Source organism: Eucalyptus grandis, chromosome 5, assembly GCF_016545825.1.
Source record: "Eucalyptus grandis isolate ANBG69807.140 chromosome 5, ASM1654582v1, whole genome shotgun sequence".
Classification (NCBI taxonomy): domain Eukaryota; kingdom Viridiplantae; phylum Streptophyta; class Magnoliopsida; order Myrtales; family Myrtaceae; genus Eucalyptus; species Eucalyptus grandis.
The window spans coordinates 47,274,150-47,337,767 of NC_052616.1; the positions used below are offsets into that span (position 1 = coordinate 47,274,150).

A 63,618-nucleotide genomic window follows, 5' to 3' on the forward strand; every position below is an offset into this window, starting at 1 on the left:
GAATCTCCTTAAGGCGATTAGTTCCTGCCAATGGTGCCCCGCAGATTCACGAACTATGCCTCCCAAGATACAACACCTCGAACCTGTTTGGATTAGCACTATGCAAACAGGACTCTGTCGAACCGTTCAATTGAACCAGCACACTCAGGAAAAACATAAGAGTAGAAAGGACATCAAAGCTCTTTTTGGAATCGAATCGGGAAAACCAAAAACTCTCATGAAGCTCTATGTTCCTATCTATATATAGAGATTTTTAGTTCATGTACTAAAGAGATACATGAATTAAATAGACGCGTGTATCCATGAGATTCATGAATAAAGAGTTACGTGAATCCAAGAGATTCATGTATCCAAAGATACATGAATTCAAGAGATTCATGAACTCAATAAATACATGAACTAAACGATACATGAATCTAAGAAATTCATGAATTCAATAGATATGTGAACATAAAAGTATAGGAAATTCATGAATCCAAAAAGAGATACGTGAACAGAAAAAACGTATCTTAATTTATTGGCTTCCGTTGATCCATTAACCATAATTATAACCATAATTACAACAGTTCATTAGGTTAGCAAACTAGTTGTTGTGGTTGAGGATTTGCATAATAGCAAAATCTAGCTAAAACCAATAATCTAGAAGTTAGGTCGTCTGACAGGTTTGTCAGAGATTGCTATGAAGGGATAGTAGCAGATGTTATTTTTAGTTATATTGCAAATGTTTGAGAAAAAAGGACTGTATAGGCAGTTCTATCTTTAGACAACAAATCAACGGTAACTATAATGGTTCTTTGCTTTTGCAATCCACCTCTGATGAATAGATTGAAGATGGTTATAAAAGAGAGGACCTCAAAAGCCAAATGTTAGAGAGAGCAGAATACCAAGATCTAAAGATTTGAACTAGTTGTGTTCCAAGTGATACATTCTCTTTCAATTGTTTCATCGAGTGTTGAATTCATGCTATCTAAGAAATTGTGCTACAAATTAAGCATACAAGAATAAGAGTGGCAGCTAAATCCTGATAGTGTGATCTATCTTGTAAAAGGATCAATGCTTGCCAATTGTAACCCTCTAAGCAGATTAATAGTTCAATCTAGCTTGAATTATGGCTATTAGTATGAAGAGTGAACTTAGGCTTGTGCATAAAACTGAACCACTATATATCTTTGTATACTATTGTTTCCATCTTCCTACTTTTACTAGCCCACATTTCCATCATGAGCTTTAAAATATTACCTTGACTTGATCTTTACTTAGCATTAGTTAATTTTCTCGAAAAAATTGTTAAGTTTTCTAAAACAACCTATTCATCTCCCCTCTAGGTTGTACTGTTAGCACCCAACTTATGCATTTGACACTATGAGCTCATTTAAGTGTTTATGATATTTCTTGTTTTCTATTTAGTATATATTATGGAAATAGATAAATGTTAAACATTATAGTCTCTAATAGAGACATTATGATTGGACCATTACTATACTTTTCATTTATGGATCACGTTATGTAGAGAGCTATAATTGTAGTAAATAGAAGGGACTATGTCGATTAATGACATACAATTGCTATGACTCGCATTAGTTTTCTTTACTTAATTATGGTTATTATGTGATAGCCAATTTAAGAAAGGTTTTAGCATAATGTTATTGTGCACTTTATAGTCTTTACTAAACCATGAAAGGAAGGTCCTATGGGCCAAGTGGGAGAATGTAAGAATAATTGGGGACCACATGATGTTAATCAATGGTTGGATAATCATATAAGTGCTAAAATGTATTGGTTTTGAAAGGTTGCAACCCTTATGAAAAGGATGAAATGGTATAATTATATGAAGAAGTTATTGTTCTTCTAAAGAGATGTGACTCTTATGAAAGTTAAAAAGCACTTTGATGAATGACACTTATTGATAGCATGTATAAATAAAATTTGGTCCTCTCTCCACCCATGACGTGGAAACAACATTGTATTCTATCATCCATTAGATAAAATACATTAAGGAAAAGTATGGGTTAAAGGAGAGAAATCAGATTTCTTCATTTCTTTGGTTTTTTGCAATAAATATTTTCAAGATTTTGCTATGAATAAAGGTAAGTTTTCATTCCTATTATCGTGAAAAGTCATGAAGATCAAAAATCTCCTTTTTTTATATTTTCCGCATTGAAGAATTATGTTATCGCTTATATCGACTACATTGCATATCAAGCCTAGTAGTATTAAGTAAAGAAATATAAAACCTTATGCAAGAGATGACATCATTCATCCTCCATCTTCTTTGACAAAAGATCTAATGCAATTTGAGCAACATCTTCTTCAACTTTCTTTCTCTAGGGGAAGGTGTTGGGAGATGTGAAGCTTTAACTATGTAAGTTAGATTGCACAACCGTACTCCTATCTTCATCTTCCTCAATCAATTTAGTGGTTCCCATATAATCAAGTAAAACTATCAACTCTTCCATAGACATAATATCGAGAAAATTAACCTAAAGGGCAGACTAGAAACTAGGAACATATGGAGAAATTAACAAGGTTAACCACATGATAGGAAAATCTAAATAATGACAATCAAGACTTCCTTTGGATGTGCGCACAGAACTAAAATGAATTATGTTAATGACTATAAAAAGGCACGTTTATGCACTTCAGCTTTTGTAAGACAACATCATGGAGGAGAAAAGGCATAAATATTCACATGTCGTACATTCATTGTTGGAAGGTTTGAATTAATTGGTTTAATTTAAGGTTTCTTCAAGATATTCATTTTGCATGCAACAATAAAAGATCATGATTTACAATATTCAGCTATACCACATATGCAAATGGACAATTCAAGGGACTCGATTGCAATGCATATTAAGCTTAGTAGCAATAAGTAAAGATATGAACCTCATGGAAGAGAGGACAACCTTCATCCTTCTTCTTTTGCGACGAAAGATCTAATGCAATTCGAGCAACTTCTTTTTCAGCTTCCTTTTTCTAGTGGAACATGTTGGGAGATGTGAAGCTTTCCTCATTAATCCATACATGTTGGGGTATGTTGAAATCCTTCATCGATAGTATTATTATAAATAGGGAAAGGCAACACTTACTTCTGCATATATTATTTAACTGATTTTTGTGCATCATTTTCTTTGGAACGCTTGAATAAATTATGACTCCATTTATTTCACAGAAAAATGCGATGTTTCTTGAAAAAATATTTCACAAAGTCATTTTCTAGCGTTTAACTAAAACTTGAAAATAAACTAGAAAATATTTTGGACTGTTTGGTATGGAAAATATCCTTTGATTTTCCTAGGGAAAGTTACCAATATTCAATTTTATTTTTATTTTTAATTTTTTTTACCGTTTTCTTTTCTTTTGTTTTTCCTTCTTCCTCGACTAATTGCTAGTCAAGGGCAAGGGACTAGCTCGCACAAGGCTAGTGAGGCTCGAGCTTGCTAATTCTTACGAGCCAAGCTAGCATTGAGCAAGGCTCCACTTCGCCAAATAGACGAGCTTCGAGCTTGCCAAAGTTAAGAGTCCTCGACCTCGCCTCAAGCCAATGTCCTCAAGCTTTGCCAGACCAACAAGCTCAATCCTCACCACATGCCAAAGAAGCTCATATTTCCTCTTTTTGAAGATATTTTTTTCCATTGTTGGAAAAATGATTTTCTTGACTATTTTTTTTTTTTGTGAATCAAACACTGGAAAAATCTAAAAAAAAAATTCCTAAAAATTGTTTTCAGCGAAAACAAACGGTCTACATATATATTATGAAAGGGTTCTTTTTTGGTTATCAATGATGCATATTCCTCACTTTACAGTAGGGGTGAGCATGGTCCGGGTTGGTCCGGGCCACCCCCTAACCCTAGGACCAACCCGTACAGTGTTGGTCCTCAATTTTTAGGACCGAGGACCGACCCTATTGAGCCTGGGACCAAGGACCGGACCGACCCAATGGGTTCGGTCCGGTTCCAGGGTCAACCCGGGACCGATCGATAATTTTTTTCGTCTTATTTTTTATACTCCCTAAAAAAGCAAACCTACAAATTCAAATTACGCATCCATCGACAATGCGGTATTGATACCAATACATATTTAGCAAATTTAAGATGACACAATAATATAAAATTCGTACCTACTAACCGCTCATCAAGATATGGGACAAGATGGAAAGTTATTGTAATCATCTATCTTTAATATTCATAATACTATATGCAAAAGCGTTTTCTTGCATTTGATCATGTAGAGTCCACTCAACCAAAAAATGAGTTTCACACCACTTGACTAGCAAATCATTGTAGCAACTGTAGTACTACTCTACTCTTCAAAAACTTCTACCATTTGACACAAATTGAAAAGCAAAGTGCAGCTGAAATTCATTAGTAAAATACAATTAAACCATAAAAAGTTCAAAATACTTAATCTAAACCATGAATATATAACTTCACATCTTGTTAATTCACTTGAACTTCTAAACACTTAAAAACAAAACAAACGACACTTAATTAATACTCAACAAAAGTTTTAAATTGAAATTACTATTAGTGCTATTGATAGAACATCTCAATATAATATAATATAACAGACATTTTACTTAGATTTGAATATATAAAAGAATTATAAATAATATAATACAATATAATATACAGGGTTGGTCCAGGGTTGGACCAACCCAAAACTCTTAGGACCGAGGACCAACCCGCACAGTGTTGGTCTTGGAATTTTAGGACCAAGGACCGACCCAGTCCCCTTAGGAACCGGACCAGGACCGACAGGGTTGGGCCGGTCCAGGGTCAGTCCAGGGTCGACCCTAAACCGCTGCTCACCCCTACTTTACAGCATTAACATCCATCTCTTTTGACCACTTTAGAATATGAGGGGGAGAAAAGAGAGAATACATGTTTTGTTCTTTATTCAGACAACTCTAAATCACAAAACTCTAAACTTCATAGGAAGGGCATATTGAAGTAAATGCCAAATCAAAAGTCATGTCAACATATATGAAGATACTCTGAAAAAGGCATGTTACCATTGTCATGACCCTCCCAAAGGGGTTCTATAGGAGATAGGTTTAGAGGTAATGCCAAGAATGGACCAGTGATCCTTAATTGGCTCGGATTCTCCCAAACTCTTACATCATGTGACGTTGAAATTTTTTGTTTTAGTTTTGATTGATCAAGAGAGAATTCTATTTAAAACTCTTTTTGCCCATTGTTATGTCATTTTTCCTAGTTCACCTCTTTAGATTTAACAAAATCATTTTTGTTTTTCTGGAATATCCACCACAAACAGCAAATCCCTAGAATTTGTCGCCACACCTCATATATATGTACGTAGAGTTACATTTGTCCCCAAATTACATGAACTTTCCCTCTAATCACCCTTGTTATCAACATGATTTATTGTAGATAAGTTCTTGAATCATATTCAATAAAGTCAAAAGCCAAAAGTCAACTATTCGAATGAATCAAAGTGTCAAAAAATGACAGTTCGATCCTATACAAATACAATGGGCCATGCATTAAAATCTAGCAAAAAAATTAAGCCACCTTAATTTATGGAGAAATCATGATCCATGGGGCACTTTACAGAGGGAAGCAAAGTGATACAGACCCGAAATAATTATATTAATGGTTAATATAATGAAAAATCTTAAATTAGTACACTTGTAACAAATTTACTCCAAACTAGTTTTTTGACTACTAAAAATCTTAAGCTGGTATACTTATGACAAATTTACCCATATTAATTTCCGTTAAATATTACTGTCAAACTATTAAGTTATGTCATGTGATAGTTGACGTGTATATCAATTTGGGGTTTTACTCCCCATTTGAATCAAGTTGTGATTGTTCGTGGTATTAATTTAATTTAATAAAAATTAATGAATGGAAAATTTTCCATTAACATACCAAATTGGGGATTTTTGGTGATTAAAAAAAATAAGTTTTGGGTAAAATTATTATAGGTGTACTTATTTAAGGTTTTTTGTGGTAAAACAAATTAATTTATGGTAAATTTATCATAAGAATACCAATTTGGGATTTTCGCAATATTAACTCTATTATTATTAATTTATTTATCAAGATCGAGTAAAATTAGATAAGAGAGAGAAAGGCAAGACTTACACGAAGGAGGGTTGAAAAACCTGAGCTTGCTTTGAAGCTTGACTTTTGACTTTTGTCCACCTTCAGTTTTCGTTTCTTTTTCTCATTTTCTAAATGGGATTTTCAGTACAATAGATGACAAAATTGAAATGTTTACGTTCAATGCGCAATGCAAATTAACAAAAGAAAAAAGGCACCTATTTCCTACACATCAGGTGAGAAAAAAGAGAGAGGATACAATCACAATTAAATCAAGTTACTTTATCTATAGCACCAAAGAAATTATTTAATTAAATGTAAGAGCGCAAACGAGAGTATAGCAAACTATTTTAGCAGTATCGTTTGGGATTAAAAATCAATCAATAATGGTCCATTTCCGAAATACAAATATTTTCATTTAATAGTATAGAACAACCTTAGGTGAGAAACATTTAAGGCGCGCATGATAAAATTTCTACTTTTTTATTTCTCTATTTCTCTGTTCCCCGGAACAGATTTGGAACAAAAATCCGTTTGGTAACATAATTTGATTTTTTTCTATTTTTAGAACAGATTTCTATTCCAAAAATAGATTTGAAGAAGAAATCATAAGCTAAAAGTTTTATCTTCGCAATTTTTGAAATAGAAATTGAGAAATCAATTTCTGGCCAAAAATTAATTTCTATTCCAGAAATTTTGTCATGCGCACCCTTACTTGGTCAGTTAACCTGCAAAACTTACTTAATCAAAAAGAAAATATATTTATTTATGCAATAAATTTATTGACTTAGTTCAATATTATCAGTTTCCAAATTTATAAACCAAAATGAAATCGATAAAAAAGAAATCTAAACCAAAACCAAATCAATAAACTCATAACCCAAGCTTATGGGTTTCCAGCAACTCCATTTGTTTCGCAAAATTTGAATTATTAAGAAAATATTTTCCTAAAAATGATTATTTCTATTGCTTGAAATAATTAGTTAACGAAAACTATTTTCATAATTGTTGTCTAATCATTATTGTGGATGGTGAAATAACTTTTCGTTTTTTAATTTTTATAAGTGATATAAAAACGATTATTCTTTGAAAAATATTTTTAAATTAGGATTAATGCCACCAAAAACCCAAAGTCGATACACTTATAACAAATTTATCTCAAATTACTATTTTGACCACCAAAAACCATAAGTTGACATACCTGTGACAAATTTACCATTAAATTAGTGGATGGTAAAAATCTAAGTAATTATGTACATCAACTGTCACATGTCATCCAATTCAACAATTTGACGATAAAATTTAAGGGAAACTAATAGAGGGAAAATCGTCATAGGTGTACTACTTCAAGGGTTTGTTTATGGTTATTAAATCAGTTTGGGATAAATTCATCATAGATATACTGGTTTGAGATTTTTCATGATATTAACAATTTAAATTATTCATTTTTCAATTTGGTTGTGGTTGGTTTATTGATTTGCAATTACGTTCAACTTGATCAGAACCTTAAATGGGCCCTTGAGCGTAAAAAGCCCATCTTCACAGCTCCTCCCATGTCCTTTTAAACTCTCACTGACGAAAGCGATCGGAAGAGAGCGCCGGCGCCAGAGGTTTCGGAAGAGCCGGGATCGCTAAACCCTTCGGAGCTCCGATCCACGGCGGCGACCAGTTCCGGTTCCGACGACCGTCACGAAGGGCTTTGGGGATCGAACTTGAGCGGCGGTGGAGATGCCTCAGGTGAAGATAATCGCCAGGAACTTCATGGACATGGTCGCGGCCCTGCCCGCCATGAAGCTCGACTGGCTCTACCAGAACGCCTTGATCTGCGAGGCAATTCTCAGGTCGGTCGGTCTCTCGCGCTCTCTGCAGTTCTTTCCCGTCCTCTGTTTTACAGCAGAGCAAACCTTGTTGTAAATCGTCATCGAGTCTGCCGAGAATGAACTTGAACGGATAAGAGATCGACTCCTTCTGGCCGACCGTAAACAGGAGTTGAAATGCACTTTCTTGGTCATCGTTTCTCTCGTTTTGATGGCGCCATTGCAGACTAGCCAGTATCGAGCGTCCTATACGCTGGTGTACACTGTAAAAGAAGTAATTTTTTTTTTTTTTTAATTTCGAATGCCTGTGGAATGCTCGTGTGGCGGCGTAATATGAAAGCGAGCAATTTCGACATGGGGGGTTCGCGAGTCGTCCATGTAATTTCGTTCTTGTTGTGCTCAGGTCGTTGCCCCCGTTTGCAAAGAAGTACGTGATACAAATGCTGTACATCTAAGAGGCAGTGACAGCAAAGTCGATGGACGAGTGGGTCCTTACGGGCGGATTCTCCAAGCATAAAGTTGCAATCGACCGGTTGCTTTAGTTGAGGATCTTCTCCGAGGCTTTCGACAGGTGAAGTGGGTCTTCTGTTCGATTTTCTCTTCGTAACTATTGCCTGAGGGTTATCTAATATCTTTAGCCCCGAGATGAGGTTTCAACGGATTGTATGTTTGGCTTCATATTCCTAGTATTTTTTCCCTGCCTAGAAACTTTCCTATAATAGCAATGGAGAACAGTTGGAAAAGTCAAAGTCGGGGAAGTTTGACACTCAAATTTATGAGAATTTTAGCTTCCTTATTCTAGCTCTTTTTCTTCAAGCTAGTTCTATCTTTCTTGGATCGAAGGGAGTTTTTATACGCCTGCTCATGTTTCATATGTCAAGATGAAAGGCAAGTAGATTGCGCGACAGTACACCCTTTCTTGGTAGAAATGCCTTCCTCGGCTCTTCCTTTGCATCTTTGTAAACCCTACAAACAAATTGAGACGTCTGGGATAAGTACATTAGTTGGAGACTGCATGCTTCTTCAGTCTGTGGAATAGGGAAATGCTTGTCCGTAGTTACCATATATATATGGATGATCTAATTACCTTATAAGCTGCTCATAATAAATGGCTTCCACTGCATAAGTTTTAGCAGAAATTTGTTCTAGCAATTTTTAGTTCTTCATATCTACAAGGCACGTGTTTTCATATAAGCATCTTTTCTTTGCAGTTGTTCACTCCCTCCATTATGTTGCAAAAAATCTGCATGCGCTGGAAACAGAATCTCATTTTGTTTTTCCTTGGATTTTTGTCGGCACGACCTAATACTTTGATTCGACTAGTGATGTCTTTTTCGAAAGTGGAGCGTGCGTGCGTGCGTAAGTGCGTGTAAACCCACTTATCTCCGATTGGTATAATCTTATTATGTACAGAATAGAATTTTATATTATAATTAATGCGTTATTATCTGTCTTTCTAGTTCAATTCCATTTTGATCGGGAAATTTCGAGTGTTAATCAACAAAAAATTATTAATCGAGTTTTTTTTTCCTGTAGAGTAGGTTATGAAATGGATGGAAAAGAAAAATGATTGAGTGGTAATATTTAATTTACTGTGAAAATAATAATCTATTTTGAATCACAAAGTTATTGTGAGATCCACTCATTCAAAAATTTGTGATTCACAACAAGTTATTATTCTCACGGTAGTCTAAAATTTGTTTTGCTTGCAAAGCTCGATGGAAAAGAAGTCTCATGAAAATAGGTAGATATTAACAATTGGGCAAAATGAAGGAATGGATAAAATCCAATTTTGGCTAGAGGAAGCTTGAGATGCTCCAATAGCTTTGGTTTTCAATATCTTATATGATACAGATATAATTTTATAGGACCATCTTATATGATACAGATATAATTTTATCGGTCGAAGGTCCTGATTATTTCCTCAAATCTACACGCCAATCCTTGATGAGCCTTTGATAAATTGTGTAACAACTAGATCGGTCTAGCAATTAAAAGTAGTATTGATGTGTTTTTGTCAAGTAAATCTCTCAAAAGTGGTAACAATTTGACAATTTAAGTTTGGAGGCGACATTAAACACTTTGATATAGTTCATAGGCTAAATTAAATATGTATCGAAAATTTAGGGATCCCATTGCACAATAAATTAAATTTGAGGGGGCCATATAAATTATGGGTTTTCCCTGACATAATTTGTTTTGGTGAGGGAAGCACGGATTTTAGAGATCTCTTTTTTGCGGGATTCGGGGATCATCTTCATTCATGAAAATCGTCTCAAGCGTTGGTTATCGTAGATATTGCCTTCCATCACAGCTTACGCTGAATGAATCTCCCCATGGCCAATCATCACAAGTCCCAGCACCGCCGCCGATGGGGCAGTCATCTTCCCGACCTTCGTTAACTGTAGCGGTTTTCTTCTTCGGAGGCACCCTTTTTTAGAGGGAGAAATAGATACCATATGCAGAGAGCCAAGAGGCTTCAAGAGTAGAAATCGATCCTCCAAGCTCATCAACCGTCTCAGAAATTGCCCGTTGTCATTCATCGCTGCCAAGCTCCGGTCCTGGAAGAGCACAAGACCCGCTGCTCCGTTTCTCCCCCGGCCGGAAGTAGTGACTAGCGAATTCTTATGCATTTGTGGTTTAAGATTTGAGGGTAGATTGGTCTCTATTGGTATTTGTGGAAGCATGTGTTTAATGTGTGTGCAAGGGAGTGTTAAAAGAGAAGTACAAGGGAACAAAAAAGAACTTTGTTGTTCTACTACGCTCCCCCCTCTTTTGTATTTATAGGGTGCTCCATCGACTAAGTACAACATTCTAGATTTCTGTAGAATGCTGTCCATGTAGGCTTCATCCAGGAAATTCTAGATTGTAGTTTAGCCACTCTTCTTCCAGAGACTTCTACATTTGTGCTTCTACACTTTTCTTTGCCACCTAAGCTAGATTTTCTTTTTAAAGGATTTTTCTTGTCTTTTCTAGCTAATATCAATCTTGAAGTTTCTAGAAATTGGATCAATAATTTAACAGTCTCTGTTGTTAAACCTTGAAGTTCATGAAGGCATGGCGTAAGTTGTGGCATGTCCGGTGACACCGTGAGGAAGAGAATGGAGTGAAAAAAAAGGAAGAGAAAGGGTTAGAATTAGAGTGGGCCTAAATATGAAAGCTCAGATTGTGTCCATTAGCCCAGACCAGATAGATCAGCGTGCGGCCCATTTTCAGACGCAGCCCAAGGGCCTGATCCGAATCCTCAATCTCAGAAACTAAAAAAATTTAAAAATTTAAAAGAATTTGAAAAGTAAAAAAAATGGAAAATTTGTTAGAAAAACAAACCTTGATTAGGTTGTTAGGTCTTAGTATTAGAATTGGTTTAGTTTCAATTAGATAATTATGAATGGTTTAAGAATGATTTATTTTCTTTAATGATTAACTTTGTCAAGGTGTTTACTGGGTCGTGGTCTCTGTCTAAGACAAGCAATTTAATGCAATTTGTGGGGACTTAAAAGTTGTAAAATGGCTCTATTTGGAGTATTTTGACACCGGCTAGCGGCAATATTCTCGTAACTATTGTATATCATGTCTTTGTATCTATGAGTGATCAGTCCCATTTATTGGGATTGAAGACCGAGCTGGACCGGACCGACCAATTTAGTTCATCTGATCCGGTCCTCAATCCCAAAAAAAAGGGAACTGGTGGAACCAGCCACTTAGCAAACAAATATTAAAAATTTAAAAAATATTATAGTTATAAAATTTTAGGGTTTTTTGTTATTTTTAAGAAATTAAAAAATATTTATAAAAAAAACTCGGTCTAATCCGTCAATTCGATCCAATCCGGTCCCCTAGAATAAGGAATTAAATAAAAAATCATCGATTTCATTTTTATGGAATTGGGAACTAGACTGATGCCTCCATGATAGGACCAAACTGGTTAGTCCGATCAGGTCTGGATAGTCCAATATGCTCATCCCTATATGTATCTTATGTCTCTAGCAATTCAAGGACATCTAATTGCCACAATGGAGGTAGGTTCTTTCTTCAGGTTAATATATAGGGGACAAAGTTAGCTGCTTTGCTGAAAATGAAGATAAAAACTTGAAATTGAAGGCAAGGACTTTGATATCCAATATGAGAGCCCAAATACATCCATATCATAAATCTTAAGTGCAGCCCAACTCTTTGTTGCAAGTTTTCAGTCACATGTCACGTTCTTCCTAATCACTTACTCTGCATGTACGAGAGATGCCAAAATATGTCATTCATTTTCCATCCATAGTGCAAAGTGCGGCAAACTCTCTCGTGAGACTATATTAAACCAAGAAGTATAAAAGAAATAGGGATCGAAGATATCCATATGGAATAGAATTATTGTGCTAATTTGAGCCTAGATTAAAAAAATTGCTAAATTAAAATGCCTAATCAAAAGCACTTACCATCTCTACTCCTTTAGGCATTTGGTTTCACTTTTGCCTCCTTCCTCATCTTTTTTATATGCTTATGGCTTAAGCATTTTCTTCTTTCTTCTATTCTTCACTTTCGTCCACTCCAGTCCTCTATCTAGAGTAGTATTTTTTCTTTAAAAAAAAAAAAATCTTCTATAATCTCTAAGCCATCCTCTTCAGGCGTAGGTTGACAATCAAAGCTAAATAACATCTTCGCAGAGCCAAAATATTTTTTGTTTTTCAAAAAACAAAAAACATATCCCTAAAGGTAAAATCCCCTTATAAATTTTGAGAAAGATATATGAAAAAAACATATGATTTATCTGGCAAGGTTATCAATAATTAAAGATGTAATAAATAAACAAATTTTAATTTTGAATTCATTGAAAACCTAGTCTCACTCTTCTTTTTTGTTTGTTCTATAAAAGCATTATTCATTACTAGAATCTAAACAAAAAAGAGTCCATAACGCTTGTGGAGGAGTAAAAAGCCAATTTGACGGTCAAATTTTTTAAAAGAAAATTGTTCAAAAGTCCTTAGTCTATTGTATTTTTGTCGATTTAGTCATAAATCTTTTGATTTTGCCAATTAAGCCTAGTTTTAAAACAAAGAATCCATATTTTGCCCAAAATTGCAATTTCTACCAAGTTTTAAAACTCATTAACACAATCTCATGCCTTTTGATTTTGCTTCAGATTTGGATAACATGTGCAAGAGTGTACTTGTTAACATTAGATGAGTAATAGTACAAGATAACTTTAGTTGCCCTCTGCTGCCCAAATTTTTTATTGAAGAAATAGTTCTTTTGTTCGATTGGGATCGAAGCACATGGTTTTTTCTAGGCTTAACTCAAGTATATGAATCCGGTCCTATTGTCACCTCATCAACTTTAGAGGTGTTAAAATAAGTCATGGACCCATTTTTGGATTCATATTTTATTTATATGAGTTGTATATGGGTCATGGGCTTTTAAAAACCCAACTAAAAATTGGTAAAAATGGGTCAAAACTTGTGATCAATTTTCGACCCATTTAAAATATCAAGTGGGTTGGAACCTTAAAACCCATTTTTAAATTTCCAACCCATGCCCTACACAATCTTTCCCTCTTTAACTTTATAAAAATATGTTTTTTTATAAAAAAATCAAAATTATAATTATTTTTCATATTTCAATTTTCTTTTCTTTTCTTTTTTTCTTTCTTTTTCCTCCTTCCTTAGCCGGTGGCCGGCAGGGCGACGGCCGGCAACAGGCTAGGCGAGGCTCAAGCTCGTTTTTGTGTTCAAGAGTTTTTAGATAAATCTCGTTTTTGTTTTCTCCTTCATTCAATTTTTTGAGCTCATACAATTTATGAATCAAAGTCAAGGCACCGAAAGCTGCCTTCACTGCGATTTCATCCGATGTACCTTATCTCAAACTCGTTCTGTTGCAAAAGGTAACTTCATATCTCAAGTTTTCTAGAAGCTTTTCGCACGTAGGTATAACTAACAGTATGAAGCATGCCTTCTCCAAAAGCTACTTTAGAGATGCGTGTTTCTTCTAAATTTGCCCACTTCACAAACTATTCTGTTTGACCTTCGTCGAAAGGCCAAAAGCAATCCTTCAAAATATTTCTATGCTATTCTTCCCTTTCATTTTGTAGTGCCTTCTTTTTTTTCCTAAACTTTTTGCCAATGGACAACATGATCTTGAGAATGTTCTTCTGCTTCAATCCTTGCGGAAGAAGCCAACGCGAGTTGCCCAACATAATCTTCGAGCAAGTCACTCCCAAAAACAATCCCAAGCATGGCTAAGGGGTCCAACATGGTGTCTTGAGTAACTCCTGCCTTTCCATGCTTGACATATGCCTCTCTAAAGCAGCTTTTGGAGAAGCCATGCTTCATACTATCGGTTATACTTCTAGGCGAAAAGTTTCTAGAGAACTTGGGAAGGATAAACGACATATGGAGTTACCTTTTGTAGTAGAATGGGTTCAAGGTAAGGCTCACTAGAGATCACAAGTGAAGGCAACTTTTGATAGTGTGACTTTGGTTCATAAACTGGATGAGTTTAAACAGTTGAATGAATGAGAAAACAAAAATGAGATCCTTCTAAAAACTCTTGAAGACAAGAAGGATGACGTGCTCAATTCAATTTGGTGAATTAATGTGGTTGATATAGAGCCAACTTTATCGCATGTCTACCAAGTAATACTTGAAGACCTTAATGCTTCCAGGGATGTTCTCAAGCTTCGTGCTAAAGCTTTGAAGAACCTTGGGACAATCTTTCAAGGTTCCAAGTCTGCTTACAGAAGAGTGAACATCATGCAACATGAGGGTAACGTTAAGGGAGACGAAGCTTCTAGTGAATTGCGCATGGCATCCTTTTTGTCTTTAATAGTTTTTAGATTAATCTCATTTTTGTTTTTTCTTTAAAGCAACTTTTGGAGAATCCATGCATCATACTATTAGTTATACCTACATGCGAAAAGCTGCTAGAGAACGTGAGAAGGATAGACAAGATATGAAGTTACCTTTTGTAGCAGAATGGATTCAAGATAAGGGAACCAGATAAAATCGCAAGTGAAGGCAACTTCCGGTGCCCTAACCTTAATTCATAAAGAGGATGAGCTCAAACAATTGAATGAAGGAGAAAAAAAATTGAGATTTATCTAAAAACTCTTCAAGACAAAAAGGATGCCTTGCTCAATTCACCATGACGAATTAACATGGTTGATATAAAGTCACATTTATCGCATGTCCGTCAAGCAGTACTTAAAAACCTCAATGCTTCCAGGAATGTTCTCAAGTTTTGTGCTAAAGTTTTGAAGGAGCTTGGGACAATCTTTCAAGGTTCTAAGTCTGCTTATAGAAAAGTGAATAGCTTGCAACATGATGGTAACATCAATATAGAAGAAGCTTGGGACAATCTTTCAAGGTTCTAAGTTTGCTTACAGAAAAGTGAATAGCTTGCAACATGACGGTAACATCAAATCAAACAAAGCTTCAAGTCCCTAGAAGCATTAGGGTCTTTGAGAACTATTTAGCAAACATGCGATAAAGTTGACTCTACATCAACCACGTTAATTTGTCATAATAAATTAAGCATGGCATCCTTCTTGTATTCAAGAGTTTTTAGATAAATCTCATTTTTGTTTTTTGCTTCACTCAACTGTTTCAGCTCATCCGGTTTATGAATCATGGTCACAGCACCAAAAGCTACCTTCACTTGTGATTTTATCCGGTGCCTTTTATCTTGAACCCATTTTGCTCCAAAAGGTAGCTTCATATATTATATATCCTTCCCAAGTTCTCTAGCAGTTTTTCGCCTATAGGTATAACCAATAGTATGAAGCATGACTTCTCTAAAGGCTGCTTTAGAGAGGCATATGTCAAACATGGGAAGGCAAGAGTTAATCAAGACACCGTGTTGGAACCCTCAGCTATGTTTGGGATGCTTTTTAGGGGTGACTTGTTTGAAGGTTATGTCGGCAACCTGCGTTGGCTTCCTCAATAGGTCACTACCAAAAAGCATCTTAAACACGGCTGAGGGGTCCAACATGGTGTCGTGAGTAAATCTTGCATTCCCATGCTTGACATATGCCTCTCTAAAGCAGCCTTTGGAGAAGTCATGCTTCATACTATTGGTTATACCTATAGGTGAAAAAGCTACTAGAGAACTTGAGAAGGATAGACAATATATGAAGTTGCCTTTTGTAGCGGAATGGGTTTGAGATAAGGGGCACTAAATAAAATCGCAAGTGAAGGCACTTCCGGTGCCGTGACTTTGATCATAAACTAGATAAGCTAAAACAGTTGAATAAAGGAGAAAATAAAAATGAGATTCATCTAAAAATTCTTGAAGACAAGAAGGATGCCATGCTCAATTCACTTTGGCAAATTAATGTGGTTGATATAGAGTCAACTTTATCACATCTGCCAAGTAGTTCTTAAAGACCTTAATGCTTCTAGGGATATTCCCAAGCTTTGTGCTTAGTCGAAAGTCCACGTTCGTCATCTGCTAAGATATAGGATGGCCTAAAACTCTATTTCAGATAAAAACACATCAAATAATTGCCAAGCTACAATTATGGTGAATGCAAATGACAGGCTTTGAACACCCTACTTGGGCTAAATTTCAATCATGTCAGAAGCCCTTGAAAAAAAAAATGCAACAACAAGAGGGCTTAAAGAATGTCTACTACATGAGATAGGTCAAACACACACGGCAAGGATGCCGGGTAAATAAAACATTATGAACTTGAAGCTTTGTCTGCTTTGATGTCACCCTCATGTTGCAAGTTGTTCGCTTTTCTGTAAGCATATTTAGAACCTTGAAAGATTGTCCCAAGATTCTTCAAAGCTTTAGCACAAAGCTTGACAACATCCCTAGAAGCATTAGGGTCTTTAAGAACTACTTGGCGGGCATGTGATAGAGTTGACTTTATATCAACCACATTAATTCGCCAGAGTGAATTGAGCATGGCATTCTTCTTGTCTTCAAGAGTTTTTAGATAAATTTCATTTTTGTTTTCTCCTTCATTCAACTGTTTGAGCTCATACAATTTATGAATCAAAGTCACAGCACCGAAAGCTACCTTCACTGTTATTTTATCTAGTGCCCCTTATCTCAAACCCATTCCACTACGAAAGGTAACTTCATTTATTGTCTACCCTTCTCAAGTTCTCTAGTAGCTTTTCGCATGTAGATATAACTAATACTATGAAGCGTGGCTTCTCCAAAAGCCACTTTAGAGATGCGTCTATCATTGTGGCTAATGTTCTATCTATGATGCTGAAAAGAGAAATGGAAAATGGCAGAAATAAGGGAATTAAACTAAATAGATTTTGTCCCTCATTATCTTATCTACTATTTGCGGATGATTTAATCTTATTCTTGGAAGGAAAATTGCTCAAATGTCAAAATATAGCTATGATCCTAAACCAAGCTTGTTTTGTGTCTGGACAAGCTATAAATTTGAACAAGTCTAGCATGCTCTTTAGTAAAGACTGTCCAAGAGAATTGAGGAGTAACTTGACTAATGAAATGAGAGAACCAGAGCAAGGAAAGATGGGGAAATATCTCGGAATACCTTCTGATTGGAGTAGATCTTAAAAGCAAATATCCAACTTGATTCTTGCAAGAGTCAACATGAAACTAGAGGGCTGGGAAAAGAACATTTTATCAAAGGTAGGGAAAGAAATCCTTCTTAAAACTGTGGTGCAAGCTCTACCGCAATATGCTATGTCTATTTTTAAAATCCCCCTATCTAGTTGCCGTGCCATTGATAGGAAAATAGTAGCTTTCTAGTGGAAAAATAATGAGAATAAGGCAGGTTTGCATTGGAGAAACTGAGACACACTTAAATCAAGAGAGGATGAAGGTGGGCTAGGCTTTCGAGATCTAATTAAATTCAACGAAGCGTTATTGGGTCGGCAAGCATGTAGGCTAATTTAGAATCCTAATTCTCTTTGGAGTCGAATTCTTAAAGAACTATACTTTCTACACACAGAGACAGTACATGTAGAGAAAGGCTCAAGACCATCTTGGGGTTGGCAAAGTCTAATCTTGGGAAGAAACGCTATAAATCATTCATCATAGTGGATGGTTGGAAATGGAGAAAAAATCAGCATTAGGAATGATCAGTGGTTACCGAGAGGTTCAATTGGAGGACCTGTAAATAGAGATGACCCATCATGGGTTTCAAAACTGATAGATAGAGAGAATGCGACCTGGAAGGAAAATAGAGTTTTAGAACTTTTTGATCATGGAGTGTCCCAAGAAATTCTAGCTATCCACCTTAACCCTTAATTCCCAGAGGATAAATTGGTTTGGAAGCCAACCCAAGCAAGCCAATTCACAATCAAGAGTGCATATAACAAGCTCAAGGCACAAGGAGAAATCCAAAAGCAAAACCACGCATCATCGTCCTATCAAGCACTAAGGACATTGTGGAACAAAATATGGAATGCGCAACTACAGCCTAAAGTCAGATTCTTCCTTTGGTAAATTTGTCAAAATGCATTAGCAACAAAGGAGAACTTATACCGTAGACATATTATACCTAAGGCCACTTGCATTATCTACAACAAATACCTAGAATCAATTGAGCATCTCTTCCTCCTTTGTTCATGGACAAAACAAATATGGGATTGCGCTAAAGTGAAAATACAAAAAGATGGTCACGGGGTAACTTGGATAGAGGAATGGTGGCAAAATTTCAACATACCTCGGTTTCTTTCGAGCAACTAGCCCTATTACTATGGTAGATCTGGAAATCCCGTAACGATTAGTTGTTCAGAGCCAAATCGTTGAGTCCTCAGCACACAATCACCTCAGCAAAAGCCATGGAGGAAAACTTCAACAGATGGGTGGGAAAACATATCCAAAAAGAGCATATGCGGACTCACCCACCTCAAATATGGACTCCTCTGTCGCACAATGTGCTCAAAATCAACGTTGATGGTTCTTTTCTTCAAGAGATAGGCGAAGCAACTGTAGCTCATGTCTGCCAAGACAGTAGAGGCATCCTCATAGATGGATTTGCACGCACGATGCAAGCTTCCTCAGTGATCCAGATAGAAGTAGAAGCGGTGTTACAAACCCTAAAGTACTTTGAAGGGAAAGATGAATTGCAGATGGAGATGAAGACCGACAACTCTGAACTAGCAAAGGCTTTGGTGGAAGGTACACCGTGAGTCAACTGGGAAATAGACGTGCTGATATCCAAAGTCCAAGCGCGTGTTAAAACCTTCCCAAATATGAGAATAACCCATTGTCGAAGAGAGTGTAATCAAGTGGCGGACTGGGTCGTCAAGGCCCATCGAAGAGAAGCCATTCTAGCTAATTAGATTTTTTATCCCCCATCTTGTATTTTGGATTTGTTATGTTCTGAAGCTCGTGCTTCTACTATCCAAACTCTTACCTGAATGAGAACTCTATAAATGCTTTTTTGATTGAAAGAAGAAAAAAAAAAAAAAAACATAACTCATCCTGCCGTGTGGTGAGGTCCAAAGGGGTCAACATTTTATTCTCCTTCGTTAAATGTTTCTATTCACGTGGTCAATGGGACCTTGCTGCTTTCTCAATTGTTCTTGATATCTAACGGACGTTTTAGGCTAATTTTTCTTATTATTGTGTTTATTGAAGAGCTGATATTTTTATTCACCTATATGGGAAGCAATAAATTGATTGAGGAAGATGAAGATGGGATGCATTAATATACAATGTGGGTCCTAACTTAAAAAGTTAAAACTTCACATCTCCCAACACGTTCCCTTAGAAAATTGAAGCCAAAGAAGATGTTAGCGCAAATTGCATTAAATCTTTTGTAACAAAAAAAGATGAAGGATGAAGGTTGTCTTGTTGTCCGCAATGTTTCACAACTTTTTACTTATTGCCACTCTGCTTGATATACATTGCAATCGAGTCGCTTGAATTGTATGTTAGCATATGTAGTATAACTGAAATGCCGTAAACTATTATCTTTGCATTGCCACAATACTGTGAAAATAAACCTTAAGATCATATAAAAATCATGAACATCTTGGACGTGCGTATAAAAGCAGAGATATCCACAAAAATGTACATTAATAGTTGGAAGGTCATAAATGACTTAATTTAGTCAATTCAAGGTTTCTTCATGATTTCCACTTTGCACGATAAGATTATGGCAACAATTCAGAAAATAAGGATTTAACACATTTCGGCTATATCGCGTATGCTTATAGACAGTTCGAGTAACTCGAGTGCAATATCTATCAAGCATAGCAGCATAAGTAATAAGTTTTGAAACCACATTTGAGAGACAACCTTTATCTTTTATGACAAAAGATCTAATGCAATTTAAATAGCATCTTCTTCGGCTTCCTTAACCTAGGGAACATGTTGGGAGATGTGAAGCTTTAACAACCTAGGGAACGTGTTGGGAGATGTGAAGCTTTAACTATGTAATTTAGGACCTACATTATACATTTTCCTCGACACCCGGACCCTTAGGGTGCCAAAATTTGGCAGGCTAGACACTTAAGCTCCATTTGGCAAAGCTTCTATTTTTTTATTTTTCTGTTGTTTTGCTCTTCAAAATAGAAAAAGAATAGAAATTCATTTGGTAGCTTCAATTAACTTTTTTATTCCCCAGGATAGAAAAGTGACCAGAGAAGAGATTTGAAACAGAAACAAAAAATAGAAAAAAAAAGTAGTTTTTTATTCTCATGAATAATTTCTAGAAATAAGTCTTTTTCTTTTCTTTTCTTTTCTTCTTCTTCCTTGTTGCTCATGGCCATTGTCACCTGCCATCAGCAATTGGCAACAATCGGCGACAAAAAAATAAAATTCTTAATTGTTTTTTAAAATTAAAAAATACCATGTTTGTGGATTGTACCAAATGCTTCTTGTTCTTTTTCTATTCCGATGATAGAAATTTTGTGAAGTTACCAACCGCATTCTTTTACTCAGAAATTATTCTAGGGAATAGAAATAGAAAAAGACTATCTAAAAGGAAATTGGTCCCCGAAATAAAATATTACCAAACAAACTCTTAAGTGCCAAAAGTTAGGAAATGTACACTTAAGTACTAAAATCATAGTAAAATGGATCGGTTTAGTGTTGATAGCGAAAAAATCCGGTCAAATGCTAATGTAGCGTTTTTCCTACAAGACAAGTGCAAAACAATGTTGTTTTACATACTAACGTGACTAAGATAAGCAAAAAACGATGTCATTTTGCCTTGAGTTCGAATTTTAATATAAATATTAATTAAATTAAATTTAAAACTAAATTATTTTAGAAAAGACGAAGAAGAAGTTGCAGAAAGTGGGCGAGTGTTGTGTAAACCCTTGCCTTTCTACAATCTCTTCACCCGTTATTTTAAATTTAATTTAATTAAGATTTATACTAAAATTAAAACACAAAGCAAAATGACATCATTTTGCCTCTTTTTCCTAACTTAACTCTTCGGTTAGCCATGTATGCAAGCTATATTAATAAAAAAAAAAAATTGCCATGTAAGATTTCGGCTAGGGTTGCCGGACTTAGTACTCAGTGTCCAAATTTTCAAAAAAATAAAAGAACTTCCGGCTAGGGTTGCCGAACTTGGCACTTAAGGCCCTATTTGGTAACCATCTCTGAAATAACTATTTATGTTCTTTTAATCCCTAGAAAAAAAAAACAAAAAAAAAACAAAAATTTGTTTGATAAATTTTTTTTTCCGGGAATATATTTGAAACAAAATCAAGAAGTGGAAAAAAAGTTGCTTCTTATTCCTCGAAACAATTTCAAGAATCAAGTCTAACTTTTTTTCCTTTCTTTTCTTTTCTTTCTTTCTCCTTCTCTCTTCTTCTTCTTCTTATTATTCTTCTTCCTTCTAGCCCTAATTGGTCACCGGCCACTGCCGTCACCACCGACAATGAGTGGCGACTAACTGGGCGAGGTTCGACGAGCTCGCTGGAGCCTTGCCTAGCCACAGCAAGCCTCGGCCTCGCCAAATCTGGGCTAGGCCGAGCCTTGTTGGTGACCAAGCAATCTAGCGAGGCTCAACCTCGCCCGGCCACTAATGAGACTCGGCCTCACCCAGGTGGCACAAGGTCAGCCTCGCCTTCGCCTGGCAAGGCCAATCTCGAGCTGATTGGTAGGGCCGAGCCTAGCTAGTGGCTGGGCGAGGCTTGCCTTGCAGGATCTAACAAGGAGAGCCTCGCCAGCCGACGTGAGGCTTGGCCTTGCCAGGCCAAGGTGAGGCCGATCTCGTCCCGAGGTCGAACCTCACCTTGCCACCAGCGAGGCCCGGCCTTCCCAAATCTGGCTAAGCAAGCCTTTGGCAAGCTCGCTGAAGCTTCATCCTAGCCCAAGGAGGCTCCAATGAACTCGCCAGACCTAGCTCGACCCGATCACCAACCACAAAGAAGGACAAAGAAGAAGAAAAAAAGGGAAAAGAAAAGAAAAATAAAAAGATAAAAGATAAAAATATAATAAAATTATTTAAAAATTAAAATAAATAAAAAAATTAAAAATCCTACCAAACACATTTCTATCCCTAGAATAGATATTTTCTGTAGTTACCAATCATACTTTTTGGCCAAGAAATTATTCATGGGAACAGAATAATAAAAAAATCATTTATGATAAAAAATTATTTTTGGGAATAGGATGGTTACCAAACGCGCTCTAAGTATCTCCCTATGCCAAGTTTTGGCACTTGCGTTGTACTTCTGTCCATCTTCCTCAATTGACTTAGTGCTTTCCATTTAATCGTGTAAAAAGTTCGTCTTTCAATGAGAAAACATTTAGTGGTTTCAAACTGCCATTTCAATTGCTAACGTGGTGTGTGTTTTTTACTCATGTCCAATAATAAGATGATACGTGGTTGCTGAGTTGGAATAAGAAAACTAAAAAGATAAAATTCTCCCTTTCTTCCTCCTTTATCCTTCAAGGAGTAATAGCAAGAACGTGACCTTTGATGACCACAGTCGTCGTCATCTTCATCGGCGTCCCTCATCCATGACCCTCATCACCTTTGTCAACGTCCCTCGTCCATGGCCAAACGAGTTGTCATCGCTCGCGGTTTGGCTCCAAATTTGGCCGAACTTCCAAATTGAGCCACCCTTTCTGGTGTTGCTCGACGCTGATGACCTTTGACAGCCATGGCCGTCGTCATCTTTGTCAGCATCCCTCATCCATGACCCTCGTCACCTTCGTGAGCATCCCTCCTCCATGGTCGAACAAGTTGTCATCACTCGCGACCTGGCTCCAGATTTGGCCGAACTTCCAAATTGAGCCACCCCTTCTAGCGTTGCTTGACATCAATGACAGTCATGGACAAATGACATAATGCCTGAATGCATTCGGCCATGGATGGCTAGATTTGCATATTTGGTGAGTGATGCCAACAAAGGTGACGACCATGGACTAGGGACACAATGCCAGATTTGGAGGTTGGAAAAAGCTAGAAAAAAAAGGGGTCGGAAGGGAGGCTCAGGCCAACTGCGAGTGATGTCAGAAGTGGTCCTCCACCATCCATGGTTGCAAGCTTTGATTGTCCATGCTTCACAAGGAGCCTCATCCACAAATCTCCCAACCACAGATTGTCCGTGACAGTGAGTTTTGACGGTGAGCTCCAAATCTCGTCCATGGATGAACGATGTCGATAATGGAAGCTTCTCTGGTTCATTGCATTTTTCAGATCCCTCATTGAGACTACTTGAGTTTTTCTATCGTCGAGCTAGGATGGAGGAGAACGAAGGAGGGAGGAGGAAGAAGGGGAGAATTTGGTCTTTTCACTTTTTTTATTCCAACTCAGCAGCCACATGTCATCTTATTATTAGACATGAGTCAAAAACGCACACCACATCAACAATTGACGCGGCGTTTTGAAATCACTAAATATTTTCTCCCTTTCAATATACATAATAACATGGAACAACAAGGTCCCATTGACCACATGACAAAAAATTTTATTTAACGAGAATAAAAAAGTTTACCCCCATTGGACGTGTGTAAAAAAGAGTATGAATTATGTTAAAAATAATTGGGCAAGTTCTTGCATATTATTAGCTTTTATAAGACAATATTAATTACCGACAAAAAAATATCAATGAGGAAAAAAAGTAGAGATATCCAATTGACCCTACATTTATGGTTGGAAGGTTTTAGGCGATTGAAACAGGTTTGTTCATGATTTCTTCAAGATATCCAATTTGTAAGAACATAATATGGCTCTATCAAAGGTATTTTACTTGATTATGTGGGAACTAATCAATCGATTGAGGAAAATGAAGATAGGATATGTACAATGTGGGTACTAGTTTAGACGGCTAAAGCATCAAATCTCTTAAGGCATTCCCTAGAAAAAGAAAGCTAAAGAAGATAATGCACAAATTGCATTAGATATTTCGTCACAAATGATGAAGAATGAAGGTGGTTCCCTCATCCATGAGATTTTATAATCCTTTGCTATTGCTGCTAGACTTGATATATATTGTAATTGAGTCATATGAGTTGTCCATTAGCATATGTAGTATAGCTGGAATGCTGATAATCATTATCTATGAATTGTCACCACATTTTTATTATTCAAAGTGGATTTGAAGATACCTTGAACTAACCAACTAACTTGTTTAAGACCTTCCATCTATGGATGTACAAGTGGATATCTCTATTTTTTTCCTCATTAATGTTGTCTTATGAAAGCTGATGAAGTGCAAGAATGTGCCTCTCTATGGTTGTTAACGTAATTTATCCTGCTGTGCACAAGTCCAAAGGTGTCAACACTTGATTGTCCTTATTTGAACGTTTTAGTCAAGAGGTCAATTAGACTTTGTTGATTTCTTATTGCTTCTAATATCGTACTGGTTTTTTAGGTTAATTTTCTTGGTATTGTGTTTGTTGAAGTGTTGATAGTTTATGGGAAGCATAAAGCTTTTGGGGTGTCCGTATCTAGAAATTATGTATCCACCTATGCCAAGTTTTGAGACTTGAGGTGTCTGTACCTCAAAATTTATCTATAAGAATTTTGAACTGAAGCATATGGGAGAGGCAATGTATGTGATCCTAGATCGGTACTCAAACATGTCGAATCAAGCTGCATTCCTTGATTCGTGCCTAGCATGATGTACAATTTTGGAAAGGTAAAGCATATTATATAGTTGGCATGATTCACGCCCTCAAGCTTTGCTTGTATCAACTAAGATGAAAGATGATAAACCGGCTTGTGTGATGCACAACGTGTGATCATCTAATGAAAGATAAGAATCGTTGCCACATAAGATGGCAATTATGCCCCTACGCCAACAGGATGTTGTGATAATTCTAGCTGTCATCCTTGAATTAGGAGATGTTGCCCAATTAAGTTCAAATGTCCAATGGACTCCAGAAGAATCGAAGGATTTTGGTCGATTAATAAATGAATCCAGTATGCATGAGTTCCTCATATTATAGAATGATCTTGGTTTATACTTGCATATTATTGAGTGAGGTGTAAGTTCCCATATTATGGAATGATTCTTGGTTTATGCTTGCATATTATTGACTGAGGATTTCTCATGTTCTTATCAAGATAAAGCTGTTCTTTTGCTATTGATTTATCATCGACTTATTGATGCAGTTATATTCATGTGGTTGTTTGACGGTGAGACATCCTCCTATTCAAAGATTATTAAATTTACTTACTAAGTTCATGACTCACCCCGCTGTTTTTTCAGAATTGTAAGCATGGAGGTCTCACACTAGTTTTGGAGTTGCAGTATCTCTAAAGGAGCTAAGGTTTACCTCGACCTTTTTTAAGCGTAAAACATACCGTGGTTGTAAATATAATGGCCAGTGAGAAAAATCTTGTAAGTATAACCGATGTAATTATATATTTGTAAGTGATTGTTTTCCTAGCTATTTATTGTTGTATGATTGTTGTATGTACGCTTCCGCACATGCTTAAATCGAATATTAAAAAGAAACGGGTCGGTGATGGGCCTACGACGTTGTGAAAATAATTCCCACCGCTTGTGACCTTCGAGACTGAGTTGGGGTCATTACATTAATGAAGAGTAAATTTGTCACAAACGTACTAATTTGGGATTTTTTATGATAAAAAAATAAGTTTGGAGTAAATTTACTATAGGTGTACTTATTTAATGTTTTTTTTTTTGGTGAAAAAAATTAGTTTGAAATAAAATTATCACAAGAATATCAATTTGGGATTTTCGCAGTATGAAATAATAATACAAACAGTCCTTAAACTTTAGCCCAATGTATATTTTGGTCCCAAAACTTTTAATTTGTTCAATGTGATCCTTGAACTTTTAACTCAATAGGCAATGTAATTTATAAACTTTTAATTTCTTTAATCTAGCCTCTAAAATTTTGGTACACATCCAATTCAATCTCTAAACTATATGAAAATGTTCAAGGACTACATTAAGCAAATTAGAAGTTCAAGAACCGAATTACACATTGAGTTAAAGTTTAAGGATCACATTAAATAAATTAAAAATTTATGAATTAAATTATATATTTAACTAAAATTCATGAACTATTTGTGTCATGTGTCACTTTCTTTATATTTTTTTTCATCAAGAACGAGTAAAATTAGATAAGAGAGACCAAAAGGGAAAGGCAAGACTTACACAAAGGAGGGTTGAGAAACCTGAGCTTGCATTGAAGCTTGACTTTTGACTTTTGCCACCTTCAGTTTTTCGTTTCTTTTTCGCATTTTACTACTGGGATTTTCAGTCCGCCGGACGACAAAATCGAACTGTTTACGTTGAATGCGTAATACAAATTAAGAAAAGAAAAGAGGCACCTATTTCCCACAGATCCGTTGAGAAAAAAGAGAGGATACAATCACAATTAAATCAAGTTACTTTATCTATAGCACTAAAAAAATTATTTAATTAAATGTAAGAGCACAAACGAGCATAACAAACTATTTTAGCAGTATTGTTTGGGATTAAAAATCAATCAATAATGGTCCATTTCCGAAATAAAAATATTTTAATTTAATAGTATAGAGCAACCTTAGGTGAGAAACATTTACTTGGTTAGGTTGAGCTACAAACCTCACTTAATCAAAAAGAAAATTTATTTATTTATTTATGCACTAAATTTATTGACTTAGTTCAATTTTATCAGTTTCCAAAGTTATAAACCAAACGAAATCGATAGAAAAAAAAATCTAAACCAAAACCAAATAAATAAACCCTTAAGCCGAGCTCATCGGTTCCCAGCAACTCCATTTGTTTCGCAAAATTTGGATAATTGAAAAAATATTTTCCTCAAAATGATTATTTATGTTGTTTGAAATAATTATTTAACAAAAATTGTTTTCTTCATCGTTGTCTAATCATTTTCCTGGATGCTGAAGTAACCTTTCATTTATTAATTTTTATAACGATATAAAACGATTATATTTATAAAAATAATTTTAAATTAGGGTTAACGCCACCTAAACCCCAAGTCGGTACACATATGAAAATTTTATCCCAAATTAATATTTTGATTATTAAAAACCACACGTGGGTATACTTATGACAAATTTACCATTCATTAGTTTCTGTTAAATTGGATTAATAGTGTGAAAAATCACAAACTATTATGCCCATGATAAATTGTAAAGGAAAATTCATCATGATGTACCACTTTGAGGGTTGTTTTGATAAATTTGTTACTGATGTACGAATTTAAGATTTTTCATGGTATTAACTATTTAAATTATTACAACCTCCTGCAGTAGCCCAGTTGAATAGATGCTCCTATGATTCTTTGCGAGATGAGAGAAGTTCGAGTCACACGGGATCTTAAGTGCGACGTCGGGGTGGTGGGTCCTTCACTAGCGTCGCCTCAAGGTTTACCCCTCGTTACCCCGGGCCTGTCGGGCTATCCGTGTTGGTATAGTGCGCGGTTCCCTACGTCATCAAAAAAAAAACTATTTAAATTATTCATTTTTCAATTTGGTTGTGGTGGGTTTATGGATTTGCAATTACGTTCAACTTGATCCGAAGCAAAACCCTAAATGGGCCCTCGTGCGTTAAAAGCCCATCTTCACAGCTCCTCCCATGTCCCTCTAAAACTCTCACTGACGAAACCGATCGGAAGAGAGCGCGGGCGCCGGAAGATTCGGAAGAGCCCGGAATCGCTAAACTTTCGGAGCTCCGATCAGCGGCGGCGACCGGTTCCGGTTCCGACGACCGCCGCGAAGGGCCTTGGGGATCGACCTCGAGCGGCGGCGGAGAAGATGCCTCAGGTGAAGATCATCGCCAGGAACTTCATGGACATGGTCGCGGCCCTGCCCGCCATGAAGCTCGACCAGCTCTACCAGAACGCCTTCATCTGCGAGGCGATTCTCAGGTCTCTCTCTCTCGCTCTCGCTCTCTTCAATCGCAATCGTCATTCGGTCCGCCGAGAATGAACTTGAACGAATGAGAGAGATCGTCGGCTTCTGGCTGATCGCAAACACTCAGCTCACTGCATCAGCTCCGATGGAATTGTACTTCAAAACGCCCTTTTTTTGCTGTCATTGCAGACTAGTGAGCATTGAGCATCCTATGCATCGGTGTACACTGTAGAAATAGCGAGTTGAACTTGTATAAAATGAAAGCAATTTCGACACCTGAGGAGGGGGGTTGAGGGTGGCCGATGTGATTTCGTTCTTGTTGCGCTCAGGTCGCTGCCCCCATTGGCGAAGAAGTACGTGATACAGATGCTGTACATCGAAGAGGCAGTGACAACCAAGTCGATCGAGGAGTGGGTCCTTCCGGACGGACTCTCCAAGCATAAAGTCGCGATCGACCGGCTGCTTCAGTTGAGGATCTTCTCTGAGGCTTTCGACAGGTGAAATGGGTCTTCTGTTTGATTTTCTCTTCATGACTGTATATTGCCCCAAGATGAGGATGAGGTCTTGGACGGATTGTATGCTTAGCTTTATATTCCTAGTATTTTTTTCCCTGCCTAGAAATGTTCCTAGTGTAGCAATAGAGAACAGTTGGAGAAGTGGGAAGTTTGACATTCAAATTTATGAGAATTTTAGCTTCCTTGTGATTGAATGGAATTTTTATAGGCCTGCTCATGTTTCATATGTCGAGCTGAAAGGCAAGTAGATTGTGTGACGGTACACCCTTTTTTGGTAAAAATGCCTTCCCCGGTCCTTCCTTTACATCTTTGTAAACCCTACAAACAGATCAAGACGTCTGGGATAAGTAAGTTGGTAACCGTATGCTTCTTCAGTCTGCGGAATAGCAAAATGCTTGTCTGTAGTTACCATATATATGGCTGATCTAATTACCTCATAAGCTGCTCATAATAAATGGCTTCCACTGTATAAGTTTCTGTAGAAAGTTGTTCGAGCAATTTTTAATTCTTCATATCTACAAAGCACGTGATTTCATATAAGCATCTTTTCTTTGCAGTTGTTTGCCTCCTATGTTATTTTGCAAAAAATCTGCATGCACTGGAAACAGAAATTCATTTTGTTTTTCCTTGGATTTTTGCATGTCAATTTACTTGTTTTCTTTATTGTTAAATTTTCTTTGTGCTACATCCTATACCTGTTAACATTAGAAGTGGTTCAGAGATGCATTGCCAATTACCCCTCTCTCGCTCTCTCTCTTTCTCTCTCTGGGTTGTGAGGGTAATCAGAATAAGCATTTGCACTTCGTGGAAATTCAAGAGAGAATTTCGTATTATAAACTTTTTGATTTGTTTTTACTATGTCGGTTTCTGAATTTAAAATTGTAATGGCAGAAGTAGTGGAACCAGCTACAGGCTAAATCCAACCTTTCAGTCTAACCTCCAGAAACACATAACCTGTGGGTAAGTTACAGATTTGTTTGTGGCTTCTATTTCTTTCATTTTTTATTTTTTTAGGATCTGGTGGGATAGAGAGGAACGATGCTTTGTTTGAATTTATCTTGGGTAATATGTAGCTCGGGTTTGCATTGAGACATCAGTATGTTTCAAGATTTTGTCAAGAACTGAGAACTCAACCTTTTGTTAAGTAGCACTTGAAGCCCAATGATAAGATATGATTTTTGTTGTATAGCTTCTGCTGGAATTTTTATTTATCATACATTGCAGAAAATTGAAAAACTTTGCAATGCTTCACAGGTTCTGGATCATCAATTTGACATATACCCTTAAGCATTCATTTTGAATTAAGTCAGACTGATGAAAGCTATCATACATAGATCCTTTTTTGCGTTTTATCTTGTTCCTACCTAATTAAGGATCATATAGTCCCCCTTTTTTGTTGTATATTATCTTTTCTGCCTTTGCCAATCTTAAGAACATGCTATCACATTTATGCTAGCATGTCTCCGCTGCTCATTTTTCTCCTTGCTTCTGTTTTTTTCTCATATTACTGCATCAAATCATGGCTGAAGATGGATAGATACATATAGTACTGATACATATTAATAGATCATCCTGGTAAGGCATATTCATGGCATTAGAATTATTGGGATATCTTCCGTCACCAAGTATTTTTCCTGTAAATTGCCAAATATTGGACTTCAGCTTAGTTCATCAGTTGTTTTTCTTGACACAATCCTTAGTGAATGACTGAAAGTTGAACCATGCAGAGGAGTTTTGCCAAGGGAACCAATGCCATCAAACATCACCGCCAGGCTCCCAAGCTTGGAGGATCTCGCGGCCTTTGCTCTTGAACAATGGGAGGTGAGAATTTTCTTCTTCTTCTTCTTCTTCTTCTTCTTGGGTCTTTCTTCTTACAGATGGCTGCATTGACTCTTCTTAAAGTCTTGCTCATTTGACTGAATTTATCAGTTTAATTAGCCGCCATTGATTGGTTTTGTTACTTCATTTACTTTGCTCTTTCATGAAGCTTCAATTGTGATAAAACAGTGTTTTCTTCTGCAACTTATAAACTCAACCCAAGCTGAAAAGATGACGAATATAAGTCCCTCTATGATGAGAATCTTCCAAAGGGGACTTCTAACTCAGAGGTTGTTTATTTTTCTTCACATATATTATATGTTTGGAGGTCTTTTTGGATGGTTGCAAATCTGGTTGATTGGTGACTGGTCTGTGCCATTTCTACAGGGACAAAGAACCTCCTAGGTTAACTGAGAGTGGCTTCCAGTTCTTGGTACGCATAAAAGAATCATGACCCACTTTTAAGTCTGTTGGCATGTCTGTTGGAATGTCTGTTGGCATTTTCTTTAATAATAGTTGCTTCATGTGAACTGCAGTTGATGGATACAAATGCACAACTATGGTACATCATCAGAGAATACATATCAAATTCTGAGGTATGGTTGTATAATGAATAATATTCATATATGTACAGCCACCTTATTCCTTTTATTTCCTCTGTATGTGACCAGTTAGAATCCTCCTTTTCAAGTCATTCCTTAAAGGTCATGTTCATGAAATAAGAATAACTTGAATTATTGGCTAATTCTAAGAGGATTTTAGCTATTCAATAGCATAAACCATGATTGGCTCTGTAATGACAATCTGAGAGCTCTGCAAAGTAATTGTCTTTTCACTCAACTCTGTTGGTGACTACTTGCATTTGGATATTGCTTGTCCTAGTGGAATTTGTGATCCTAATGTAGTGGGTGTTTGGGCTCCTGAATATTCACATCTTGATCAACATGATTCCAGGAGATGAGCCATTGAGACATATACATCTTCTAGCTTCTTCACAAGTATAGTTGGGGGGTCCATTATTGCAGTGGCAAGTTTAGAGTTTGACTAATTGGAGAGACTAATTTGGAGATAATACCCTCCTTTCTGTGGAAATTCAAAGCAGAAACCTTTCTTGTCTCACCAGCCTCACTGGCTTAAGGGACTGAGAGTGTAATGCTGTCTTGCGGAATCACAAAAGAGTGTAAGGGGGTTTCAACTCGCTTCTCCTGTAATCTCTTCTTCAATGATGTTGAGCTTTAAGTCTGATGTACTTTAAGGCATTACCTACAGCTATAGCTTTTTTTTAGTCTTTCATCGTGGGCCTTTCTTTCTCATGAAAGAGTTATAAAAAGAATTACGATTACTCAAGAATAGGATAGTGCTGTACCCCAATTGTCGACACCATTAGTGTCATTGAGTTTGTCCGTTGGCTTGACAACCTGACATTTTGTTGATTTGTTTTGTCAAAAACACTTTGCTGATGAAATTTCATTCAATAGAGATGACATGTTCATTTATTTGCAGTATCCGCCGCTCTCTTTCTAAATGGAGTCTCAATTTGGTGCAGGAGCGAGATGTAGATTCAGCTGATCTGATTTCATTTCTGCTTGAGCTTAGTTTTCATGCTACAGGAGAGGTACAATAGTTTGCATGTGTTATGTTCATGCACAAAGTTTCACAGGACATAAGTTTTCTATGAGATAAATCTCTTGAGGTTGTGCAATGTTTGCCTGAAAAGCTTTGCTTAGGTGACTCACTATGACTCTGTCGTGCTTGTCAAACGTGTGCTAGGCATATAACATGAATACACTGACTGAAGTCCAGAGGAACACACTGAAGGACCTTGCTGACTTGGGCTTAGTCAAACTTCAACAAGTATGGCAGCTCTTTAGTTCTTTTTTATTGGTGCAAGATGTAGCGCTTGCTTTATAAATAAAACCTTTTAATGGATTTATTGCTACTTTTATGTGTATATTCCCAGGGAAGAAAAGAAAGTTGGTTCATACCAACCAAATTAACTACTAATCTCTCCGTGAGTTTGACTGATTCATCATCTAGAAAAGAGGTATTTCCTTTGCGTATTTGATATGACTGTGGGCACTATGTTTTTGTTCTTTATTTTGCAAACAATAGCTTCTTTGTTGATTCATGAAAAGGTGTAATTACTTTTGTTATTTTTTCTATAAATTAACATTGCACAAACATGCACAACTGAATACCTGTTTTACGACAACCTCTTGAATTGCTAATTGCTATATTGATTGATTAAGTGTTGCTAACAATTCAGGCCAGGTCTCAAGGACAGTAATTGTAAGACATGCTTTTTTCTAGTTGCAAACATTAGACAAACCATGACCTTTTCTTTACCTGCATGTTTTTCTAGCACTTGTGGAAGGGCTTTAAATTTGTCCAAATGCTGCCACTGATCTGTTATGTCTTAGAAAGTTCTATGTTCTCCCTTGAAATTTGAACCACTATTACTTTTGGAAGTTTCATGTGTTCTCCATTGGGACATTACACCTCCAGTATTATGCATGTTATGCTGTTAAAATTTTTAATTTGGTTTGTTCTCTCTGCAGGGATTTGTTGTTGTGGAAACAAATTTTAGGATTTATGCGTACTCGACATCTAAGTTGCATTGTGAAATTCTGCGACTTTTCTCAAGGTATGGTCATAAAAAAGTTGGATTAGGAAATGGAAAGAAACTGGATTTGAGCAAGCATGCAATACATCAAATGAAATTGCACCACTGGTTAATTTTATTCCATATTAATGTTTTTCCTAGTCTGAATCTCTGCCTGCTTTCTTCTTTCCACATTTTCTATTCTGTCTGGTCATGGAACTTTCTGATCTCATTTTGTTCACTATTTGAATTGCGGGGTGTTATATAGGCTGGGAACCTGCAATCTTTCTGGGAAAAGGAATCAATCTTTGTCATCTTTCCTTTACTGGGCCCTGGGGTCAATATGCTTATCTACTGGCCACTATGCAGAAACCCAAATCTTAAATCATGTTTTGTTTGAGGTGTTCATGTGGAGCAGCCAATTGCTCTACTTACTTTAATGTTTTTGGATCCCTTGTGGGCAAATCCAGTGAAGTAAGTCTTGAGTTCAAGATGACAAGCATTAAATTAGTTGTGATTGTCTATCCATTATTACAGGAGAACTTTCTTTTCAAAGCTAAAATCCCGTGCCCACTCTTGCAATACAAGACTGACTTATGTCTGCATGGAATTAACAATAACTGTTTTGGGCAAATATTTGGATTTTTTTTATGGTTCATTTAGAACCTGTCACGATATAATTTTATGCACGTCCTAAATTTGAGAACTTGACAATTGTGTGGGTTTTTTGATAGATGGGAAAGCGAGTAACTTAGTGCCTCTTCAGACACAGTCTCTCATAACTTAGAATCTCTTGAGAATAGATTCAAACTGCACATCTTCTTAGCATGGTGCTAAATGGGTTTAAAGGAATATGAAGATTATATCCTGGCCAATGAGTCCTTAATTGTGAATTAGCAAGGTACAGAATGAACAATTAGATGTTTGCTTGATCCCACAGACACAAAAGCGGTATCCAGAATAGACTTGCCATTTTTATAGTTTGTCATTTGCACACAGTTTTCCTCTCTCTCTCTCTCTCTCTCTCTCTCAATTCATCTGCTCTTTTCTATTGGTCAATTCTCTTTACTTCTCATAATATACCTGATCTCCACCATTTTCTGCATTCTATGAACTTATTTCTGTTTGTTATCAACTGCAGAGGTACTGATAGAATGCTTTTATTGCAGAATTGAGTATCAGCTACCAAACCTTATAGTGGGGGCTATTACTAAAGAAAGCTTGTATAATGCATTTGACAATGGGATCACAGCAGATCAGGTAAGTTTTTGTTGCTTAGTGGGCAACTTTCATTTTTATAAAATTTTGTGTGGACTATAGTGTGAACATAATATTTGTTTCTGTAAGGATTTATTTCCTTCTTAGAGGCCCTATCATTGTGAGCGAATTTGACTGACTTGCAAGGTTCCTGATTTTATGTGCCTGTTTAATTTCATGGAGCTCCTTGCGAAGGTTTGCCTTGTGGATGATTAATATTTAGAAAGAGGCATCTGATGGTGTTATTGAATTACTTGAAATTTAATGCTTTGTGAAAAGCATATTTAGTTTTTGGCCTATTATGGTTACTTGTATTGGGACTATCAATATCTCTTCAATTTTCTGATGATGAGATTTTGCTTTGACATCCATCACATCAGTAATCAGATAGTGCTGTTATACGCACCTGATTTAGATATTATGTCAATATCATTGCTTCAAGAATAGATGCAGGCATAGCGTATTGTGGATGAATGCTTACATAATTGAAGAAAACTACCTGCCATTCATCAAATTTCTTTTTTCATGCTGCAGATTATTTCTTTTCTCCAACAAAATGCGCATCCCCGTGTCGCAGAGAGAGTACCATCTGTTCCCGAAAATGTTACAGATCAGGTACCATCCCTGGTTGACATTACTTTTTTTCCTTCTTTTCTTAAGATAAGTAAACCATTGCATTTCATAAAGTTCAAGCAGGGAAGCACCGGCTGCTCCCCACTACAGGTTTTTATAAAGGTTCAATGACACAGAACAGAATTAATTCACAAGTGCAGTTTGCAAATGCTAACAGTGTTTTGAAAAGTAATTGACTGCTCTAAGCATCAAAGTCCTCATTCCTGTACTTCATCTTACCTATGGCTTTTAGTTCAGCGAGCAACATTAGGTAACTTTTGATAATGAATTGTTTCATTTCTCATCTTGCATGTGGTATAGACAAGCAATCCAAACCATCCTGATTATGAGTTCGGAGTAGTCCATCCTTTATGTTCTTAATCCAGCCAATTAATTCAGGCTCGGTTCTACTTGTTTTCTAACATCACCACGTGGCTAGACATTTGGACTAGACGGACTTAAGAGAGACATTAATTAGAGAGAAGATGGTAGCTAGTCTTATCTTGCAAACAACACAACATACTTCCTTGAATGCTGGTGCTTAATCTCCAGTACCTAGTCCTTTTAAAATTGCATCCCAGGCAATTAACATAAATCGGTTCTCAGGTGTCAGTTACGTCCTGTTCCTATCAGTCATGCCCCCATCCCACAAATGTTGATCACATCTCAGCTATCTGCATTAAAAAAAAAAAAAAAAAAAAAAATTTCACCTTTTAGTAGTTGAACAGAACTAGATTTCTGACTCAGGCAATGAATTGGTTATGTTGCTTCTCAATGAGGTACCTAGATTAAGTGTGTGACGTTTGTATGATGACCACCCATGACTTTGGAAAAACGACTGCTTCAATTTTATTAACTCATAGCTTGTAATCTGTGATTGACACATCAATCCTGGTGTGCTATAGTTGGCAAAGCCATTTCCTATCTGATTTTCCAGGTTTTTGACAGATTAGATTGTGGGAATCTGATCTTAACCGGGTTGAGATGACTCCTGCACATTTCTATGACGAATTTCCTTCTCGGGTAAAAATTGGTGAACTTCAAGTGATATACTCATCTTCCAGTGCCAGGATTATTTTTTATGTTTGGTCTCTCTAATTCTGTAGGATGTCTTTGAGGCTGCCTGTGACTTTGCACGGGAGTACGGTGGTTTGTTGTGGGAGGATTCAAAGAAAATGAGGCTAGTAGTGAAGACAGATGTGCACATGCACATGAGAGAGCATCTTCGCCGCCAGAGGCAATAAGCCAGAACTTTGTTGCTTATACGTCATTGAAGTTTGAGAGTGACATGACATGTGAAGCAATCTAATCCAACGAAGGCCCTGATGGATGTGCTAAAATTATTAGATTGCGGAGATTATACTGTCGCGTCTCAGAATTGTTGATTTTACTCCATTAAGCATGTAAGCTGATGCACTAGATCAGCAAAACTGGGGAGCGATCTTAAAAACAGTTGAAGACGGTTGCCATTTGATGACTCGTGATGATAGGGAAGGGAAACAAGCATACAAATTGTATAACTAGAGCTAGCATAACATCATGAAGCGTGTTTACGTAGGAAACTTTTGAGTCGGCATGTGAAGTTCTGGAGAAGGATAACTTCTTTGATCATGTAAATGAGATTTGAGGATGGTTCTCATAGCAACGGAAGGTGTTGATTGCTGTCATGACATGCGATTGTGTTTAGACCAAGCTGAATGATGTTTAATAGAGCAACAACCATATCCTTTGGCCGGTCTCTATCCTGTGTTTTCTGTTATTGCAAGGTAGCCATCAATGAGCATTTGAATTGATTGAAAAACCAAGACCAGTTAAAAAATGTCATGCACCCCACTTTTGAATAACTTTAGCATGTCATTGACAAAGTTATCGAGTATATAAGCTTTGGAATTGATTGAAAAAATCAATTGCGCACAGCCGAAGAAAATGATTATGAGCCAAGAAATTTATGGGAGAATTACTAAAAAAGTTTTATACCTATTGTAATTGTGTCAATTCAGTTATAAACTTTTTTTTTGGCCAAATTAATTCTGAATCTTTTATAATTGTACCAATTCGGTTCATCCGGCCAGCTCTGACGTGGTTGGCGCTAACGTGGACGCCGGCTAGGGACAGCTGGCTGGCAAACGCTGATGTGGTAATTTTTAAAAAATTTTAAATATTTTTTTGAATTTTTTCTTTTTTTTTCTTTTTTTTCCACTTCTTCTCCTTTCTTTGGCTAGCTGGCGAGGTCGCCTAGCCACGGCGAGGCGGCTATTGCTAGATCTGGCGAGGCCCAACCTCGCCCACCAAGGCCGCCCAAACCATCTGCGCGTGCTTCCTTGCACTCTTCGGCGGCGGCGGCGGTGAGGATCCGTCTCCCCAGACTCACTCCTCACACTCTGGCCCTAGCAACTACGGCAAGCTGGGGTCTCCGGCCGCAAAGCTGGGTACCTCCATGACCTTGCCGAGAATTACAGGAGCGGCACGTTGTCAGGCAAGTCGATTCTCCAGATGAAAGACGAGGCTCTCCTGAGCACGCTAATGAAGGTCAAGGGAATCAGGGTAGGCGAGGTTGGCCATCGCCAGATCTGGCAAGGTTGGGGTTGACCTCACCATCGCTGGGCGAGGCTTGCCTTTGCCAGTGGCCTCGCTAGCCCTTGCCACCGACCGGCCAGAGGAAGGAGAAGAAGGAGAAAAAAAAATTCAAAATTCAAAAAAAAAAATATTTAAAAAATATTTAAAATTTGTTACATCAGCGTTCGCCGATCAGCTGTCCTTGGCCAACGTCCACGTCAGCGCCAACTTGCTAATTTTGGCCGGATGAATTGAATTGGTGCAATTGTAAAAGGTTTAGGATTAAATTAGCCAAAAAAAAAAAAAGTTTATGACTAAATTGACACAATTGCAATAAGTTTAAGACTTTTTTAGTAATTCTCCCGAAATTTATTAGTACTCACTAATCAATGATGTCGGGTTGCCCTTGAATTTAAAACGCAACAAACCACTCTGATTTAGGACCCAGTGTTTAAAGCTTCAGATTACAAAATATTTATGAAAACTCTTAGCAAAGGGCTGCGTTCAACAGCATTCCTCTCCACCCTTGGGGAAGCTTTTGCTGCTTGAGCTTTTCTATACCTTACGGTCATAGTTATTTATAATTGGATAAGGATTCGGCGCAGAAGCTTTGAAGCAAGGAATCGACAGCAAGACGAGAACAGCGTCTATGTTAATCTTTGCTTGGTGCTTACTGGTGTTGTTTAGTAAGACCATAAAACAAAGCACCTTCTCCTTTTTGGCTTTGACGAGAATAAATGTAAGGAATGTCAAAATCATGGTCAAAGAGTTAAACATCAAATTTTCGCTTACCAATAGCGATAAGCTCAGACGTATAAACTCTCAGGGCGCAAAATCACTACTCCCTCCAGTTCAAAAGTAGGTTTCAAGTACTTGAAACCAATTTCATGAAATGCCCACCATAGCATCAGACAGCCAAAGTGGTTCTTAGCATAAAGATCTTCTAAAGAGATACCTGACACTAGCATCAGCCTTTGACCGAATCAATGAAATGGATACTCTCTCCAGGAATGACTTGCCCTTCGATATTTACACAAATGACTGGCAGTATTCATACCGGTCCACAATTAGGGGTAAAATTGTAGAGAGGAAGATCTTATCTCATCACAAATGTAAGGACTTTTGTGCCGAGGTTTGCCCACCGCCATCCCTATTTAAATGACAAGTGTGATAGTATCTAAAAGATACTTCCCAAATACCTCATATACCAGATGCCTCATCAACATAAATCAATAAATTATCTGGTGTTTAAGTTAACCAATCAACAAATAACTCAGTCTTTTCAGTCTGCAGGTACATAAATACTAATTGCTTAAGTGTACATAATCACAGAGAAAAAATTGCAGTAACCAATATAGAGAACCAAGAAGAGAGAAGTCGAGGTGAATCTATTCAGATTTCTTGGAAGTCGCCAATGGTTTCCTCTTCATTCGGCTGAAAGGCCCCACAGTGCAGTCCATAATATACATGTAAATGACCTGGCTCCAAGATTTATATGCATCAAACCCCTCATAATACTCTGGTGCAATCTCCTTCACCTTATGAAGTTTGTTTCCTGGAATCCTAGGGAAATCATGGTGCTCATTGTGGTATCCCACGCTCCATGTCATAAGATTCAGGGGACCATAGTAGGAATATGTCTCTTGGTCTGGCTTGAAAACGTAGTGTTCTGAGATGAAGTGACCAGCCATTGGGTGCAATCCACCCCCAACAAATGTAGAAAGGATCAAATAAGCAAAAGACTTCCAACCCCAGTAATAAACCATGGACACATCGAGGGACACCTGAATGACTAAATTGGCAAACTCCCAAATACCAGGAGGTTTAGGTTTGAGAAACAGAGGTCGCAGAGCATAGAAGAAGAGTTGTAAGACTACCCATATGGATTTCGTGAAAGCATTTCTCACAAGATAGGCTTCAGCAAGGCTCGGAATGTCCATATCTATCCCATCAACTCCCTGGTAGCGATGGTGCTCCAGGTGATACTTTTGGAAGGTTACAGACATGGGAACACCAATGGGGAGATTAGCGAATATTCCAAGCCAGCGGTTGTATACCGGAGTTGAGAATGCGAGATTGTGGCTGAGTTCATGGATGGCTAGAAAGAGATTGTGGTTGAGAAAAGAGCCAAAGAAATAGGAGATAACCAGAATCTTTAGCCACCCTGCATCATGGAGCAAAGTAGCGGTTCCTAGCTGTAGCAGCACTGCAACAGTAATCTGCACAAAATGATAAAGACAATATATGAGACGATCAAAGTTAAAAGACACAGCTGACATATATTGCACGAATTGGCACATTACTCCTAAGCGTATGCATTAAGGTGCTCTCAACAAGTCACATTCACCAAAACATCTTAAAAGCGACCACCTTTCCACAAATCAGGATAATGTAGATTCGCAAATGTTCTCCAGTGGTTTCTGATGCATACGCAATTGCAAGAAAAGAAATAACAATATCACTGAAGTTACCAAAGACCAGTTATTTAAATTTTCCATTCAGGGCAACAAAGGGCGAATGAGTTCATCTCATTATGCAACGCTGAATCACCAAAAAAAAAAAACAAGGAGAGACAGTTCACACCCCCTTAAGAAATTACGAGATAAAATGAATCGTGGATAAGCTTGCGCTGCGCAATCAGCAATGGAGGAGCAAAAAGCCTAATTGAATTAGCCCTTTCAAATAAAATGAAAAATGGAAGAGAAACCCCTAACCAAGTAAAATCAAGGTTAATATGCCAATAGAAGGCTAAAAGCTAGAAAAAGAACTCTTTTCCATTTCTTCACAAGAAAGCAACAATGGAAAACATGCCAATCGAGATCTACAAAAGGGGAAGACCCACAAGGGAATCCCGCTGAGGAATCTCTTCAAACATTTAAATAGGCCCCGAATCGCCGCACCTACTTCGGACTAGGTGGATTCGGATGGCGACATCGTATCCACTCATAATTACGCACGAACGCAGCAAAACCAAAGAGAAAGATCCCACTGTAGCTCAGATCGAGACGGACACCAACACGAGAATAAGAGCAAATCATCACTAAAGAGACAATGCAAATGCAATGCAACGCAAGCGAAACCAACCCACGAGGGGGACACTAAACCCACACAAAGACTCCCATTCCCCGGACGAATCAAGAACTGCCCACTTCCACGAGACCCGAACCCACCAAGAAAACCGAGTCAAGCAGTAATTTTGACGGGGAAAGGGCCGACCTTGAGGAAGGCCCAGGGGTCGGGGCCGAAGAGCTGCTTGATCTGAGGGTACTGAGAGAGGATCTGACGCCGCCGCGAGGTGTGGGGCTCGTCGGTGTAGGACCAGAAGAAGTCCGTCGCCATCACGCCGTCTTCGTGATCCTCCATCGCCACCACCATCTCTCCCCCTCTCCTCCTCTCTTCCTCTCTCTCTCTCTCTGGGTTTTGGGATAGCGTTTTGTCGTCTGGTGATATCTTTTTATGCTGTTTCCGCCATTTCAGCTGCCGCGTTGGTCCCCCAAAATAGAAAAACAGGAAAAGAGAAAGTAAAAAGGGAAGAAAGAACTCCAGGTATGCAAATGAGCGAAAAAACGGACGTTGTTTTATGCAGTGACTCGTGAGGACCAATCAAATTTCAAAGCCGGCCTCCATGTTCTCTCTCTCTCTCTCTTACTCGGTTTGACAGTTTGTGCAGGCTGCTTTTAGCTGGATCCACTTGCCCTCAGCAGCAACAAACCGTGCAGCAAACATGGGGGGAACGTTAGAATCCATCAAAAGTTCAAAACTAGGGGTCGGCATTTCAACCGCTTGGATCGAGAAACGCTGAGATCGGCCGATTTTGGGTAGTTCTAGATGGCGCCGATCCAGTTCCATAAAATTAAAACCGGTGATTTTCGGTTTGGTTCCATGCTCATGGGTGGGAATTAGATTGCCCGGAGCGATTTATATTTGTTTATTTGTTTATTTGTTTATTTCTTAAATAATTAGTGTGTAGACCTAAACCCTATTCTCCTCTCACGCCTCAGCTTATTTCATATGATGAAGTGAATCTTTATTTATTTTATATTGTTGCACCGATTCATAAAACTTGCCCATTTTGTCAATTGTATATTTCTTTGTTTTAGTTTCTTTGTTAATTCACCAATTTTACTTTCCTTACTTACTTGGGCTGAGTCCGTCATTGATGGAAAATAATCCATTGAATCTTCCTCCTTTTTTCGAGCTAGCCCCTACAATCATGGGCTTGTAATCTCTGTCTTCTTTGCAAATCTTGGATGAAATCCCAGTTTTGAATTGCGACATGGATTAACAATTCAATTAATCCAAAACTTTTGGCCAAGATATATGAATCCATCGATTCTATTGGATTGGCCAGGAATCGGATGAGATTGATCCCAAGGCCAAGTGGTTCGGTTTCTAATTCCTGGGTTGGAACAGACTAAACTGGAAAACAATCACCTCTAATCAAAACTAGACCTGTCAAAATGGATTATATGCCAATTTCTCAACCTACATTTGATAGGTCGAGTTGTTATATGAATCAATTATATTTGATAAATGAGTCGTAAATGAGTTTAAAATGACAAAACTCAAGATAATATGAATATTGAATGAGTTTACAATTAACTTAAACCCAACCTGCCTCTATAACTCTGTCTTTACTCTCTGTCCCCTCACTCAATCTCGAGCTCGCTCTCTCTCCATGCTTTTACCTTGGTTTAGCTATGATTTATCTTACCGGGTTAAGTATATAAGTGTTTTAGCAATATGAGATGGGTATAAGTTAATACAAAATAGGTCAAAATGGGTTAAGATATGTTAATTTGGGTCTGACCATTTTCGGCTTGACCATCCCATCTAATGAGTCTAACTAGAACTTTTGATCATGTAGGCCCAAATATTGCCATGCCATGAATTCGAGTTGGGTCCTGTCGGAGTATATCAATTTCCGGCCGAAAATAATATTTCAAATTTAATCGAAGGATTACTTATGAACTTTTTTTTTTTGGGTTAAATACCTCTTCATTATACGTCGAGGCAAAACCCCGAATGTAATTGGCCAGATTGCCCCTCCTCGCGAAATCAACTTAGCTTCTTACTTTGGGTTCAAGTGGTTTCGCTTTTAGTTAATAATTGAACACCCTGAGTGGGCAAATGAATTTATGACTGATAACTTTTTGAAAAATGATAGTTTCTAAATAAGAAGGCTTGTGGAGATGCAAGGTTGTTCTCAAGAACAACAGTCGGGTTTCTATTTGGTACTTTCATAAAGATTTCATTTATTTCGTAAAAAATAAATGATTAATTTTTTTTTTCTAAAAACTATCTCTTGTATCTCATACATACAAAAAGGAATAAATTTGTAAAATATTTTCATCGTCAACGAAAATTTGGAGATATAAATTATTGTTGATAATGAAAATATTTCTCATTAACTAATTATTTCAACTAATACAAATGACTATTTTTAGAAAATATTTTTCAAATAATGTATCGACAAAAGTGACTATTTAAAAAAAAAGAAAAAGAAAAGAAAATATTCACACGAAATAATGTACCATTACTGGTTGCGGACATTGTTCTTGTTTTAACAAAGTTGCTGGAGGGCAACCGCTCTTCAGCCGTCCACGGTCGATGCTGTTTTCAGTAATCACTTATCATAGTCCGTAAGATTTTAGTTTAGATTCCTTTATTTTCACGATTAACCGAAGTTACAACATCCTCGATAATCTAACATTTCTATCATTATTGGTCGCAGTCTCGCAGACATTTCTCCTTGCTGAGCAAAGATTTTGTCAACGGGTGTGTCATGGATAATAATTAAGTAATTGATTGAGGAAATTTTATTATTTTCAATGCATTGATTTTTCTCATGATATCCATAATAAGTACTTTCACAATTGAATTATCTAAATAAAATGCCCAAGACACTCATTAACAGTAAAAATAAAGAAACATTCAGAGTTAAATGATAAGACGGATATCTATGATAATACTTTTTTACCCATAGCTTCCTTTTATATTCTCGGCGAAATTGATTGCATTTGACAACCCAAAAAGAAAAGTAAAACTGCATAAATTGAAGAAAAGTCTTCAGTCTCCTGAAGAGGAGGACGGTGTTTATTCAACAGGACTAACAACATGTTTAATTAAAGTACATACCTTGAAAATCAACGTGGATGGAGCTTTCTTGAATGGTGCAACGAAAGGGGTGGTCTCGGGGGTCCTCAGAAATGACGGAGGCGCTCTACTGGATGGTTTTACCATGAAATTTTCGTCTTTGTCGCCGATTCAGATGGAAATTTTGGCTCTGATTGAAGCTCTGAAGCGGTTTGAGCCGAGGAGAGACAGAGGGATATGGAGATTGAGAGCTAGTGGACGAACTTAAGGGAAAACACATGTAGTGGGAGCTGGAGATGCTGATTGAAGAGGCTAGGATCTGAATGGCCCAATTTAAGTCTATCCCGCTGGCCCATGGTTATAGGTACGCAAGCAAAGTGATTAATTGGGTCACGAAGGCCCATCGTTCAAATTCCCTTTCATCTTTTCGGGTGTTTTTTTTTTAAAAATGTTTGGACGCCTTTTTTTTTTTTTTGTCAGTTCTACTCTAATCCTACTCTAACACTCACTCTCAGACTTTTGCCATGCCTCCTTGCAAAACGCCTTAATTGGGACTTTTTGTTTAAGCACTCTTGAATTTCAATAAATATCAAGGAATATTTCGACCAAAAAAAAAAAATATATCATAAGACGAGAAGGAACATGCAAGAACTAATATCAAATACCTCGGAGTCAATTCAACGATTGTCAATTTTCCAGTAACTTACTAACTATGATATATATGTATATATTTATCACTCAAAACTACGTCACAATGATAGCTAGTAATTTGCTATTGGATTTGTCGATACTAAAATTTTCATTTCATCGATATCTTACAACCAGTTACGTGCCCCTTGTAAAATCTAACAGCAAGTAATAATCTACTATTGATGGAAAAATTATTATTTTATTGGTAACTTATAAATGGTTGACCAGATCGACAAATTGCTGGTCACCTTTTAAGATCCTTTTTCTTACCATTAATTTCAAATTTACTATCAACATTACATATTTTCCTTCTGCGGAACAAACAGCTTCAATTTTAGAAGTCTGCCAAACCAATGTATGGGCTCAATGCCAAACTGCTTGAAATATCCTGCGATGGTGTTGGTCCATCCAAGTATATCCCCCTGACATGCTTCCTACAATCGTCCTATGACATCACTAAATTAAGTCACTCAAGATATTTTCTATTTTGGCCTGTCTCATACCGAGCCTCCCGGTTTTGTCCTTTGACGTATAGATAGACACTTTCATAAGAGGTTATCCATCTTGATAACACTTTAGCCTTGGCTTGCTTAATTTTGAAGTTTGAAAGCAAAAGTTGCTATTACATTCAAATGCGCCTCCGTGAGTTAATTTCAATTTTTACATATATATTTCAAAATCGTTCTTCTCCTGTTCGGTGCATGGTTTGATTCATTTTTACCCCCTTCACCATCCTAAAAGTCTGCCAAGAGCTATTCCTTGTCCAAGCTCTCTCTAACCCCAGTGACCATTCTTTGTCCTCATCGGACCAAGTCATTACACTGTCTAACCATGGCATCCACATAATACAATGCCGTTGATCACCGATTTACAAGGTGTACCATCTCAGCTGATCGGTTTATGTTATCCCAGCTTATCTTCACAAGTGCTCTTGATCTTCAACTCACACATCGTCCTGAAGAAGTTCAAAACCGAACTCTCTTCCCAATCCAATCCCGGAGTGATCTGAAGAAATCTTGATTCTGAATTACCAAATCATTATTTACTAGGAACATGAGCTACCATTTAGCAAATGGACACCTTACAATCTAAATATGTTGAAGTAACACAATCTCCTTAATTGAGTTACCATCAATCCAAGTACTGACCAATCAATATGACACTAATAGCAAGTAATGGCTCATTCAATCATTTATAATTGTTGGCATATGAAGAATTTTATTCTTGCACGAAAATTTCTTACGTATTTAAGCACGGCATGCATGTTTAGAATTTTTAATTTATCATGCAATGAGATTTATGCATAAAAATATACAAAAAGGGACGTTTTCAATTTTCAACTTATCATTTCTATTTGTTGCGTTACTTACAAACTAAACCATCTTTCAAATATTTTCCTCTCACTGTTATATTTTACACAGTTAATGTGTCTGATCATTGATAGACGCTAAAATGCACGATCCCATAATTTCCATAACTAGAACAAAAACACATAATTGAGTAGAAAGATTAATGTACCTATTTTGGAGTCTATTGTTCTTGACGCGGAAGTGAAAAATGATGATCCAAGCACAAGTCATTCTCCTCTATTGCCCTCTATATTACTAGCTTAATGATCTTGCTCAATGAGACGGCCCCTTCACCCTTTAATGCTAGGTAACGTTCATTTATGAGGATAATTGTGAGAATTAGGATTAGATAAGAGACTTAAGAACTATCTATAGAGTTTCCAATTAGATCCTCTCATTATGGACCAGGTTCAACTTAGCCCACACTAACCAACCCCATATTAGACTAATTAAGAAACCTTCTATCCCATCTTAGACCAATCCTGTAAAACGGTAAATTACAATATCAATTAATATAGCTCACATTAGGAAAAATCTTATATTCTCCCACTTAGACTATATTAATTGAAATTGTACTATATGTATGCATCTTGGTCTTGAGATAATTCTTAGTAGTCAATCCCATCCATAAAGTTTCAAACACCAAATCATCATGTATACACACATAGCCTTCTATGGTCACAAGTACTTTCAACTTTATTGATATGAATTCAATATGGTAGTATGGCAAATGGATAACATATCTCATAGAAATATCTCATTTGTCAATTACTATTCTTTGACATTAAGTGTTACAAAAACCTGTTCCACTAGAGAATGTCTTTATAGTTTCAATAAACCCACATATGTCTTGTCTTTACAATTAACATTTCTTTATGTGTAACAAGACATATGCTCAAGGCTAATAACCAAATGCTCCTAACTTTCACTCAAGATTTATACAATACCTTAAGACTTTTATCAATATATATTCAATATAATAACAAATCATTCAAAAAATATTTTATTGAATGTTAAAGTTGATATATATCAAAACGTTACTAAATATAACAAACACAGATGTAAACTTTACTAAAGAAAAATAAAAAAACTCCCACTAAATAACAATATCCCAAGAGGCTCTTAAGCCCATACTAATGACATGTCACTCAAACACACAAAGGCGTAGACTTTACTTAGTGGATTTGTAACCATATCATCTGTAGGAATATGATCTATTGCAACATTACCATTCTATACTGATTCCTTTATAGTCAAAAACTTGACATTCAAGTGTTTATACCCCTTGAGACTTCTGTTGTTATTAATAAATAACATTGCAAAGTTATTGTCACGATATAACTATATGGGCCTATCTATAAAATCAAAAAAAATTAACTCCCTAATGAGGTTCCAGAGCCAAATAGCTTAAATAACAGTTAAAAAGCATGTTACAAACTCCGCTTGCATGATGGAAAAAGATATAGATTTTTGTTTCTCACTCTTCTATGATACTGCACCTCCTGCCAATATAAATATATATCATGTCATTGACTTCTTATCATCTTGATAGTTGGCAAAATGTGTATCTGAATACCCTACTAGCTGCAAGTTCGGAACATATCTAAAATTCAACCTATAATCTCTTATCATCTTTTAAGTACCTTAAAATCTTCTTGGTAGTAACCTAGTGATCGCATCTTGGATTTGACTAATATCTACTTAGAAGTTCTGTTGCAAAAGCAATATTTGGTTTAGTGCAAACTTGAGTATATACAATACTTTCAAGCACACTAGCATAAGGTACATCTTTCATTTGAACTTTCTCAAAATCTGAATTAGAGCATTGTGAGAGACTTAATTTATCACCTTTAATAATATGAGCATTTCCTAGATTGCAATGCTGTATATTGAATCTTTCTAAAATTTATCAACATATGCCCTTTGAGACAAACTCAATGAACAGTGAGAACGATCCCCATAGACCTCAATACCAAGAACAAAAGACGCCTCAACAAGGTCTTTCGTGTGAAAATTTTTCTATAACATTCCCTTTGTCTCATGCAGTAATCCAATATCACTACTTGCAAGTAAGATATCGTCTACATAAAGTATGAGAAAAATATATTTCCTCCCACTAACCTTGTAGTATATACATCGATTTACTTTGTTCTCAATAAATACGAATAAAGTGACAACACTACAAAACTATTAATACCATTGTCTAGAAGTTTGCTTAACGTCATAAATAGATTTTTTTCAATCTACATACGAGCTTACCTAAGCCATCTGCCACAAAACCTTCAGGCTATACCATATAAACCTCCTCATTAAGGTCTCCATTTAGAAAATCAGTTTTAACATCCATTTAGTATAACTCCATATCAAAATGAGCTACCAATGCCAAAATCACTCTAAAACAATTTTTAGAAGAAACCGGAGAAAAAGTTGCTTCATAATCTATTCATTCTCTTTGAATGAAACCTTTAACTATCAGTCTTTAAACTTTCAATCTTTTCTTTTGAATTCATTTTAGTCTTGTATACCCATTTGCAGCTGATGGGCTTATAACCTTTAGGCAATTCAACAAGCTCCCAAATACCATTGTATTTCATAAATTGCATCTCATCTTTCATTGTATCTAGCCATAAATTTGATTGAAGACATAAAATAACATCTATAAAAATTACTAGATCAACAACACAACCAATATCATAATCATGCTCTCCCAAGCAGACTATATAGTCTGGTGGTATAACTGAACGTCTTTCACTAGTCGATCTCCTGAGTGAAGCTACTACAACCTTATTCTGAATCTAAGGGGCTTGAGGAATTTCATCAAAAATTGCTTCAATAACAGGATCTTGAGCCTTAACAGGCTCAATTTATAGCATAAGAAGCTCTATAATCGTTTGCATAAGAAAAAAACAGGGATCTAGTAATCCCCACCATACTGTCATCTTTAATAGTTTGTAAGCAGCTACCCTTTTTTTTGGGTGAATAAGTAAGTATTATAAGAGGAGGTCAAAAAATACAAAAACCCGGCTTCAAAAACTTACACTCTAATGAACAAGCTCAAAAGAGTGGAAGAAAGCCGGACAAAACCAAGCAGAGTAAAGCATCAATGCCCAGATGCAACGCCCACGACAACAACCCTAAACAAAAATAGAAGGGTCTAACTCTCAGGATCGTTGCAAATTTATGTTCTTTGGGGAATCCTCCACATTCTTGAAGGTGCAAGCCTTGTCTTTGACTACCTTCATAAGATGCTTCTTCATGCCAGATGTAGAGCTCTGCACCCCCCTGAAGAGCATATCATTCATATTCTTCCACACAATGTGGCACAAAGCACCGAAAGAGACCCGGCCGATACAACTATGAAAGTCCGGTAGCTACCTTTTTCGGCTATATTAAATTCCAAAAATTTTGCTATTTGAGATTCCACAATTCTTGTACCACCATTAAAGTTATAAAACCGATACCATTTTGAATAATCTAGGTAAGATGCGAAGTAATATCAAGTAGTTTTGGAATTCAACTTATTTAATGTTGGATTATATTACTTTACTTCTGTAGGACACCTCCAAACTTTAAAATGATTCAAGTTAGGTTTACGTCCAATCCATAGCTCAAAAATAGTCAATGAAACCACTTTAGTAGGAACACGATTTAAAATGTAAGGCCATGTTTTCAAAGCTTCACCCCATAGAAAATTAGGTAAATTAATCATACTAATCATACTCCTCATCATATCCATAGTGCGATTGCACCTTTTGGCCACACCATTTTGTCTAGGACTTTCAAACATAGTAAATTGAGCTACTATCCCAAAATCCCTTAAGTATTTAGCAAACAACCCTTTAAGTTATCCAACATCATCATGTCTGCCAAAATACTCACCACCACAATCAAATTTGACAATCTTTATAATTTTTCCCAATTGTTTCTCTACTTCAGTCCGAAAAATCTTGAATTTGTCAAGAGATTTGGACTTTTCTTTAATCAAGTATAGCTATCAATATCGGGAATAGTCGTAAATAAATGTGATGAAATAAAAATTTCTGCACAAAGTTGTCGTATATGGTCCACTAATATCAATATGATGAGTTAGAACTTCAAACTGCAGTTTTCTTCCTTATCTTAGTCATCTTACCTCTACAATAGTATACGCAAGTCTCTTGATCACTTTTAAGAGTAGGCAAGATGTCAACCTATATAAGCCTTTCTACTCTTTATCTAAAGATTTGACAAAGACGTTTATACAACAATGCATAAGATTGTTTCTTAGGTAAATGCCTTTTGGAAACAACATTTTCAGTTGAATAAATAATGTACATATCGTTAAGAGATAAACACGATCGATATAATCCATTGGATAAATTACAACACCCTACCTTATTTGAATTATAAAATATAAAAATACTATTGCTTTTTATTTTAAAAGAGTAACCACACATATCCAAACAAGACATAGAAACTAAGTTCCGCCTAAAAGAAAGTACGTAAAAAGTGTTTCTCAACATCTTCCTAAAACCATAATCTAAAATCAAAATAACATCTCTCACAAACTTGATGACAACTTTAATGTTATTTACCACAATGAACTTTGATTCATCTTGATTTGGCATCTTTCGGTTTATGAGCATTTATATGGTAAACGCAACATGATTAGTTGTACTACTATCTAGCCACCAAGAACTGGACGGGGCTTCATATAGGTTGGATTTACAAACAAATGCTAAAGAATCATTACCTTTAAGCTCACTCTTAGTTCTCTTGGATAACCAAGCTTTATATTTATTACAGCATTTCTTCACATGTCATCTCTCCCTACAAAAGTAGCAAATAACATCATCATTCTTAAATGATGCTTTCTTAGGACCCAAACTATTAGAAAGACCAGTAGCTTTAGCATTTCCTTTGTTGTTGGAAGAACTAGCAACTTCAGAATTGCCCTTAGGAGTATAGTTTTTGAACTTCTTACCCTTATCAATACTAGAACCAAAAGCATAAAGGGCAATGTGCCCTTTATCTTTCTTCAATTTTTCTTCCTCTGTCACCACACTTGCAATCAGGTCATTAATTGACCAAGTCTTACCTTAAGAACTATAATTGGTCTTAAGGAGGAAGAGTATTTAGAGCTTCATGCACAATGCAAGTATTAGGAATAACAACATTGAGAGCCTTGAATTTTGTCTACAAATTTACCATCCTCATAACGTAGTACCTAACTTCACAAGAACCATCATACTTCATATTAAATAGTGTTTATAGGTGTGTCCCTATCTCAGCATTAGATGAGACACAGTTTCTAGCCAACAAGGCTTCTATTATCTATCTAGCATGCAGTCTGCAGACAAACCACTTTTCAAATGTTTCTAAATGAAACGTTTCATGGATAGCAAGCAAATTCGATTGCTCTTTTCTCAAGCAACAAAATGTGCTCTCTGAGCTTCTATACTCTCGGCAGTAAGATTTGCCAGCTGATCGACAGTAAGAGCCATATAAATATCTTACATCTCCATAGCAAATACCAGCAAGAACCTTAATAACGACGAAGTTACCATACACAAAAAAAGCGACTGAAAAACAAGCAATGTATATTATTAGCATCATGTGAGCAGTATGTAACTTAACATACAAGTACGCATCTAGAAAATTACATGCAAAATCATATAATCACTTTTGGACAGAATACCCGACATGCAGTTATATATTCCCCACATGACAACAGTTATAAGAATATATTCTAACCTTCATGAATTCATCACCTTTGGGTGTATGAACCACTAGGATCAGTCACTCCTCCACCACACCATCAAATATCTCTTCATAAATTAATACAAAAACACCTCCTTTGAGAGTATGATCATGCATTAGATTATGAAAAATCACATCATTATATAAGATCGATATTTTTCAAACCCAATCAAGTGTGCTACTTTGACCGTTACAACTCAATTGAATCCTTGAAACTCTCTCGTCCTAGGAATATAAACTATACTTCTCACATACACCATATACATGTGATTTTAACTTTAATGACAAATGCAATATATCATTAAAATCGCATATCACGCTAATTACACTACTTTATTATCAATGAATCACAATCTTTATAATATCTATGTGATAACATATCTTAAACCAACACCTGTATTTCCAAAATCACAGAAAACTATAAGAAAGTATACCAAAAATACATGTATTTAGCGTTTCGTATGTATTTTCACATTCATAAAATCATCAAACACATAAAATAAATACATCGCAACATAGAACATGACCATACGAGCATGTAGCCACCAACCATGCACCCATCAGAGGCTCCACGTGCCCGTACGCGCCACTTGAGGGTGCAGCGTGTGGAGCACATGTGCAAGCATATTGGTCCCTTAGATCCGGTCCAACTAGTAGCGATTCAACCGATTCTCTGCTCAACTGTTCGATTTGACCGGTTGACCAGTCCAATCGATGGTAACCCGGTTCGGGCGAGTCAACGCGTCGAATCTCAGGTCACGAGTCGAGTCAATAGATCGGGTCGGGTCTTGCGAATCGTCGTTTGCTAACATCGGGATGTCATCAACCCTAGTGCGTGTAATGCATGCGCTAGTCGCGCCAGCGTGTCAATGCACACGAAGGCGCATAGGTGCGTGCTCAATGCCCCTAGTAGCACATGAGGGCACGTAGGGCCTCTCCTGGGGATGCGCCACTCATGGTTTTGCTCATCTCATCAAGTTCTTTCTGTTTATATAATAACAATTGAAGTTTTCTCCACAAAAAATTATGAAAATAGGGTGAAAAATTTATGCGTTTGAGTTCTAGGTCATGGTTACTCTGATACCATATGATAGATACTAAAACGCGCAATCCCATAATCTCCATAACTAGAACAAAAACACATATAATTGAGTAGAAATATTAATGTACATGTTTTGGAGTCCATTGTTCTTGATGCGGAAGCAAAAATCGATGATCCAAGCGTAAGTCCTCCTCTATTGCCCTCTATATCATTAGCTCAATGAGACGGGCCCCTCACCCTTTAGCGTTAGGTAAACACTCATTTGTGAGGATAATTGTGAGAATCGGGGTTAGAGGAAAGATTTGAGTACTATTTATAGAATTCTCAACCAAGCCCTCTTATTACGGGTTAGGTTCATCTTGGCTCACACTAACCAGCCCTATATTAGACTAATTAAGAAATATTTTATCTCACCTTAGATTAACCCGGTACAAGGGTAAATTACAATATCAATTAATGTAGCTCACATTAGGAAAACTCTTACAATCATATCATGAGAATCCTTGATGATGAACAACTTTGGAAATAAGTACCTACAATGAAACATCAAAATAAGAAACTTAGACAATTTGGCCATGCTCGCTCATGTGATTGGTTCAACATTTACCTCTAAAGATAACATATGATTTTCAAACTTCGTTGGAACACAATCTAGACCACTATGGCATAGTTTGCATGAAATAACAAAAGTTCACTTAGGGCAATTTATTGTCTTATATGTTATTCCATGTCTCATCGGGTATGACATTAAATAAAAAAACTTCTCAATCACACCAATTCTAACTCAATCAAAACTCAACTGGAAAAAGGTATTCCAACTCAAATGGAATCTTAGAGAAGCCCAATCAGGCACTACAATGCGTCGGGTGTAAAAATTCTAAGCTCAAACTGTTGTCGTGAGCTGGAATTCCATAATTTGTAGGGGATTTTATTTTCCTTTTGATTTGTAGAGAATTTTATTTTTCTAATCTGTAGAGACTTGACTTGTAGAAGAAGTCCGTCTAATTGTATATGTATGGATCTGTACATACTTGATGATCAAGGAGGAAAGCAGAAAAATAAAAAGAGGGTCGGAGAGGCTACCCCGAAGATGTAGGCACACTACCAAACCTCGTTAATTCTTGTGTTTTTCTCCTCTTATTCTTGATTTGTATTTAGATTGTTAACATGGTATTATAGCAATAGATCTACAAACCCATAAAAACCCTAAACACTATGTCGTCACCGCCATTGTGACTCACCCACATCAGATCGTTGCTACCATTGTCGATGTAATTCAATAGACTTGCTTGCCACCACGGCACAATCCCTATGCCATTGCCACTCTGTCCGACTCTATCAAACTACCATGACATCTATTGTTGCCGTGTTGTCTAGAAACTCCATCTTTGACAATTACAGCAACACAAATCAACACGCCGACCAAATTTCTTTGCCACGATCCAAATCACTGCACCGATCAAACCCTAGACACCCAAAGATCGCCATGGCTGCATTGGTTTTGTGTGGTTGTCGTGCCAACTAGCTCACCGACCCAAGAGATTCGCTACTCTTTTTAATTCATGCCTATACACTAACCCATGGCAGATCAAAATTCTCCACGAGTAGTGATTCCCCATCAAAATCAAGGGGAGAGTTCTACAATAAATGCGCTTTTGGAAAATTTAACAACTAAATTAACTTATATTCTAACGCAGAATCAGTCCTTGACCCCGACACCACAGAACAATCCATATTTAGCATAGATTGCAATCAAATTGGATGGGATTAATTATGGCTTATGGTCTCATGTGGTAGAGATGTATATCACGGGCAATGACAAGCTAGGATACATTAATGGTGACCTTCCTCAGCCTTTATCTATGGACCTGGGGTATTGCAAGTGGAAGACTAAAGATTCTGCTATAAAAGGATGGATGATAAACTCCATGGACCTGGCTTTAATCGATAACTATATTTGCTTCCCAGCTGTAAAAACAGTTTAGGATGTAGTGGTGACTACTTTTTTTTCTTTTTTTTTTTACAGGACCGATGCTTCTTAGGGTTATGATTTGAAGAGGTGTGCGACCTAGATGAGACAAGTTGGAGGACCCATTGAAGCTTACTACAACGGCCTTCAAGGATTGTGGAGAGAGATCAACTTTCACTGCCCAAATCCAATGGTATGCCCGGATGATATCACGAGATATTATTTAGCCATTCAAGAGGATCGTGTGCATTTTCCTTGATTGTTTAGATAGTCAGCTAGATAAGATACAAGTTGATATGCTACGGATGTAGCCATTCCCTATAGTCGAGCAGGCTCGTGTTCGCGGGGAGAATATACGACATATAGTGATATTGAATAATGGGAGTACTACCCATAGTTCTGTGGCTATGTTGTCGCAAGGAGGCAAGCCTAGCCTCAAAGAAGCTTAGGAGTCGACTTTACAAATGTTTAAATTATGAGGTTGATGAACTAGTACAGCCCTGAAATAGAAAACTCCTCCAATTGGTGGCTGCTCCCATTATGGGGATGCTAAATGTACCGAAGAGACATGCTTTAAGCTTCATGGATATCCTAATTGGTGGAAGAAGCTTAAAGATGGAAAGCAAGCAGAGGGAGAAGTGAACAATGGCAAAGGGAAGGTGTCTCTAGCCGTGGGAGAGTCTCAATCATCACTAGTATCATAGCTTGAACCACAGAGTAAGATGCCTATAGAGGGTAAAGGTAACTATGGTTTTGCTTTGGTTACTTCTTTATTGAATGATTATAGTTAGTGGGCTATTAAATCAAGGGCTACTGATCCCATGACTTTTACTTTAGATGATTTTGTTAGTATTATAGAACCTCGACGCCTTAGTGTATCGAATGCTAACGGAGTGCCGTATTTAGTGACTGGAGCTGGAGTTGTTAGTATTTCCCCTTCTCTCTCATTGCTGAATACACTCCTTGTTTCATAACTATCTATGAAACTAATTTCAATTGGGCAGGTTGCAAAGGAATTAAATTGTGTCATGCTAATGTATCCGCATTTCTGTCTAATCCAGAATATCCTCACGAAGCAGATCACTAGGTGCGGTACTAAGAGGGGGGCTGTATTACATGGACAACTTAAATTCAGGGAATGTCAATCAAGTCTGAGGGTGATCTACAAGTCGAGAAACACAGATATGGCTCTGGCATAAGCGATTGGGACATCCGCCGTTTGGTTACATGAAGAAGTTATTTCCTAAGTTATTTTTGGGTTTGAATGATTATCAGTTTGATTGTCAAACTTGCATTTTAGTGAAAAGCCACTAGGTACCTATTCCTATCAATTTAAATGAAATTGCAATTCCTTTCTCTTTGATTCATTATGGTGTGTGGGGTGCTTCTCCTATTACCTCTATGCCTGATAGTCAATGGTTTGTCCTTTTTGTTGATGATTGCATTAGAATGAGATGGTTATATCTAATGAAAACTAAGGATGAAGTTGCTAATGTGTTCAAAAATTTTCATACTATGATGCAAACTCAATTTGGTGGGAAGGTCTAAATCCTATGCAATAATAATAGTGGTGAGTACGTTAATCATTATCTCGAAGAATATTTTCTATAGCATGGCTTACTCCATGAAACGTCATGCTCAGGAATGCTCCAACGAAACGGGGTAGCAAAAAAGAAGAATAGGCATATCCTTGAGATAGCTCGATCTTTATTATTTGAAAATAATGTCTCGTACTGTTTCTTAGATAATGCAGCGGCTACAGCCATCCACCTTATTAATCGAATGCCATCGAAGGCGTTAGAATTTCAAACACCATTGGAGGCTCTCTCCGCTCATGTACACTTACCATTGATTCTTACTATCTCCCCTTAGGTGTTTGGTTGCATCACCTTTGCTCACATTCTCAAAACACAACGCATAAAACTTGAACTGTGTGCTATGCGCTATGTGTTTTCAGGCTATGGTTCACAATAGAAAGGGTAGCAGTGCTATAATCCATCTACAAAGAAGACATATGTTACAATGGATGTGACATTCATTGAGATAGAATCTTTCTTTCGGGACACCAGTTCTTCTTTTTAGGGGAAGATATAGATGAACAAGAAGAATGAGTGAGAGACTGGTGCTAGTATTATGGCCCCAAGGGTAGTACAACTCGGTGGAGTGTTAGTATTGCTATCTGCAACTAGGGTCGAACTAGGCCAAAATTTACCAACGGATGATGAGCAAGAAAGCTTGGAATGTAGGCCGGGTGTTTTGGAAATTTCAGAGCAAATCCCGTTAGGGGAAGGTTAGGTCCTCGAGGAGCCGAGTTTACAAGATCATTTGGCTCTTTCAGAATAGCTTCCCCCATCATCTTCAATGCCCGACCCAACTCCTAAGGAAATTTTTGAGTTAACTTCTCCTACTACTAGTTTACATGATGATTCTAATATTTCTATGTGATATAAATTGCCTATCAGGCACAACTGAGGAAAGCCCCCGAGCCGATACTCACTAGATGGTGGAGGGAATAAGAAGTTTGTCTATCCAATCACTAACTATGTTTTGGTTGACAAATTGTCTGAGCCATTGAGGGCATTTGTTTCAAATGTATCATCAGCTTATATTCAAGATGGAGTATAGGACGCCTTGAAAGATCCTAAGTGAGTTCAAGCTATGAAGGAAGAGATGGAAGCATTGCTGAAAAACAATACTTGGAAGCTGGTTTAACTACCCGAAAGGAAGAAAATAGTAAGATGCAAATGGGTGTTTTCGGTTGAGTATAGAGCAAATGGGTCAATTGAAAGGTATAAGGCGAGGTTGGCAGCACAAGGATATACACAGACATTTGGGGTAGATTTTTAGGAAGCCTTTTCACCTATTGCAAAACTAAATACTATACAAGTGTTATTGTCTCTTGCAGCTAATTTAGATTGGCTTTTACACCAATTTGATGTCAAGAACACATTTCTCCATGGTGACCTAGAAGAGAAGATCTATATGGATATTCCACCCAATTATAGTCTTTCTTCACAACTAGGACTGGTTTGTAAATTGAAGTGATCATTGTATGGATTGAAACACTGTCCTTGAGCTTGGTTTGGACAGTTCAGTGTGGCTATGAAAAGGTATGGGTATGTTCAGAGTGATTCTGATCACACCATATTCTCGAGGCGAAGTCAAGGTAAGATAACTATGTGGATTATCTATGTAGATGATATAATTATCACATGCAATGATCAAGAGGAAATCACAAAATCATAGTAGAAGCTCTCAACGAAGTTTGAGATAGAAAAACTTGATGGACTCAAGTACTTCTTAGGGATAGAAGTAGCAAGATCTAAGAGAGGTATTTTTCTATCTTAGAGAAAGTATATTTTGGATTTGTTGGCTGAGGTGGGAATGCTAGATTACAAAGCTGCAAACACACCGATTGTTCAAAATCACAGACTTGGAAAGTATTCTAATAAGGTGCATACAAATAAAGAAAGATATCAAAGGTTAGTTGGCAAACTAATTTATTTGTCACAGACACATACTGATATTGCTTATGCAGTTAATGTTGTAAGTCAATTTACACATGCTCCGAGTGAAGACCATATGGATGGTGTAATGCGAATCTGTCAATATTTAAAGGGAGCTTCGGGGAGAGGGTTTCAGTTTCAGAAGAGTGGGCATCTTAAGATCAAAGGTTTTACTAATGTAGACTGGGTTGGAAGTGTGTCAGACAGAAGATCAACTTCAGAGTACTTTAAAAAAGCAAAAAGTAGTAACTCTCTCAAGTGCAGAGGTAGAGTTTAGAGGAATGGCCAAGGGATTGTGTGAACTCCTATGGCTTCGGAAACTGATGATAGAACTTTGTTTTACTCCTGTGTTTAAAATGGAGTTGTTTTGTAATAACAAAGCAACTATTGATATCTCTCATAATTCTGTCTAACACGATCACACCAAACATATTGAGGTGGATTGTCACTTCATTAAGCAGAACTTGGACTCCAAGGTGATTCAACTTCCATTCATGAAATCCGAAGACCAACAAACAAATATCTTGACACGGGTTGTTTTAAGCAGGGCATTCTATAGCTCACTAGACAAGTTGAGCACGCGAGATATCTACCCGCCAACTTGAGGGGGAGTGTTGGCATAAGGTGGAATTCCCTAATCTGTAAGGGATTTTATTTTCCAACGCCTAATTTGTAGGGGATTTTATTTTCCTTATGACTTGTAGAGGATTCTATTTTCCTAATCCGTAGAGGCTTGACTTGTAGAAGAAGTTTGTCTGATTGTATATATATAATGATTAAGGAGGAAAAAAGAAAAATAAAGAGAGGGTTGGACAGGCTTCCTCGAGGATGTAGGCACACTGCCGAACCTCGTTAATTCTTGTGTTTTTCTCCTCTTCTTCTTGATCTGCGTTTAGATTGTTAAGACAAACAACCACTTAATCCAAGCATCTAAAACCATTTCTTTTCTCCATCTCTCTCACCCCTCACTAAAGTCTCCTTTCGTGTCAAACCAAGAAGAACGAGAAGAAGAAGAGGATAGAGAAACACATGGTGCTAGCGACATCATTGAGGCTCTGGCAACCTCCACTAGCTCTTTCTGGTGATGGGTGATAGTCCACTGATGAGGATTTTTGGCTGTTTTTTAAAGCTTGGATCTTTTTTAATAAAAAATGCTATATATGAGAGACGAAACAATAAAAAGAAAAATGTTACGTCAACACTTATCTCTAAGGAGTTTAATAAAGTTAACGGAATGATTTGGCTGCACTAATTTAATAAATTTTATGAATGGATTGCACTTTCTGAAAGTTTAAAACTCGATTGCACTCTTACGACAAGTTTGAGGGTTTTTGATACACTTATCCTGAAAAAAATAAAATAATGGTATGAAGAATCCTACCAACATATGCTAAAACCTGACAATAATGGTATATGGGAATATATTAATGATATCTACTGATCAATATTCATCAAATAACATGTATTTCAGTTCTCAACACGTAAAATGTAGTGCTTAAGTTTTCAGCATTTCTTTTCTAGTTTTATCAAACAAGCCCTAAGTGCCAATACCAATTTATGATCTATTTCGTCTGACTCCAGCAGTCAACTTAAAGTTCTAGTGTCTTTTCATAAATTAATACTAGCTTTAAGGCAATACCCAGAGCGATTAACTTCTTTGAGCCTTGATTAAACCAATTAAGGACAATTGATGAAGCCAACCAGTCAAGACTAGAGAAAGCAAATCGACCATGCTAGATTAACTATACAGCCGTTTATGAATGGTTAATGGGTAGTGTGAGAATTAGAGAAAGGTTTGAAGAGGAAAATCATGGGAATTAGAGACTATACACATGTATTTATATCATGGAAAATGACACAAATAGTTCATAAACTTCGGTCCAATGGGGAACATTATCCTTGTACTTATAATTTGTTAGATATGTCACTCGAATCATTTTCAAATGTTCAATCTTATTCATAAACTTTCAATTTGTTCAATTTAGTTCTATAACTTTCATAAAAAGTCATAAGTTTTCATAATTACATTATTGCATAGTAATATCTTTTCAATTCGATCAATTTCGTATATAAACAAAATATGACTTTTTTTATTATTTGTTTACCTTTTTTTTTTTTATCTTTATATATATTGTGATAGTTCCAATTATGATCTCTATAATAGTAAAAGTTATACCTCATCTAGCGTTGTATCAATTTGATATTTCAACTATTTTAATTTTCTAATTTGCATATTCAACTAAAATTAATTGAGCAAATACGAAACATCAAAAACTAAAAAAAAAAAAAAAAAATCTATTAAAAAAAATTAGGCTCATGATTTATATTATGTATGTGAAATCTATAGATAAAATAATATCATTACTAAATATTCTTTTGAAATTACTTTTTTTATTAAAAAAGGAACATGAATATGATATGACTTTACGGATTATATATTTGCTATTATAAAAATAATAATTTAAAATATACTTAAATGAAACCATAGTAATATTTATAAAGACCCAAAAGGTAAAAAGTAATACAAAGATATCAATTTTTTGTTGATTTAGAAAATGGATTGAAATGAAAAGATATTTTAAAATTTGGGCAATGGTGTGAATATGAAAACTTGCAAAGGACTAAATTAAACATTTAATAAAAATTCTATGACTATATTAAACAAATTAAACGTTGAAAGATGACATTGCATACTAAGCTATAGTTTAGGAATAATTAGCATTATTTTCCCTTCATACTATGTTCAACATATTACAGAACAGAAAAATCCACAATTTTTTTTTATCGAAAGAAAAACCCACAATTAAACACACATTTACTATATGATTTTATCTCTAATTCCTAACACTCTCTCCTAAACTAGAGCATAAATATCATGTATACCCAGCTCGTTACATATATACTTGACTTAGGGACTCATTAGAGTTTTAATGAATACATCAACTTACTGATTATTAATTCTAACAAACAAATTCCTAATTTCCTGATGTCGTATTTTTTCTTAAACAAAATGATAATCAACCTCTATATGTTTTGCTCTCTCATGAAAAACAAGACTCGAAGAAATATGCACTGCTTCCTGATTATCACAAAACAACGTCATCCATTGCGATTACGTCATACTGAATCATCAGCTCATGCACAACCTTCTCGCAATGTCCTTCCAATCCTGGATTTGTCTTAAAAATTGACATTTAGGCCATCTACAGACTCCTTTTTAGTAACAGCAATATCAAGCGGGTCTGAAATGAGAGGATTCAAAGGTTAGTTACTACCCCTTCAATCATACCAGGACTTCGCTTTTCTTCCATCACCCATGTCGAGCAGATTGTGTGCCATGAATTCGATTCGGGTCCTCTTGGAGTAAGTCAAATTCTGGTCGCAAACATTGCTTTATGATTTTCGATTTTTAAAAAATATAAAATGACATACCTCACTTTCGACCAATGATCACTTGCTAACCTCTATTCTTACAAAAACTATTTGCATACGTCCAAGCAAAACCTTACATTTAAAGGCCAAATTGTCTTTTCAGGAAAACTCATTTTATGTGATTTAGTTTTTAGTTGATTTTGAACATATTGAGTGGCCGTGAAAAAGTTTATGATTAGGAAATGGGTGTTTTTGAACAAAAATGACATTTTCATAAATAAGGACACAAAGATAATTGATGTGAAGGTGCAAAGTGATATCCGGGCATAAAAGTTGGGTTTGTGTTTGGTTTTTTGAGATATGTAAGTGGCACCTCAATTAAAAGTGAGATATGCTTTTGGTATTTTTCCTTAATTGTTTTCACCCACATCAATAATGAACCGATGAACCGATTAATAAATAAGATTAATACCACGAGAAATTCCAAACTGATATACTTGTAACAAATATGCTCTAAACTAATTTTTTGACTATTAAAAGTCCTAAACTGGTCATTTGTGACAAATTCACTTAAAACTAATTTTTTTACTATCAAAAACTTTAAATTAGTACATTTATGACAAATTTACTCTCCCTTAGTTTCCGTTAAATTAGATTAATACCATATAAAAACCACAGACTAATATACCTATGATAAACAAAAAGTAAAATCCCAAACTACTATAACGGAAATTAACAAATGGTAAATATGATTATAAAAAAAATTAGATTAATACCCTTCAAATGCCACATGTTATTCAACTCAGCAATTTGACAGTCAACTATAACGGAACTTAACAAATGGTAAATTTGTCATAGACATATCAATTTCAGGATTTTGTGATGAAAAAATTAATTTTGGATAAATTTGTTACAAATATATCAGTTGGGAGTTTTTCGTGATATTAATCTTAATAAATATGATTATAAAAAAATTCACTCCATTGCTCTCTTGCCATAATTGGTCGATGTTTTTAGCAGTAACTTATCACGGTCCATAAAATTCTTTGCTTTTTTTTTTTTTTTTTGGTCGAACATTAAAATTCTAATAGAATACCTTTTTTTTTTCAGGCAAAATTTATGTTTCGGCATCCTTGGTATATCAAAATTTCTATCTTGTCCTCCCTAATCATTATTGGTCGCAGACATTGCTCAACACCATTAGAATTTATTTATTTTAACGAGTGTCAATACGATCAATTTAAAAAACTTTACAGTTTCTAATGCATTGATTTTCTTTGTATCACACATAACCAATGCTTTAAAAGTTTTATTGTATAAATAAAGTATAATTAACAACTACTTGGCCACGGGACCTTTAACTCGTAATGGGTCCTATTTATTGCTTAGTTCAGATCGACATCTTGATAACCTTATCATTAAGACAGTTATCTATGATAACTGTTTTCATCCTAAGCTTTCTTCCATGTCGTCAGTGAAAATTATTCAATTTGACAGCCCCGAAAAATATAAGTAGATAAAGTGTAGGAAAGTCTTCAGTCTCCTGAAGAGGACAACTCCATGATTAAATAAAATAAACACAAGACTCAAGGGACAAGCATGAACTTAAATCAAACACCTCAGAGTCAATTCAACTCCCAAGATTGCCAGATTTTTCCATGACATGTGATGCAACCAAATTTCATCAATCATTCAAATTGTTCTGTTCAGTAGTATATTCGCAATGGCATTCATAAATTATTACGATGGTACAATCGTACAACCTGCTACATGCCCATCAGATATATTGGCATAATTTATTGTTAGAATTAGTGACTCGCGATTGCCAATATTTTAGTAACTAACCAACTATATTATATTCACCACTCAAAACTAAATCATATTGATAACTAATAATATACCGTTGGACTTAGGAATTAGAAAAATTTAATTGTATTGGTAACTTACAGACATTCACGTGCCAACTGGTAAAATCTCAAAACAAGTGGAATTATACTATCGGGTTTGCTGATGATAAAACTATTATTTCGTTAGTAACTACAAATAGTTGCTTCACTTGTCCCCTTGTCAAATCTAACAAGTGACAGCCTACTACTGGGTTGTCGATGATAAATTTGTTATTTCACTGACAATTTACAAAATCGTTGACCAGATTGATAAGATAGCGGTCACTTTCTATGATATTTCAAATTTCCTACCGACCATATATATATATATGCAGGGAACAATATTCCGTTTATGGCAAACAGAATTTAGGAATCTGCCAAACCAATATGAAATCATCCTGCAACTATATAATCGAGTGTGAGTCCGTCCACTCCAAGCATTTCCCTGCAACCACGTGTTCATCATGCTTCCTACAATCGTCCGATAAACATAC

The 63,618-nt window shown here is 36.5% G+C and overlaps 2 protein-coding genes across 4 annotated transcripts; one reads left to right on the plus strand and one right to left on the minus strand.

Annotated features, from left to right (window-relative positions):
• Positions 1–27,859: 27,859 nt before the first annotated feature.
• On the plus strand, positions 27,860–36,659 carry LOC104445290 (general transcription and DNA repair factor IIH subunit TFB2). Of its 3 annotated transcripts, none has more exons than XM_039313140.1 (15): positions 27,860–28,129; positions 28,445–28,612; positions 29,525–29,590; positions 30,358–30,451; positions 30,638–30,738; positions 30,836–30,881; positions 30,985–31,044; positions 31,995–32,063; positions 32,219–32,302; positions 32,409–32,492; positions 33,007–33,092; positions 34,220–34,310; positions 34,842–34,922; positions 35,868–35,942; positions 36,026–36,659. In XM_039313140.1, exons 1-15 carry the CDS (start codon positions 28,017–28,019, stop codon positions 36,161–36,163), a joined length of 1,356 nt encoding a protein of 451 aa, XP_039169074.1. In that variant the 5' UTR covers positions 27,860–28,016; the 3' UTR covers positions 36,164–36,659. The 3 variants fall into 3 exon arrangements, with proteins under 3 accessions (XP_039169074.1, XP_010057432.2, XP_010057431.2); XM_010059130.3 differs by having other exon boundaries at positions 29,522–29,590; positions 35,857–35,942; positions 36,026–36,168; XM_010059129.3 differs by having other exon boundaries at positions 27,862–28,129; positions 29,522–29,590.
• Positions 36,660–38,651: 1,992 nt separating this feature from the next.
• On the minus strand, positions 38,652–41,058 carry LOC104445178 (sphingolipid delta(4)-desaturase DES1-like). The gene is made up of 2 exons (XM_010059005.3): positions 40,692–41,058; positions 38,652–39,694 (listed from the first exon to the last, which is right to left on the minus strand). The coding sequence occupies exons 1-2, from the start codon at positions 40,848–40,850 to the stop codon at positions 38,864–38,866; spliced, it is 990 nt and encodes a 329-aa protein (XP_010057307.2). The 5' UTR covers positions 40,851–41,058; the 3' UTR covers positions 38,652–38,863.
• Positions 41,059–63,618: the final 22,560 nt, after the last annotated feature.

Bases quoted from the DNA above. Each gene is read 5' to 3' on its own strand.
- LOC104445290 (XM_010059129.3), top strand. From the start codon at position 28,017: ATGCCTCAGGTGAAGATCATCGCCAGGAACTTCATGGACATGGTCGCG. The intron at 32,064-32,218 runs GTACAATAGTTT...AACGTGTGCTAG, and splicing joins GTTTTCATGCTACAGGAGAG to GCATATAACATGAATACACT. The intron at 32,493-33,006 runs GTATTTCCTTTG...TTCTCTCTGCAG, and splicing joins ATTCATCATCTAGAAAAGAG to GGATTTGTTGTTGTGGAAAC.
- LOC104445178 (XM_010059005.3), bottom strand. From the start codon at position 40,850: ATGGTGGTGGCGATGGAGGATCACGAAGACGGCGTGATGGCGACGGAC. The intron at 39,695-40,691 runs GTCGGCCCTTTC...CATTTTGTGCAG, and splicing joins ACCCCTGGGCCTTCCTCAAG to ATTACTGTTGCAGTGCTGCT.